The sequence below is a fragment of the Schistocerca gregaria genome, chromosome 1 (assembly GCF_023897955.1).
Source record: "Schistocerca gregaria isolate iqSchGreg1 chromosome 1, iqSchGreg1.2, whole genome shotgun sequence".
Lineage (NCBI taxonomy): Eukaryota > Metazoa > Arthropoda > Insecta > Orthoptera > Acrididae > Schistocerca > Schistocerca gregaria.
This window is the reverse complement of record NC_064920.1, coordinates 338,847,417-338,919,505: the sequence shown is the minus strand read 5'-3', so window position 1 is coordinate 338,919,505 and position 72,089 is coordinate 338,847,417. Positions and strand designations below refer to the sequence as shown.

General features: G+C 41.2%; 1 protein-coding gene across 1 annotated transcript; it reads left to right on the top strand.

Annotated features, from left to right (window-relative positions):
* The first annotated feature begins 32,177 nt into the window (after positions 1-32,177).
* LOC126344358 (GATA zinc finger domain-containing protein 14-like) lies at positions 32,178-61,689 on the top strand. The gene is made up of 2 exons (XM_050002013.1): positions 32,178-32,480; positions 59,350-61,689. The coding sequence occupies exon 2, from the start codon at positions 59,377-59,379 to the stop codon at positions 61,576-61,578; it is 2,202 nt and encodes a 733-aa protein (XP_049857970.1). The 5' UTR covers positions 32,178-32,480; positions 59,350-59,376; the 3' UTR covers positions 61,579-61,689.
* Positions 61,690-72,089: the final 10,400 nt, after the last annotated feature.

The following is a 72,089-nucleotide window of genomic DNA, read 5'->3' as shown; positions in this document are numbered from 1 at the left end:
TGTTCTGTCAGCACAATTGGCTTCATCTTGGCTGTGCTGTATGGTGAGTCGGCGCAGACCTGGAGAAAGCACTGATGGCTGTTGATCGAGTGTACACTGCACTGGTGTTGTTGGGGATATCATGACATGGGGCTACTAAAGGTATAGTCTGCACCTCAACAGGTCTGGGAAAGGAAGTTGGTGAGAATATAGCACGTGGATGTGTGGCTGTACATGGTCAAACATCTGTTTCCATTGATAGGAGAACTAGACCTTAAATTAAGATAAATCATGGCAACAGACTCTACTTCTTAAAAGTATCTCAATCAGCTCAGAGATTTCTGAAATGCATTTCTGAAAGATAAATTATATCTTTGTGCGCAAACAAATCAGAAATTTCTCAAACTCATCTATTATTTATCAAAATGCACAATCTATTAAAAACAAAGTACACCAGCTTTAAGTTGAATTCCAGTGTTTGACCAGCAGAGTGGTACGCATTACAGTGCACTGGTGTTGAGACAGCTAAATACAGTATATTGTGCTGTCTCGTCACAACAATGTGCAAGTTATTACTGTAGAACTACCTTAAATGGAGGGGTCATATATTTATAACACATTTTAAAGAAGGAGAAGATCTGATCACAAAGAGTGTAAATAAACATTTTAAACTGGCAGCATTTGAACTAACACTGCTAGATATATTTAAGAAGATACAGTAATCATTCCATGTCAGTATAGCTCAACCAGTGGTAATGTGAACACTTTCTTCAAAAAACTGACTGAAGTCTTGGAAAGTCTCAGCCCTCAAAACAAACACAGTAATATGTGGGAAAAATAATAACTCAGGGGTTGAGGTGAAATTAGTAATAGCTTCATAAACATTTTGAGGACTTCTGCTATGACACAAATGAAAAATACTGCCAATAGGGTGACAAAAAGTTAGACATGAGTCTTGGACCACATACTTACAGAAATTTCTGATCATTAGTCTCAAATAATAAAGCTAAACACAGGCTTGGTAAAACACCCAGAACCATTGGCCTATGAAAGGATCTTCTCAAAAAATGAATTACATAATTTTCTAGTGCACTGGCAAATCAAATCTGGAGTGAAGTGAATTTGACTTCAATAACGGCAGCTAACAAAAGTGGCTGGACAATTGTGGACATTAAAAAGTCCTCCAAGACATGTCTTTTATAAAAGCTGTATGCTAATCCACGTTTGTAGATAATTATCACAGGTATAAAAAATGCTTCTGAGTCATATCATGCCACATTATGTCCAGTTGGCATATTTGTTGTTGTTGTTGTCTTCAGTCCTGAGACTGGTTTGATGCAGCTCTCCATGCTACTCTATCCTGTGCAAGCTGCTTCATCTCCCAGTACCTACTGCAACCTACATCCTTCTGAATCTGCTTAGTGTACTCATCTCTTGGTCTCCCTTTACGATTTTTACCCTCCACGCTGCCCTCCAACGCTAAATTTGTGATCCCTTGATGCCTCAAAACATGTCCTACCAACCGATCCCTTCTTCTAGTCAAGTTGTGCCACAAACTTCTCTTCTCCCCAATCCTATTCAATACCTCCTCATTAGTTACGTGATCTATCCACCTTATCTTCAGTATTCTTCTGTAGCACCACATTTCGAAAGCTTCTATTCTCTTCTTGTCCAAACTAGTTATCGTCCATGTTTCACTTCCATACATGGCTACACTCCAAACAAATACTTTCAGAAACGACTTCCTGATACATAAATCTATATTCAATGTTAACAAATTTCTCTTCTTCAGAAACGCTTTCCTTGCCATTGCCAGTCTACATTTTAATCCTCTCTACTTCGACCATCATCAGTTATTTTACTTCCTAAATAGCAAAACTCCTTTACTACTTGAAGTGTCTCATTTCCTAATCTAATTCCCTCAGCATCACCCGATTTAATTTGACTACATTCCATTATCCTCGTTTTGCTTTTGTTGATGTTCATCTTATATCCTCCTTTCAAGACACTGTCCATTCCGTTCAACTGCTCTTCCAAGTCCTTTGCCGTCTCTGACAGAATTACAATGTCATCGGCGAACCTCAAAGTTTTTACTTCGTCTCCATGAATATTAATACCTACTCCAAAGTTTTCTTTTGTTTCCTTTACTGCTTGCTCAATATACAGATTAAATAACATCGGGGAGAGGCTACAACCCTGTCTCACTCCTTTCCCAACCACTGCTTCCCTTTCATGCCCCTCGACTTTTATGACTGCCATCTGGTTTCTGTACAAATTGTAAATAGCGTTTCGCTCCCTGTATTTTACCCCTGCCACCTTTAGAATTTGAAAAAGAGTATTCCAGTCAACATTGTCAAAAGCTTTCTCTAAGTCTACAAATGCTAGAAACGTAGGTTTGCCTTTTCTTAATCTTTCTTCTAAGATAAGTCGTAAGGTCAGTATTGCCTCATGTGTTCCAACATTTCGACGGAATCCAAACTGATCCTCCCCGAGGTCCGCATCTACCAGTTTTTCCATTTGTCTGTAAAGAATTTGCGTTAGTATTTTGCAGCTGTGACTTATTAAACTGATAGTTCGGTAATTTTCACATCTGTCAGCACCTGCTTTCTTTGGGATTGGAATTATTATATTCTTCTTGAAGTCTGAGGGTATTTCGCCTGTCTCATACATCTTGCTCACCAGCTGGTCGAGTTTTGTCATGACTGGCTCTCCCAAGGCTGTCAGTAGTTCTAATGGAATGTTGTCTACTCCGGGGGCCTTGTTTCGACTCAGGTCTTTCAGTGCTCTGTCAAACTCTTCACACAGTATCGTATCTCCCATTTCGTCTTCATCTACATCCTCTTCCATTTCCATAATATTGTCCTCAAGTACATCACCCTTGTATAAACCTTCTATATACTCCTTCCACCTTTCTGCCTTCCCTTCTTTGCTTAGAACTGGGTTGCCATCTGAGCTCTTGATATTCATACACGTGGTTCTCTTCTCTCCAAAGGTCTCTTTAATTTTCCTGTAGGCAGTATCTATCTTACCCCTAGTGAGATAAGCTGCTACATCCTTACATTTGTCCTCTAGTCATCCCTGTTTAGCCATTTTGCACTTCCTGTCGATCTCATTTTTGAGACGTCTGTATTCCTTTTTGCCTGCTTCATTTACTGCATTTTTATATTTTCTCCTTTCATCAATTAAATTCAATATTTCTTCTGTAACCCAAGGATTTCTAGCAGCCCTTGTCTTTTTACCTACTTTATCCTCTGCTGCCTTCACTACTTCATCCCTCAGAGCTACCCATTCTTCTTCTACTGTATTTCTTTCCCCTATTCCTGTCAATTGTCCCCTTATACTCTCCCTGAAACTCTGTACAACCTCTGGTTCTTTCAGTTTATCCAGGTCCCATCTCCTTAATTTCCCACATTTTTGCAGTTTCTTCAGTTTTAATCTACAGGTCATAGCCAATAGATTGTGGCCCGAGTCCACATCTGCCCCTGGAAATGTCTTACAACTTAAAACCTGGTTCCTAAATCTCTGTCTTACCATTATATAATCTATTTGATACCTTTTAGTATCTCCAGGGTTCTTCCACGTATACAACCTTCTTTCATGATTCTTAAACCAAGTGTTAGCTATGATTAAGTTGTGCTCTGTGCAAAATTCTACTAGGCAGCTTCCTCTTTCATTTCTTAGCCCCAATCCATATTCACCTACTATGTTTCCTTCTCTCCCTTTTCCTACACTCGAATTTCAGTCACCCATTACTATTAAATTTTCGTCTCCCTTCACTATCTGAACAATTTCTTCTATTTCATCGTACATTTCTTCAATTTCTTCATCATCTGCAGAGCTAGTTGGCATATAAACTTGTACTACTGTAGTAGGTGTGGGCTTCATATCTATCTTGGCCACAATAATGCGTTCACTATGCTGTTTGTAGTAGCTTACCCGCATTCCTATTTTCCTATTCATTATTAAACCTACTCCTGCATTACCCCTATTTGATTTTGTGTTTATAACCCTGTAGTCACCTGACCAGAAGTCTTGTTCCTCCTGCCACCGAACTTCACTAATTCCCACTATATCTAACTTTAACCTATCCATTTCCCTTTTTAAATTTTATAACCTACCTGCCCGATTAAGGGATCTGACATTCCACGCTCCGATCCATAGAACGCCAGTTTTCTTCCTCCTGATAACGACATCCTCCTGAGTAGTCCCCGCCCGGAGATCCAAATGTGGACTATTTTACCTCCGGAATATTTTACCCAAGAGGATGCCATCATCATTTAATCATATAGTAAAGCTGCATGTCCTCGGGAAAAATTACGGCTGTAGTTTCCCCTTGCTTTCAGCCGTTCGCAGTACCAGCACAGTAAGGCCGTTTTGGTTAATGTTGCAAGGCCAGATCAGTCAATCATCCAGACTGTTGCCCCTGCAACTACTGAAAAGGCTGCTGCCGCTCTTCAGGAACCACACATTTGTCTGGCCTCTCAACAGATACCCCTCCGTTGTGGTTGGACCTACGGTACGGCCATCTGTATCGCTGAGGCACGCAAGCCTCCCCACCAACGGCAAGGTCCATGGTTCATGGGGGGGGGGGGGGGGGGGTGGTTATCATATTACACTGTCAAAATCTCAAGCTGTTTGGAGGGTACTGCCCATAATGTTCCAAACATTCTCAACTGGGGAGAGATCTGTAGAGCTTGCTGGTCAAGGTAGAGTTTAGCAATGAGGAAGATAAGCTGTAGATTTTCTTGCTGTTTGTAGGTGGACATTGTCTTGCTGAAATGTAAGGCTTGCCCTGAAGGGCAATAAAACAGGGTGCAGAAGATTGTCAACATACCACTGTGTTGTAAGGGTGTCATGATTGACAACCAAAGGGGTACCACTATTAAAAGAAATGGCACCCCAGACAATCGCTTCTGGCTGTCTGGTCGTACGGCAGGTGACAGTCAGTTTGGTTTCCCACAGGTGTCCAGGGTGATCAGGGTGATGTCAGATACATCTATGGACTGGGATCTCATTAAGTGGAGTAGAATTGTTCTAAGTAATAAGTCCTGCTTCAAACTGAGCCCCAATGACCAGCGAACAGATGTATGGAGGTACCCTGGACAGCAGTGAGATACCAATCAATCAGGGGCCATACCACCCAGCAACCAGCCGCCGTTGGATAAGCAGCTGCAGCAGCAAGTCGTATAACCCTAGCTTACTTATTTGTTACATAGTTTAATTAATTTCTTTGCGTGTTTTTGGGTACTTGCATTGTTTAATTCGTATATTTCGGGCGTATTATAGTATTTGAGGGTTGTAGCATCGCGCCTTAGTACCTGAATAGTGCAAATTCGCGTAGTCGTCCGTCTTCTGTTTTTGTTGTGAACGGCCAGAGTCGGTTGGCCAGTCAGTGTGCTCCCTGCCGCCGTTGGATAAGCAGCTGCAGCAGCAAGTCGTATAACCCTAGCTTACTTATTTGTTACATAGTTTAATTAATTTCTTTGCGTGTTTTTGGGTACTTGCATTGTTAAATTCGTATATTTCGGGCGTATTATAGTATTTGACAGTTGTAGCATCGCGCTTTAGTGTTTACTTCGTAGATTCTTATTTAAATTGCGTGTGAGTTTCGTATAGGAGGTGCAGTTTCGAGTTTTAGTTACTGTAATCGTAAATTCAGCAGATTGTAGCGCAGTCGTTAGGCATTTGTACAGGTTAGTTGATACATTCTTTGCGTGTTCCGCTTGCGTTATCTAGGCACCGACTCGTGTTTCAGTAACTGTTGTTAAACATCGATTAGAATGGACAGGGACTGCGATTGCTGTGTTCGGATGAGGGCTGACTTGGCATCCCTTCGCTCACAGCTGCAATCGGCGCTGACTTCGGTCGCGCAGCTTGAGGCTGTTGCCAATGGGCACCACTGTGGGGAGCCGGACTCGGGTATCATGGGGATGTCAACCTCATCCCGTCTGTCCCCAGATCGGTCTGCCGCTGTGGTTGCCCCGGTTGCTGCCCGCAGTGGAGCTGAGCCCTCGCCTGTGGTTGATTGGGAGGTCGTTCCAAGGCGTGGCAGGCAGCGAAAGGCGTCCCCGGAAGCTGACCAGAAAGCCTCCCCGGTGCGTCTGACAAACCGGTTTCAGGCACTGTCTCTGGCTGAGCCAGATGCAGCTGCCTGCCCTGTTTCAGAGGATCATTCTCAGCCTTCAAGGTCCGGGCAATCGCAGAGGTTGGGCTTACTGGTAGTTGGGAGCTCCAATGTTAGGCGCGTAATGGGGCCCCTTAGGGATATGGCGGCTAAGGAGGGGAAGAAATCCAGTGTGCACTCCGTGTGCATTCCGGGAGGAGTCATTCCTGATGTGGAAAGGGTCCTTCCGGATGCCATGAAGAGCACAGGGTGCAGCCAGCTGCAGGTGGTAGCACATGTCGGCACTAATGACGTGTGTCGCTTTGGATCTGAGGAAATTCTCTCTGGATTCCAGCGGCTATCTGATTTGGTGAAGGCTGCCGGTCTTGCTTATGAGATGAAGGCAGAGCTCACCATCTGCAGCATCGTTGACAGAACCGACTGCGGACCTTTGGTGCAGAGCCGGGTGGAGGGTCTGAATCAGAGGCTCAGACGGTTTTGCGACCGTATTGGCTGCAGATTCCTTGACTTGCGCCATAGGGTGGTGGGGTTTCGGGTTCCGCTGAATAGGTCAGGAGTTCACTACACTCAGCTGGCGGCTACACGGGTAGCGGAGGCTGTGTGGCGTGGACTGGGCGGTTTTTTAGGTTAGAAGGCCTCGGGAAAGTGCGGGATGGGCTGCAATGTCAAAGGGTGCTTGGCAATTACAGGACGTGCTTGGATCAAGGAACAGTCGGAATTATAGTTGTAAACTGTTGTAGTTGCGCTGGAAAAGTCCCTGAGCTTCAAGCGCTAATAGAAAGCACAGAAGCGGATATCGTTATAGGTACAGAAAGCTGGCTAAAGCCTGAAATAAGTTCTGCAGAAATTTTTACGAAGTCTCAGACGGTGTTCAGGAAAGATAGATTAGGCAGAATTGGTGGTGGAGTGTTGGTGTCTGTCAGTAGTGGTTTATCTTGTAGTGAAGTCGAAGTAGATACTCTGTGCGAATTGGTGTGGGTGGAGGTTATACTTAACAGCCGAATAAAGTTAATAATTGGCTCCTTCTACCGACCCCCAGACTCCGATGATACAGTTGCGGAACAGTTCAGAGAAAGTTTGAGTCTCGTAACAAATAAATACCCCACTCATACGGTTATAGTTGGTGGGGACTTCAACCTACCCTCGGTATGTTGGCAAAAATACTTGTTCAAAACCGGTGGTAGACACAAAACGTCTTCCGAGATTGTCCTAAATGCATTCTCCGAAAATTATTTAGAGCAGTTAGTCCACGAACCCACGCGAATTGTAAATGGTTGCGAAAACACACTTGACCTCTTGGCCACAAACAATCCAGAGCTGATAGAGAGCATCATGACTGATACAGGGATTAGTGATCACAAGGTCATTGTAGCTAGGCTCAATACCATTTCTTCCAAATCCATCAGAAACAAACGCAAAATAATTTTATTTAAAAAAGCGGATAAAGTACCACTAGAAGCCTTCCTAAAAGACAATTTCCATTCCTTCCGAACTGACTATGCGAATGTAGACGAGATGTGGCTCAAATTCAAAGATATAGTAGCAACAGCAATTGAGATATTCATACCTCATAAATTGGTAAGAGATGGAACGGATCCCCCGTGGTACACAAAAAAGGTCCGAACGCTGTTGCAGAGGCAACGGAAAAAGCATGCGAAGTTCAGAAGAACGCGAAATCCTGAAGATGGGCTAAAATTTACAGACGCGCGAAATTTGGCACGTACTTCGATGCGAGATGCCTTTAATAGGTTCCACAACGAAACATTGTCTCGAAATTTGGTAGAAAATCCGAAGAAATTCTGGTCGTATGTAAAGTACACAAGCGGCAAGACGCAGTCAATACCTTCGCTGCGCAGTGCCGATGGTACTGTTATCGACGACTGCGCCGCTAAAGCGGAGTTATTGAACGCAGTTTTCCGAAATTCCTTCACCAGGGAAGACGAATGGAATATTCCAGAATTTGAAACACGAACATCTGCTAGCATGAGTTTCTTAGAAGTAGATACCTTAGGGGTTGCGAAGCAACTCAAATCGCTTGATACGGGCAAGTCTTCAGGTCCAGATTGTATACCGATTAGGTTCCTTTCAGATTACGCTGATACTATAGCTCCCTACTTAGCACTCATATACAACCGCTCGCTCACCGATAGATCTGTACCTACAGATTGGAAAATTGCGCAGGTCGCACCAGTGTTCAAGAAGGGTAGTAGGAGTAATCCATTTAACTACAGACCTATATCATTGACGTCGGTTTGCAGTAGGGTTTTGGAGCATATACTGTATTCAAACATTATGAATCACCTCGAAGGGAACGATCTATTGACACGTAATCAGCATGGCTTCAGAAAACATCGCTCTTGTGCAACGCAGCTAGCTCTTTATTCGCACGAAGTAATGGCCGCTATCGACAGGGGATCTCAAGTTGATTCCGAATTTCTAGATTTCCGGAAAGCTTTTGACACCGTTCCTCACAAGCGACTTCTAATCAAGCTGCGGAGCTATGGGGTATCGTCTCAGTTGTGTGACTGGATTCGTGATTTCCTGTCAGGAAGGTCGCAGTTCGTAGTAATAGACGGCAAATCATCGAGTAAAACTGAAGTGATATCAGGTGTTCCCCAGGGAAGCGTCCTGGGACCTCTGCTGTTCCTGATGTATATAAATGACCTGGGTGACAATCTGAGCAGTTCTCTTAGGTTGTTCGCAGATGATGCTGTAATTTACCGTCTAGTAAGGTCATCCGAAGACCAGTATCAGCTGCAAAGCGATTTAGAAAAGATTGCTGTATGGTGTGTCAGGTGGCAGTTGACGCTAAATAACGAAAAGTGTGAGATGATGCACATGAGTTCCAAAAGAAATCCGTTGGAATTCGATTACTCGATAAATAGTACAATTCTCAAGGCTGTCAATTCAACTAAGTACCTGGGTGTTAAAATTACAAACAACTTCAGTTGGAAGGACCACATAGATAATATTGTCGGGAAGGCGAGCCAAAGGTTGCGTTTCATTGGCAGGACACTTAGAAGATGCAACAAGTCCACTAAAGAGACAGCTTACACTACACTCGTTCGTCCTCTGTTAGAATATTGCTGCGCGGTGTGGGATCCTTACCAGGTGGGATTGACGGAGGACATCGAAAGGGTGCAAAGAAGGGCAGCTCGTTTTGTATTATCGCGTTATAGGGGAGAGAGTGTGGCAGATATGATACACGAGTTGGGATGGAAGTCATTACAGCATAGACGTTTTTCGTCGCGGCGAGACCTTTTTACGAAATTTCAGTCACCAACTTTCTCTTCCGAATGCGAAAATATTTTGTTGAGCCCAACCTACATAGGTAGGAATGATCATCAAAATAAAATAAGAGAAATCAGAGCTCGAACAGAAAGGTTTAGGTGTTCGTTTTTCCCGCTCGCTGTTCGGGAGTGGAATAGTAGAGAGATAGTATGATTGTGGTTCGATGAACCCTCTGCCAAGCACTTAAATGTGAATTGCAGAGTAGTCATGTAGATGTAGATGTAGATGTAGATGTAGGTGATGGTCTGGGGAGCCAATTTTTTCATAGCAGGATCTATTTGGTTGTCATCTGTGGCATTCTTATTACAGCACAGTGGTACATTGATAATATTCTATGCTCCATTTTGCCATTCTAGCTTACATTTCAACAAGATAGTGCCTGCCCACACACAGCAAGAGTTTCTGCTACTTGTCTTCATGCTTACTGAACCCTACCTTGGCCAGTAAGATCACCAGATCTATCCTGTACAGAGAACAATTGAAGTTTTATGGGCAAGGACAGCCAACCAGCTCTGGATTTTGATGATGTAACACACCAATTGGACAGAATTTGGCACAGTATCCCCCAGGACATCCAGTAACTCTGTCAATCAATGCCAAGCCTAACAACTGCTTGCATCAGAGTCAAAGGTGGTCAAAAACAATATTGATTTGCTCAATTTGTAAAGCCCTTTCCCTTGCACAAATAGTCCAGTCTTTCAGAAATTGCTATCATTTGGTTGTAGATATACGTCACATCTAATGATCTCTGTCTCATTTGAATGGCATGTCTTTTTTCTTGTCATAAGAATGTGTATTAGGAGTAGACAGGGCCTACCTTGCCTACCTGGCCTATCCTGCAGAACATATGTAATTCCATGTCTCTTCTCTGGATTGGTCAATCCTGTAAATGAATTTTTCTCTGGCACTGTGGAGAGGTTGCAGCAAAACCTCCTTGAAACTTGTAGTATCTACAATGGCTTACACAGCACACACAGTGACGCCTTCTTCAGCAGATCTTGAGGTCAAGAAGCCAATACAGAAATTTAAAAAAATGAGAAGTCAGCTTGCATAGATGAGGTTCCAGTTTCTGTTCTGAAGTCATATATAGACAACATATAAACCATGTTAACAAAACATAATAAATGTGCCCTTTAGTTCAGGTATTTTATCCAGAGTACCTAAGGCACTCCCAAGTTGAGCTCTTCAGCAATGTCAGAAATAACTGAGTGAATCATGAAAAATACACTAATGAGTTGGATGAATAGACAAACCCATTTCAGTGAAGAACAGGCTTTGTTTCCAAAATGGGAGACATACAGTATCAGCCATTACAGAGGTGACTAAAGTGGAACTTGAAGCTCTCAATAAGAATGACTGTGCTACAGTCATATTCTTAGACTTGTCCAAAGCTTCTAACACTGTTGATCATAAAGTACTACTAAACAAGCTAGAAGGACTAGGTTAAGAGGAGTAGGAAACAAGTGGTTCCAGTCTTGCCTGGAAAAAGTGTGCAAAAGTTAGAGATAGTTCACAGATCTGTTGTGGATAAATTTTTAGTAAAACACTGTCAGACAAAAAACATCTAAGTATAGGCGTTCTACAGGGTACACAGGGTAGAGTACTGGGCCTAGTCAACTCTTCATATACATTGATGACTTTTCACACAGCATAAGACAGGGAGGAAAAGCTCTCTTTGCTGATGACAGCAAAGGTTTTGTCACTGATAAAACATCGGAACTCTTATTAGAGAAAGCACTAGAAATCTTCAAGGATGTTTACAGCTGAGTAGTATGTAATAAATTATCACTGAATATAAAAAATAGACAGTATGCACTTTGGTATAAAGTGGGAAAACAACACTGTCACATCAAGTATAGATGATAGAACTATAGATTGTGTAACATAAACAAAAAAAATTTGGGATGAATATAGATTGTCAGGTTACATGAAATGAAAATATACTGATGAAAATAATGCCATCAGTATGTTATGCTCTTAGGATTTCATCAGGTTGTAACAGCCAGTGGCTTATGATGATTTACTATCCCTACATATGCTCAGTTCTTACCTACAGGATTCCTTTCTGGGGATCAAAGGCACAAAATGTGGTCCCAATTTTTAACCTGCATAAAAGGGATATCAGAATAATAAATAGAAATAGTAGTTGGGCTAATTGTAAATAACTATTTAAAGCAGCAAAAATAATCAAATTTTGAAACGTTAATGTAAGTTTATAGATGAAAGAAAATTTCTCATCAAGCAGCAACAGTAGAAAACACATATAAATGTTAAGGAAACGTGCAAGCCAGTTATTCCTTATTCTGATAGATGGTTTGAAGGGGTAGGAAAGAAAAGGACTGGTGAGGTTTAGGAAATGGGGAGAGTTAGAAAAAGTTGCCCAGAACTCCAAGTCTGGGGAGACTTAACAGACAGGATGAGAAGGGAAGACTAATCATTGCAGAATGCAGTGAGCTCTCTTAGCTGCATTGTGTTAGCACACCTGCACTTTGCAATTCATAGGCCAAAGTCACAGATCTTGCACACAAAATTCAGAAGATTTGCCAGTGGTAAGAAAAAATATATAGAATATCACTTGGCTGAAGAGCATATGTGTAATAGTTGAAAAGTTTTTTTTTTTTTGAGGTGGGGGGGGGGATAAAATTTCTGGGGGTAGATATGTTACTGGTGGGGGGGGGGGGGGGGACACCAAAACAGTTTTTTGGTTCCTGGGTTTTTTCCCTAAGGCGACCACTTCTCCCTCACACCCAATGCCTGTTACATGCATGGTGAGGGGCATAAGAACAAACAGATACAAATTTATGGGTTTCTAAAGAGTGAGAATGCATCTGCAGCAGGATGCATCTGAGAGGAGGGGTGCATTTATGATATGAAGTATCCTAGAGTGGAAAGTATGCATCCTAAACATTAATGACACAACAAAAGTGGGTGTGCATGCATCCTAAACTTCAGTGACGCTTTGTGTCCTACTGCATGACACGACAAATACCATCTTGGATGACATGTATTGTGTTATACAACATGACATCTTGTTAGTTTACTTGACACAATGCATTATATAACATGAGATTGGTATTAATACTCACAAGTAAAGATGTGAAAATACGTCATGATGTTTTGATTTAAATGTCTTTGAAGCTGCAGATAAGTCAAAAAGCTAGTTCTCCTAGTCCCTAATCTGTCCAGAACATATTCACCTTTTTGAGATAGGATATGAGCAGTTTTCATTCATTTAAAAAAAAGTCAAGATATCCATACTACACCAGACAAGGACATCTATCAATCTTTGTGCATACCAGGAAAAACACTAGTAAGTATTTTATTAATAGTTCTATATATAATTAATGAACAAGAGCATATTTGTATCCATATTTATCAATGAAAAACATACAAGAAACTCAAAACAGCATTTTCTGTCAGAGACTAAAATTGTACAATAAATTTCAAAGGAAATGATAGTTAATAAAGTATATTTGTTTAAAAAGTCAGCTAAAACATTCTTCATATGTAATGCATGCTGCACAATTAAAGATTACTTAGAAAATTCAAAGCAGTGGTTAACAATGAAAAATATAACTTCAACACCCTGTCACTATAAAATACTTCGTCATGGTATAATGCTGTTACAAGAAAATCATGTATCAAGAAATAAAGGGTGTGACAGTGATGCCTTGCAATTCTCTTGCATTCAACAGTTTACTCATCATGGAGGGATGATGACTCACTTTTCAAGGGGGACTGAGTGGAAGACATGAAGACACACATGGGGTATGGCTGAGTGTTTAGAGGCCAGAGTCCATTTTTGGAGCAGAGTGGATTTATTGCAAGAAGCATTGCAATGTCATTATGGTTTACAGGTAACCAGAAAATGTCCTCAGCATGTCCAGAAATGAAGATTAAAGCGACATTTTATGAGTGATCTGAAGCAAAATGTATGTAAATTAAAGAACATGGTATAATGGGGACTAACCGAATGAGCCAGTGCAGATGTAAAGACTCTGACCTCATATATAGGAGGATGGAATTTTCCTTTGTCTGCCTATCACGATTAACATTGTCTGTTGTTTTCCTAACTCATTTCTGGCAAACTACAGGTTGGTTCCTGCATCAAGGGTACTGCCAACCATTTGTCAAATCCTCATAAAGCATACTTATGATGTCTGTTCAAAAATTCCAGATCATTCATAATTTCACACTGATGGTATGTTGGAAAGAAATGTGGTGGCCATCCATACAAACACCAGCATTTAATGTGTAACTGCCGAAAGTTTCATTGTTGTATGTCTCTTAGTTATTGTTTGGTGCTGTATTGAGTAGAACATTGTGTTGCACAGTTCAAGAATTTTGAGATGGCAGAGTTAGAGGAGCAACACATCTGCATTAAATGTTTCATTACACTCAAGAAAACCTTTACAGAGACACACCAGATGATGCAGGAAGCCATACTCAGGATTACAAATGGTTCACATGGCTTAAAAGTGGATGAAAGGAAGTTAACGATGACTCATTCAAGATGCCCTTTGACATCTATCGACAACACTCATTTCAGGAACATCAATGAAATTGTGCATGAAAATTGAAGACTCTCTGTTTGAAAGATTCCAGAAGAATGTAACATTTCAGTTGGATCATGTCATGAAATCCTGTCACAGCATCTTGGAATGCATCAAGTTGCTGTCAAATTCATCCTATGGTTCATGAATCAAGAACACAAAGATCTTTGCCTCACAATCTGTGAAGAACTTTTGGGTCATACAAATGAGGATGAGATGTTCCTTAAGAGAATCATAACTTATGATGAGACATGGAGCTATAGTTACAATATTGAGACCAAAGTTCGATCTTCACAAAGGGAAAGGTTCTCCAAGACCAAAAAGAGCTCATCAGGTTATGTCAAATGTCGAAGCCATGCAGATAGTTTTCTTTGCCTTTGAAAGATTAGTTCACAATGAATTCATGCCACACGAACAAACTGTTAATTGATGGTACTATTGGTATATGTGTTCCGACACCTATAAGGAAATGTGAGAAGGAAGTGGCCTGAAATACGGCAAGCCAATTCATGGCTCTTGCATCATGATAATGCACCCACACATTCTTCCCTGTTGGTGTGTGACTATTGCACAAAAAATGAAATCACTGTGCTACCTTAACCTCTGTACTCTTCAGGCCTGGCCCCTGCAGACTTTTTTGTTTCCAAAGTTCAAAACCCCAATGAAAGGACCAAGATTTGCAGCAATACATGAGATAAAAGAAAATTCACAGATGGCACGTCATGCGATTCATACGGGTAGACAGCTTGTTGGTTGTCATGCCTATATAGAATGCAGCACAGTGGTTGCAGCTTAGCTTGTGAATCACATGACTGGTTTCACAGGTAGCCCTGCCTTTGAATGTATAGGTGATGTTAGTGACCGGACTGGAGTAGGTGGTGGTAGGAAGATGTATGGGACAGGTCTTGCATGTAGGTCTGTTCCAGGGGTATGAGCCATGAGGTAAGGGATTGGGAGCAGGGGTTGTGTAAGGATGGACGAGTATATTGTGCAAGTTCGGTGGATGGTGGAGGGGTGGGAGGGATAGTGGGCAGGACAGAGGTAATCAAAACCCTTGCGGAGAATGTAATTCAGTTGCTCCAGTCCTAGGTAGTACTGAGTTATGAGGGGAATGCTCCTTTGTGGTCAGACTGTGGGACTTTGGGAGGTGGTGGGAGACTGGAAAGATAAGGCATGGGAGATTTGTTTTTGTACAAGGATGGGAGGATAATTACAGTCAGTGAAAGCTTCAGTGAGGCCCTCGGTGTACTTTGAGATGGACTGCTCGTCACTGCAGATGCAACAACCACAGGTAGCTACGATGTATGGAAGGGACTTCTTGGTATGGAATGGGTGACAGGTGTCAAAGTGGAGGTACTGCTGGTGGTAGTAGGTTTGATATGGACAGAGGTACTGACGTAGCCATCTCTGAGGTGGAGGTCAACATATAGGAAGGTGGCTTGTTGGGTTGAGTAGGACCAGGTGAAGCAAATGGGGGAGAAGTTGTTGAGGTTCTCGAGGAATGTGAATAAGGTGTCCTCACCTTCAACCCAGATAGCAAAGATGTCATCAATGAATCTGAACCAGGTGAAGGGTTTAGGATTCTGTGTTTTTAGGAAGGATTCCTCTAGATGGCCCATGAATAGGTTAGCATAGGATGGTGCCATGTGGGTGCCCACAGCCACACCGTGGATTTGTTTGTAGGTAATGCCTTCGAAGGAGAAGTAATTGTGGGTGAGGATATAGTTGGTCATGGAGACTAGGAAGGAGGTTGTTGGTTTGGAGTCCATAGGGCATTTGGAAAAATAGTGTTCGACAGCAGTAAGGCCATGGGCATTAGGAATGTTAGGGTACATGAAGGTGGCATCAGTAGTGATGAGTGAGGCACCGTGTGGTAAAGGGACAGGAACTGTGGAGAGTCGGTCAAGGAAATGGTTGGTATCTTTTATGTAGGAGGATAGGTTTCACGTAATAGGTTGAAGGTGTTGGTTTACGAGAGCAGAGATTCTCTCAGTGGGGCACAGTAACTGGCCACAATGGGGCGTCCTGGGTGGTTGGGTTTATGGACTTCAAGAAGCATGTAGAAGGTGGGATTGCGGGGAGTGGTAGGGGTAATTAGAGAGATGGACTCTGGGCAGAGGTTCTGGGATGGGCCTGAGGATTTGAGTAGTGACTGGAGATCCTGCTGGACTACTGCAATGGGATCACTGTGGCATGGTTTGTAGGTGGAAGTATCTGACAGCTGACGGAGTCCTTCTGCCACATAATCCTAGCAGTTCAAAACAACAGTGGTGGAGCCTTTGTCTGCAGATAGGATTATAAGGCTGGGATCAGTTCTTAGATGGTGGATTGCGGTTCTTTCTGCTCATGTAAGGTAAGTTTGGGGGATTTGGGGAATCATGGTGAGGCAAGGTTCGAGGTTAATTTACAACCTAAGCTGCAACCACTGTGCTGCATTCCATGTAAGCATGACAACCAACAAGCCGTCTGTCCATATGAATGGCCACTGATACACTGTGGGCAAAAAACAAGTGGACCACCCTGTTGTGGAACACTCTGCTAAGCATGATATCCCTCATCTCAATGACTGCTTCACAAATTGTGCCATATGGATCCTTCCCACAAACACCAGCTTTTCAGAATTGCACAGGTGGGAACTTTCCCTGCAATGCATCCTACTTTCCTGCAATTCTCCTGACCTCAACCTTCGTTAGTCACTGTCTTCACCCATCCAGCCACCTCCCTGTTCCTATTCCCCACCCAGTCTTTCAATTTCTTTTTTTTCTCTCCTTTCTGCTACTTACCCCCTCCTCCCTCTGCAACTTCTCTCCTGCCCTCTGTATAAACTGCAACACTTCACTGTCTGATACTCCCACCGTGCTATCCCTACCACTCCCCACCCCAGCCTCCTCCTTACCACCACCCAGTCGCCACTCCCATCATGGACTGGTGCTGCTGCTAGCAGTGTGGTTTCAGCTCTCTGAGACTGCAAATATGTGTGCAGGTTGCATTTGCATGTGTGTGTGTGTGTGTGTGTGTGTGTGTGTGTGTGTGTGTGTGTGTGTGCGCATGTGTATGTGTGTCTACTGCAGACAAAAGCCTTTATGGCCGAAAGGTATAATTGTATGAATCTTTTTGTTGTGTCTATTGTGACTTGGCACCTCTGCTATATGGTGAGCAGCAACTTTCCTCCTGTGGTACTGTTACATTCCATCCTGGATTTTCCATTGTTTGATAAGTAGGACATATATAGAAATGCACTGATGTGGCTGATAGCAATATAAAAGAAGATATTATATTATTCCAAACATGCTCAACTGGGGAAAGATCCACTAATTTTGCTGGCCAAGGTAGGACTTGGAAAGCACAGAGACAAGCAGTAGAAATTCTTGCCTTGTGTGGGCATGCATTATCTTGCTGAAATGTAAGCCCAAGATGGCTTGCTCTATTTGTGAAGTTCTCACTCTCTTGGATAAATCATCTGCTTTTTTTTGAAAGTCTAAATCATTTGTTTGTCTGTACATGTATATCACATCTACTGACATCCGTCACACGTGGATAACTACTTGGTGGAGCATAATTTTTTTTTGTTTAGAGTGTATTTTGATCTTTTTAAACATCATTTTAGATACTTCTTATAACTACTCCAACTCCTGTTGTAACAATACATGTTCAGTAACTCAAGAACAAATGTTTCTTTTGTGCTACATAACAGGTATTTCTTTTCAAATTTTTCATAGTCGTCATTCCACACAATGAATTCATATGAATGATATGTTGCTCAGTTATAGTATTCCCTTCTAGATTGCTCAGAACAAAATCTACGTTTTTTGCCTTCTAGATTGCTCAGAACAAAATCTACGTTTTTGGCCTTCTAGATTGCTCAGAACAAAATCTACGTTTCTCATAACATTCCAACACTTTGGTAATGATTTCAAAAATACATTAATTTTTGTAACAGTTTATTTAAATTTGTCTCTGATTCTAAACAAACTTCTTGAAATAAATCTATTTGAGCCCCACAACTCCCATTACGTTTCTGCCATTTTAGCCTCTTCCTTTGAGAAGCTCTGCAAACAGTTTTTGAATTAGTATCTCTGTTTTCTACAGGTCAGATGATGGATGACGTGTGCTGTAAGATGACTGAATGTTTCACTGAACCTTCTGTTCAATTAAATCGCTTACACACTCCCCATGTGTTGTGAAACTAGACCTGAGATCTCTATCTTAATCTTTAATTTGCCTCAAAATGTTAAGACTCACAGTAATGTATGAAATTTGTTCATGGGCTTCTGGAAATCCTTGTTCAGTAAACTTCTTAATTTGTTTTATATAGGCTATGTATTTACTTCCTTAAACTGTTTATTCACTTCTTTCCCCACTAGATCACACAGCTTAATTCTCGCTGATGTACTTTGCCCTGTAAATTTAGTATGGTTGTTTTTAAATCTAACATCTTTCAATATAGCTGAGTCTTTTGCTTGAATGATTCAATAACATGTCCTTCTAAATTATTTGCTTATTTGTCTATCTTCTCATTAGCTGTCTCTAACTTATTTGCTTGTTGGTCTGTCTTAACATCCACTTTAGCATTTAGTTCACTTATTAACTCTCCTACAGTAGTGTCTGTATCAACATGAGCCTCTAAAAAGTTAAGACTTTCAGCATCTGAGTTAACATTGGTTTGTTCTATCTGTGCTCCCTGATTAGCACGTTAAAAAATACAAATAAATACAAATGTTCTATTCTACATTTGAGCATATTTACATGCAATTGGTGTCATCAGTGTTAACACAATAATCCAGGATGGAATGTAACAATATTATGAAAAGGAAAGTAGCTACTCGCCATATAACAGAGATGCTGAGTCACAGACAGGCACAACAAAAATACCCACACAATTAAAGCTTTCAGCCATTGCCCTTCGTCAATGATAGACACACATAAACATACTCAAACTATCACGTAAACGCATCTCACACACTTGACTACAGTCTCAGGCAACTGAAACCACACTGCGAGCAGCACCACCAGTGCCTGATGGGAGTGGCGACTGGGTGGGGGTAAGGAGGAGGCTGGAGCAGGGAGGAGGAGGGATAGTATGGTGGGGGTGGTTGACAGAGAAGTGCTACAGCTTAGATTGAAGGTAGGGGAGAGGAGGGGGGGGGGGAGTAGTGGAAAAGAAGAGAAATAATGGTTGTAATGCTGAATGGCAGCTGTGTAGTGCTGGAATGGAGCAGGGAAGGGGCTGGATGGGTAAGGATAGTGGTTAATGAAGGTTGAGGCCAGAAGGGTTACGGGAAAGTAGGATTTATTTCAGGGAAAGTTCCCACCTACACAATTTAGAAAAGCTGGTGTGGGTAGGAGGAATCCATATGGCAAAGGCTGTGAACCAGCCATTGAAATGTACGATATCATGTTTGGTAGTGTGTTCAGCAACAGGGTGGTCCATTTGATTCTTAGCCACAGTTTGTCGGTGGCCATTCACGAGGGCAGACATCTTGTTGGTTCTCATGCCTACATAGAATGCAGCACAGTGGTTGCAGCTTAGCTTGTAGACCACATGACTGGTTTCACAGGTAGTCCTTCCTTTGAAGGGAAAGGTCATGTTAGTGACCTTACTTGAGTAGGTGGTGGTGGGAGGATGTATGGGACAGGTCTTTCATCTAGGGCTATTACAGGGGTATGAGCCATATGGTAAGGGATTTTGAGCTAGGATTGTGTAAGGATGGATGAATATACTGAGTAGGTTTGGTGGACGGCAGAATACCACTGTGGGAGGGGTGGGAAGGATGGTAGTCAGGACATTTCTCATTTCAGGGCTCGACAAGAGGTAATTGAAACCCTTGCAGAGAATGTAGTTCAGTTGCTTCAGTCCTGGGTAGTACTGAGTTATGAGGGGAACGCTCCTCTGTGGCCAGATGGTGGGACTTTGGGAGGTGGTGGGAACTGGAAAGCTAAGGCATGCGAGATTTGTTTTTGTACATGGTTGGGAGGACAATTACAGTCAGTGAAGGCTTCAGTGAGACCCTCAGTATATTTTGAGAGGGACTGCTCATCACTGCAGGTGTGATGACCATGGGTGGCTAGGCTGTATGTAAGGGACTTCTTGGAATGGAACAGGTGGCAGCTGTCGAAGTGGAAGTATTGATGGTAGCTAGTAGTTTTGATATGGATGGAGGTTCTGATGAAGCCTTCTTTGAGATGCAGGTGAACATCTAGGAAGATGACTTGTTGTGTTGAGTAGGACCAGGTGAAGCAAATGGAGGAGAATTTGTTGAGGTTGTAGAGGAATGTGGATAATTTGTCCTCACCTTAGATCCAGACAGTAAAGAAGGTGAGGACACCCTATCCACATTTCTCTAGAACTTCAACAACTTCTCCCAATTCATATATAAATGGCACACTTAATTTTAGTTCCTCTTTGCTAAGCCAGTGTTCATTTATTGAAATCACAGTGAAGTTTAAGTTTCCCAGTCAATACTGAAGTTCATTAAGTTTGTTCTTAAGAGACTGCATGTTAATATGTAAAAACATTACACTTGTACTTATCTTACTGTGGTTTCCCTGCAACCCTTCAGCAAAAAAATTGTTGAGATGGGATGGAACTGTTGCTTTCCTCTTCCGCAGTATATGACCATTTGATGAGTTTTCCAATGCTGACTGCTCCTCCAGATGGCATGGTGGTGAAATTCTTGTCTTGTTAAGGGGATGAGTGGCTCCTATTACTTCTGCCGGTGTTGATGTTGCATTTTTCGTTATTGGTTTTGATTCTTCTCTTGTTGCCTGCATTTCTGATGATAATGATTCTGGGGATGCTGCTGCCACTGATGACTGTGGCTCTGTTGCTGTTGCCAATGGTAGTTGCAGCTCTGCTGTAGTAGTAGTAGTAGTAGCTTTATTCATCCGTAAATCTCTTTTTACAGGGACATAGAACATATCAAAGTATTTACAAGTTTAGATCAATTTAAAATAAGCTAATTTGTATACACATATATTTACAGACTTCTAGTTAGAGACAATCATTAGATTTACTCCTGGTACCGGTACACAATACTTTTTTTTTTTTTTTTTTTTTTTTTTTTTTTTTTTTTTTTTTTTTACAAATAACTTACTAAATAATGTAATGCCACACTTTTCACTCATATCTCACTATCAGTCACTGCACACACTATACACACATTGTTTCATAACACTTCACTCACTACCCATGAGATAGCTTTTTCCGGTTGTTACTACTGCTTCTGATGGTATCTGACTCTCCATTTCTGTCCCGATTTGCCCCATTTTGATATTTATATCTGCTTTGAATTTCTCTTGATCTGCCTTAAATTGTCTGGTATTTTTCAAAAAAAAAATTTGCTCTTACATATTTATAGTTAATAGTGGCATATAGTTCAAGTAATATTTAGTGCCCAAAACTTTCCCAGTTCACAAAAGTTACCAACACTTGTTTATAAAACTACTACTGTCAATCAATCCAATTTTCATTCAACACATACTGACATGTAAAGCAGTAAATTAAAAATATGAAAATTGTTTTGTAGTAAATACAACTCACCCTGCTTTGTTGTGAAACACACAGTGTTGAAATGTAGCCTACACTTTGCTGCTACAAGTCAGTGGCATCGTGAAGCTGTTGAGCAACTTCTTCTCACAATACCAGCTACTGCATAGTGTCCACTTTCCCACAGCAATTAGTCATCATCCTTCAAAACAACTGGCTATCAATCTTCCATTTTGCCATCTTAAAATATCTACTTTTTTGTGTGACTTTTGTTTGTTTCATCAGCAACACACTTCTTTTCAATAAAAATCTTTCACTTCATATTTCCATATGTTCAGTTCCTTTCTCCAGCCAGTTATTTATCTGGTTACCAAGGGGAAATAGCAAAATTTCACAATATTTCTTCACATGCAATAGGTGGTCAGAGAACACAAATGTAGAAGGTATTTTGTATGCAAGCTGTCGGAGTTAGTGGCTCCTTCTTCTGGCTGAAGGATTGAAAGGGAAGGAAGAGGAGTAAAGGAAAAGGACTAGTGAGGTTTAGGAAAAGGGGTAGAGTTTGTAGAAGTCACCCAGAATCTCAGGTCATGGAAGACTTACCAGACAGGATTAGAAGGAACTTCTCATTCCATCCAGTAAGTGTCTCCTGAGCTGGGGTTCTGGGTGACTTTTCTGAATTCTACACTTTCTCCTAAACTTTGCTAGCCCTTTTCCATCACCCCTTTTCCTTCTCATTCAACCTGCTGCCAGACGAAGGAGCCACTGGCTCCAAAAGCTTGCACACATAATACCATCTACATGTGTGTTCTCCTGCCACCTATTGAATGTGAAGAATTATTGCGAAGTTATTTTAGTTCTAGTATGCCTCTAGCTCTAAGGACTCACAATGCTCACATGGTAAAAAGAGACTGAGTCCATTTTTGTATGGTTTAAAGGTTCTGGTGTATGCGCAGATGTAAAAATTGTTGCTGATTTTACAATGTATTACTGGAATTGAAATAAAGAACCTACTACTTTTAATGCCTTATTTCCTAATTAATTCCTTCAGCACTACCTAATTTAATTTGACTGCATTGCGTTAGGTGCCTTTCAAGACACTGTCCATGCCAGTCAGCTGCTCTTCCGAGACCTTTGCGGTTTCTGACAGAATTACAAAGTTGTCAGCAAACCTTAAAGATTTATTTCTTTTCTCTGGACTTGAATTCCTTCTGCAGATATTTATTTGGTATCCTTTATTGCCTGCTCAGTGTATGGACTGCACAACATCAGGAATATGCTACTGCCCTCTCTCACTCACGTCTCAAACAATGCCTCCCTTTCATGAAACTTAACTCTTATAAATGTGTCCGGTTTCTGTATAAGTTGTAAATAACATTTTGCTTCCTGTATTTCACCCCTGACACTTTCAGAGTGCATTCCAGTCAACAGTGCCAAAAACTTTCTTCAAATCTAAAAAAATCTATAAACAAAGCTTTGCTTTCCTTAGCTTATCTTCTAAGGTAAGTCATAGGATCAGCATTGGTTCACAAGTTCCTTCATTTCTCTGGAATACAAACTGATCTTCCCTAAGGTTGTCTTATACCATTTTTTCCATTTTGCTCTAAATAATTCATATTAGTATTTTACAACCAAAACTTATTAAGCTGACTATCCAATATTATTCATGTTTGTCAGGAACTGCTTTCTTTGGCATTGAAATTAGTGCATTTTCTTTGTAGTTTGAGGGTGTTTCTCATACATCTTGCATACCATGTGGAACAGTTTTGTTATGGTGGCCTCTCCCAAGAATATAAGTAGTTCTGATGCATTGCTGCCTACTCCACATGCCTTGTTTTGACACAGTTCTAGAAGTGCTCTGTCAGATTCTTCATCTAAGACCTCTTCTTTTTCTGTAACACTGTCTTCGAGTACATTTCCTTTTTATAACACTTTTGCATACTCCTTCTTAGTTTTTCATTCTTTGCTTAGTACTGGTTGTCCATCTAAACTCTTGATAATCATACAGCTGCTTTGTTTTCAGGGCGCTGATGACCTCGATGTTGAGCACCCATAAGCCCCACCACACCACACCACGTTTTCTCCAAACATTTCTTTACTTTTCGTATTGGTAGTAGAAATTGGTATAAATTATTATAAATCTAAATATGACACCTCTACTTCCGAATGGGCCTTTACCAGTTGACTAAATAATAAAAATAAAAATTGTTGATGCTTTGTTTTCTATCTCTTTGTGAACAGTTTGTAGTGCTTCAACAGCCAGATCTTGTTTACAAGTTTTAACAATAAATTCAGTTTCTAATGTGATTAGCCTGTTTTCAACCACATCCACTCTATTGTCTTTACCATTTATGCTAGCGTCAGCTTGATTACTTTGTTCAGCATTTTGATCAAAATTTATTTAATTATGTAGATAAACAGGAATCACAACAGAATTCTTACTTTTGCCGTCTTTTCCAAAGCTGCCCCACAGTTCTCCAATAAAGAAACAAAATCATAACACAGAGCATTTGACAATAGCATAATGTAACCTACATTATCACCCTGACACAAATAAACTATGTCTGAGCTGACTCTGGTACCAAGTGCTAGTATTTATAATAAATTGTATTGTTCCCAAATGAATTAGAACAATGCTATCAAATTAATTTACATATTTAGCAACCCTGTAATTACAAACAGTAAAAAGGTAAAAACAAAGCATATTGTTGGTGTTTGAAAGGCCTGTAAATTTTAGTTGTAGTCATAGAAAGTTTAAATAATATTAGAATAAGATATTCAAATGTTAACTAAAGAACAATAAAATACTGCTGAACACATTACGAAACAGATTTGGAAATTCTTAAGTACATGTGGTTTCTTTGAAATGAAACATTATTTAATTACATGTTTTTCCCATACTAATGTTCTTCAATAATGTTCTTGAATTGCCTAGATGTTTAATTAACAGGATGGCTATTGTCCTGTGCTTTTATGTTCAGTGGTTGAACTTTGTTAATAAATATGAAATTTATGTAAATTGAAAACCAGCTTTGTGTATTACGTACCTCACTTGAAATCTAGTATAAAACTGGTGTCATATGGTTCATTTGGTCAGTCTGTCCTGGTTATGGTTTGTTATAAATTGTAAATGGTTTGTTCCCAATGTGGATGCATAACATCGTTCCATGATCTTTTGTAGTTTCCTAAATCACCACATATTTTGCAAACAAGATTGCTGTCATAGCATATAGACCATCTGAATTAGCAAAATCCAAATCAGCCATTTGTCACACCAAAATGTAGTTTGAAAAATCACAGTAGGTTCTTATTTTTATGCTACATATTCACAAGAGTCAGGTTCCAATTTTGTGTAAGAATTGGTCAACAGTATTGTTCACTCAAGACTTATGTGTGACTCAACACATTAATTTCCATAACATGTGTGATTTTGTACGAACTTCCTTTGAAGGTGTCCACTGTTTCAATACCAAACAGCCACTGTGTTCTGTTAATATTGTGTTCGAAAAGGACCGTCGCTTCATAGGGTGATTATGTTGTTAATGCTACATGTTCATGTGTAGTATAGTGGTGGAACTTACTTGCATATAACATTTGATGTGAAACTGGATCTCATCATGGTAATGTTTTTGGTGATACTAAATGTGGGAAAACCTACTTTACTTGAAAATTTTTATTGCTTACATAATTAGCAGTATGGTATTCCTGGAAATCAATTTACAGCTGTTCTAAAATACTTTCATCATTGAGACTCCAAGGGCTTAATGGACAATGCAGGTAGGCACCTTTGCAGCAGGAATAGCTACAGGTGCAAAACTTCCTTGAAGCTTGAGTGTATACGTGACTATGCCGGCGGATAGTGCATTGACAAAATCTTTTACTATAAAATGGAGAGGTTGGTGATGCTACAGAATCACAAAAAGAACCATATAAAAATCACACAAATATGGAAAATAAAAAAGAGAGAAGGAGAAACAAGAGTGAAGATCAGATCACACAGTAAAAAATCCAAGTTGGAATTATCAATTAGTATATACAGTAGGTAATAAGGAGCATTTCTAGAAATACTAATTTTTTACAATGATAAATCTGTACTATAGGGATGGGCAAGGCTGCATGCATGGACTGTGAAGCAGTAACTGAAAGAACACAGAATCTCCCAAGTGTTCTACTTGATGTAAAACATGATAGAGACTGGTCTGTGCAACACTAATCTTAACCATAAATGTATCAATTGTAACTGAGAGAAAGGAAAGGAAAGAAGAAACAGGGCTAGAAATATAAGTAGATTTAAGGAGTTATATAAGGTACAAAATGTTAAACAGAATAATTTGTGTAGTTTTGTATGTTCTGTTGTGAGAATCCTGAACTATTGCACAAAGCACTGATGGAGCACCGGAATAAGTTTCATGTTACTTAAAGCAACAGAAGCAGTACATTGGAACTCTTCATTACAAAAAGAAGTAGTAAAGTGAGCCATTAACTTCAGAAATTCTAAACAAGAACATCTGGCGTACCACAAAACATATCATAGAGCAGTGAGGCAATTCAGCAACAACAACAACAACAACAACAACAATGCAGCCATTCACACTCTGCAGCTGTGGATGTAGTGAGAACAGTGTAGTGAATAGTCAAAGTTAGATAGTGGAAGAAATGAGGAGCTCAATGTTGATTTATCAGGATAAAAAGCACTGTATATTATGTTATTTGGTGTCTTACTTTTAAATCAGATCACAAAAGAAAGTGAGAGGAGATCTTTATTTGTGTTGTAAATTTTTTTTTTAATGTCTTGCATTGTGTATATTTGGTTACTGGTAGTCAAGTTATGAATTAAATATTCTAAAGGAAATATAATAAACTCAGATGTTATTATTGCAAAGTGTAAGTTTTTTGTCATCTATGATTCCTTTGCATTTCTGTACTGTACACATACAGGATAAATGAGCCTCATAGAGGTAGACCAAAAATGTGAACATTAAATGATATCCAATACTTTGTGTCTCCATACTAATGACTGATTCAGAATCATTTGTTGTGGGGTGTGCCGTGAGAGCATAAAGAAAATGAGTGAAGTAAGTATATAGAGAACAATTAGGAATCAGTGGCCTTATATGGAGGCACCTGTGAGTGAATACCATATGATTGACTACTATACAACAATAACACTGCCAGTTAACCTACAAAATGCATCTGAAAAGATCAATGAATGGTCTGATAAAGTAGAGAAACAAAAGTACAAACAAAATACCTTCACTGGACTTCTAAAGTAATCACCGTTACCTACAACACATTTCTGAAATTGGTTGTAAAACTGTTAAAAACTGTCAGCAAATGCTTCTTGTACAATCACTTGAAGCACCTTGGTCACAAGTTGTTTGAGATCTGCTTCATAAAGGAAGATGAAACCTGGTGCTACCAATATGATTCAGAAACCATGCAACAGTCAATGGCATGGTGTTCTTAATCTTCATACTTCCTCAAAAAGGCAGCTAACAAAATCTAAAATAAGATTAAAGCTTAGATACAAAAAAGTTTTGTCTACAGCAACATATAGAAGCATGTGCCTGTCAACTTAAACTGAAGGAGGGCTCTTTTATAATTGTAACAGTTTATAGGTCCCCTTCAGGAAACGTTCATTTATTCCTGGAAAAATTGGATGCCTTGTTGTGTGATAGGGGCAAACAAATTATTATCTGTAGGGGCTTCAGTGTTGATTCACTGAAAGAGTGTAGAAGAATGACCTGGAAGTCTTGCTCGGTTCTTTCAATTTGACATCTATCATTGATTTTCCTACTCGGGTAGTAAAGGACAGCAGTACATTGATAGATAACACTTCTATAGAACAAGATAAGTTTAAAAACATAAATTCTTGTGCTGTTGAGAATGGCCTTTCTGATCAACTAGTTACAGTATATGACATAGCTCAATTCAGTAAATCAAAACTACCCTCCAAAGTTGTGCATTCAATTAATGACTCAGCAATTAGACTGGGATGAGGTGCACAAGGAACCCAATGCTAATTTAAAATATAACTTATATCATGATACACTTGTAAGAGAATTTGCAAACTGTTTCCCCAAGAAAGTAGTTAAATCTAATTATAAGAAACCATGCAAAAATCTTGGCTTACTAAAGAAATAAAAATATCTTGTAACCACACAAGAGAACTGTATCTAAAAACAAGGAAGATTAATGACCAGAAACAGCCAAATATTATAAAAACATTAAGAAAGGTTATTAAAAAGTCCAGAAGCATGTGCAACATGTCTGAGATTAATACCTCTGATAACAAAATCAAAACAATTTGGACTATTATTACAAGGGAGACAGGGCAACCAATGATGACGGCATTACCATCACAGCGAATGAAAACTTGACAAACAGCAGGCCGGAAGTCGAAAACATTTTTAATATTTTTTTTTAATGTTGTATAGAAAATAGGATCTAAATGTTCATTAGAAGAAGCAAGGCACTTAATGGAAGAGGACTTACCCACACAATTTGATACAACTGAAATTCCATTCACCTCTCCTTCTGAAGTTAGGAAGATAATAAACTCTCTCAAGAATAAAAGCTCACATGGAATTGATGGCATTTCCAGCAGGATGATAAAAGCTTGTTCCCAAGAGATAAGTGGGATTCTTAGCCACATATGTAATAGCTCCCTGAAGCAGGGTATTTTCCCAGATAGACTGAAGTATGCCATTGTTAAACCACTGAATAAAAAAGGAGATATGTCTGATGTCAGCAACTACCACCCAATCTCTCTTCTGACTGCCTTATCTAAAATTCTTGAAAAATTAATGTATTATACAGTAGCTGCACATCTTCGTAAAAATAAAGTTTTAACAAAATGCCAGTTTGGTTTCAAGAAAGATTTTTCAACGGAAAATGCTATATATACTTTCACTAGTGAAATATTAAATGCTCTGAGTAACCGGAAGTCACCCGTTGGGATTTTTTGTGATCTCTCAAAGGCTTCTGATTGTGTAAATCATGGAATACTTCTAGATAAGTTTATGTACTGTGGAATGAATAGGACAGCGCTGAAATGGTTTAAATCATACCTAACTGGAAGAGTGCAGAAAGATGAAATAAGCAGTTCACATAATATTAAAAAAACTGGCGATTTCTCAAACTGGGGAACAATCAAGAATGGGGTGCTACAAGGTTCAGTCTTGGGTCCTCTGCTGTTCTTAATATATATTAATGACTTGCGATTCTATATTCATGAAGACGCAAAGCTGGTACTTTTTGCCAACGATACAAGTATAGCTATCACACCCAACAGACAAGACTTAACTGATGAAATTGTAAACGATGTTTTTCAGAAAATCATTAAGTGCTTCTCTGCAAATGGACTCTCATTAAACTTTGACAAAACACAGTATATACAGTTTCACACAGTAAATGGAGTGACACCATTGATAAATATAGACTTCGATAAGAGACTGGTAGCTACGGTAGAATATTCAAAATTTCTAGGTGTATGCATTAATGAGGGATTGAACTGGAAAAAACACACTGAAGATCTGCTGGAACGTTTGAGTTTAGCTACTTATGCTACTAGGGTCATTGGAAATTTTGGTGATATTCATCTCAGTAAATTAGCTTACCACACTTATTTCCATTCTCTGCTTTCGTATGGCATCATATTCTGGGTAACTCATCATTGAGTAAAAGGGTGTTCATTGCACAAAAGCGTGTAATCAGAATAATTGCTGGAGCTCATCCACGATCATCCTGCATTGTGTGTTTAAAAATATAAAACATTCCCAGTATCAACATGTTTTGTTGAACGGGTGTCATTAAATCAAAGCTCAGACCACAGACCACAGAGCTTTCACATTAATTACCGTATTGGAGTGTTCACTTGATACTCTCCCATAATGTGAGCAAGAAATTTAATTAGAGTTGGGTTTTACATACTGAGGCCCACACATGTTACAGTGTTTAAGAAACTGTTGATTAGTTTATCACAGCTTTTTAGGGGTCCCGGTATTTTCACGGGGAAAATATGCTAGGGTTAAGTAGAAGCCGACAACATTCTCGGAATAATAACATTTCAAACACTGTAATGTTTATGCTGGCGCTCTCCGTCCGCTCTTATGCGACGGGGGTAGCTCTGACATGGTGTGCATTAGTATTGCCATCCTGACAGCCTACTTCAAAATATTTTGAACAATCACAAAGATGATACTATACAGCAACCCAATGTTAAATTTCCACTCAGTCACGAAGTAAGCTATGTATATTTCCATTTTGTATTGTCGAATTTCGTTCTTAAGAATTATTTAAACTAGCAAATTGTTAAACAATATTAAAATTTTTGTCGTTTGTAAGCGCAGTTATTTTAAATCTTAAAGGGTTAAAATGAGAACAGAGCAAAAAATGCTGCCGCCCCTAAAGGTGCCGACCCTACGTCCGTGCCTAGTGGGCTTATAATGTAAATCCGCCACTGTTCGAATCGCGGCGTCTAGTTAAGAGGCAGTGACCAGCAGCATGTGTTTGCTGCAGGAATGCGGCGAGCAGTAACAGTGGCTTCCCTTCACGATATTGGATGGCGTACAGCTTCTTGGCCTTACTGGTAAAGCCTCCAGCAGAATAATGGGGTTCTCTGAACCCCAACACTGTTGATTCAGAAGTCTCTCCTGCGAGATTTGACTCTATAGATGGTTGTAGGCGATTAGGCGCACAGGAGTCGATCGACATAGCTCCCCTACACCACAGGGCAGCTGCAACTGACAGTGAGATTAAAATGGCGTAATGTTTATGCTGGCGCTTTCCGTCCGCTCTTCTGCGATGGGGGTAGCTCTGACATGGTGTGCATCAGTATTCTAGTGCTGTCAGCTCTCCTAACGGCTTCAGACTTATGTAACTTCATCTTTCATTCACCCTTTCCTGGTGCATCAATAGTTGAAATGTTACTGTTACGTTATAACTGGGCTTTCTTTTCGCACCATGGTTTGCCACCAGTATGACGAAATCTGTCTGTCACAAAGAAGTCATTGTTCTTCGTTTACAGGCAGGGGCTTGTCGCATTCGATTCCGAGGTCAGCTTCAGGTGTCGCCATGAACAACATTTACAAATTTTAGTGTTAGCTTCGGTACTATTCCGGGTTGCAACAGTTCCTAGAAAAAGAAGATGCAGGAATACTGCATAATTTTAATTCTTGTACCGTTGCAAAAGTAAGTGGTATAAAAATTAATGTCAATGACGTTGAGAAACGGGTAAAATCGCTAAAACTGAACAAAACACCACTGGTCGATGGAACCACTATTTGATTCTATAGAGTATTTATTAGCAGACTAACCGTAATATTAAGTTAATTCCACAAAGAAAAGCTTTGTCCAGTATTTGGAAGAACGAACAGGTCACTCTTATCTGGTAGCAGAAATGACTCCCAAAATTATTTCCGAAATCAATTAGATCCAACTGCAAAAGAATCTTAGAACATATAATGAAATATTTCTAACAGAATGCCAACCAACAGGGAATACGGAAACAACTATCGTGCGAAACCTAACTCAAGACTCTTTTCATAAGACAAAAGGCCAAAGATCAAAGCAATGAGGCGGGTGCTGTTTCTCGACTTCTACAAAGCAATATTTCATTCAGTACTGTGACACAACAATGTTTATGAACAAAAATATAATCAATACGAAGTATCAAACGAAGTTTGTAATCATACTAATAACACACTATAGATCTCTAGAATGGACAACCTTGTCAAGAAGAAGTACATAGCTTATTGTCTGATGTAAAAACATATTATCCGATGATTGCAATATCAGTGAGTCACAATTTGAAACAGTCACGTGCAAATACCCAAGTGTAACAATTTCTAGGGACCCAGAAATGGAATGTTCACATAGTATTAGTTGTAGGTAAAGCAGGTACGGTAACAAACTTCTTTTCAATGTTAGGACGCTTGAAAAATGCATTACGAAGGAAATTGTTTATAAAATGCTAGTGCCACTCATTCTAGAAAAGTGTTGAAGTACAGGGGCATCATATTAGATACAGCTAACAAGGGATACTCAACGAATCGTATAAAATGAAAGGACGAATGGTCATGGTTTTGTTCATCTTACTGGAGGGAGTCACGGAAATGCTGAAAAACCTGAGTGACTTGACTTTCGAATATAGAAGTCAACTATCTTACGAAAGCCTGCTTAGGCTACATAGTGGGAATCTAGGAATTTACTACAATGTCCTATGTATCTTTCTCATATGAACCACCAGGGCAACATTACGACTAATATTACAGTGGAGCGCACGGTAGCATTTGAACATTCCCCTGCGCTCGATACATCAATGGAAAGGGGAATAAACACGACAGTGAGGTACAATCATTGGTACCAACTACCAAGCACCTGACAATGTATTACCAAGTAGGGAAGGAGATGTAAAACTGCTGTGTGAGACGCTTTGTACTTTTGATACCCATAAGCGAAAAACGGAACCTTTTAGAGAAGCAAAGTAGATTAAGAAGATCTAAAAGCGACGATTACTATCCAAAATGTAGAAAATTAATTAATTGGTTATGCAATTAATTCAAGCATCGTTAGCTTTTTCTAAAAGAAAAATAGGAGACACGTTTCTTCGTTATTGTTTGACACTGGAAAACTTATGAAGCAAGCTGAAAAATGAGAGCAAAGTTATGTGTCAGTGACAATAAATTAATGTACTGAATCTAACAGAACGTACAGAAAACTTTTAACTTGCTTCCGAAAACATCTGTGCAATTTCGATCGTCTTATGATTTACGTCTGAGCAGTGGTGATCTCTATCTAGAGATCACAGTGCCAGAATTAAATGTCCAGCGATATAATTTATCAGTGCCGCGCCACTTGAGTTTCAAGCTTCTGTGCTGAACTCATGTAAACTCTTTCTCGGAATTCATTGTTATTCGTATTTTACTTACTCGTGAAACTATCTGATGATCCGCTTTGTATCTGTCTGGCGCGGACACCTAAATTCCGAATTTGTGCAGTTTTGCTTCTCTATACAGGAATTGTGTATTTGTAAATTAAGTACTATAAGGTAAGCACTTGAAGATTCAACAGAAATTATGTCTTAGCTTACGAAAAGGCATCGGAACATCGCTAAGTTTTGTTGCGCGTATGAAATTGCAGCTAAAGAGGCAGTGCCACTTTGGGTGCCTACTAGAAGCATAAGGGAAATTGCAGATGAAATGCTGACGCGTAATCATGCATTTAGTGACTGGGTTGCTTCCCGGTTCATGCCCAACACTCTTGCACATAGTGCATGTCAAATGTCTGGATTCCTTTTCGTAAAAGTAAAATACAAGTAATGTAAAGTGGTATTCAAGGGACAGTTAAGACGGACTGCTTACGCAGTGCCTGCATAAGTTAATCTCCGACGTAGGCTAATGTTTCAAAGTGGTTATAGCTGAGCATGCTCTTATGTATTTTGAGAGGAGGATGGAAGTGACACCGATACGATTAACAATACGTTTAACACAGTAACAAGATAGAACACAGAAAATATTACTATTTGTCGCACTTTACCTCAACGTTGGGCAGGCTAGGAACCAGGGTAATGTTGTGGAAGGGACCCAGTATAACTTGGCGTCAAACCCACATTTAATATGCTACAGACGTCTATTGTTTCAATAGTAATAACAACAGTTCAATATACAAAAAGTTTTAATATACATAATTTGAAAAGCATTCACTAGGAAAATTAAAATTTGCTATGTCATGCAACTGATCAGTAATAAAAACGACTTTGGCAATGCCGTAGTTAACCAGATGTATAAGAAGATGTGTACTCACCATTGTTATTACTCTGTCAAGCACGATAAAGGTGGACACATGACTGCAGACCATGTCTAAGCCAGATGGCGAGATAGGCACCCGCCAAGGGGCGCAAAAACTGACAAAAAAAGTAATAATTAACCGGAAGGGGAACGCGAGTGTTCCCAACTGTAGTGTTTTTATGTTCCGCCTGCACCATATGGAAATGGCTGCCACCTATCAGGCGTCATAAGAGTTGTGTGTCAACAGTGCGCTTGGTTGATACAGCTGCCGTCTAGACTCCTATACAGTTAGCTCATGTTCAACAATGATGGATTTGCAGCTACATTCCTCGCTAGGTATTGTAGGACGTAAAAAATTGGCTAGCGGGCTCCGAAGCAAATGTACTACTCGAAGAAAAGGGCATTAGTTAACGGCTTGCAAAATATACAGCACCTCTCGTGATAAATACAGCAGAAATATCGACACAGCTGAGCTAGTTATCGAAAGAGCGGCTTTCAAATTTTAGTAGAAAGAGCTCATGAAGGACAGAGGCAGCTTTCCTTTTGGACATTTCGCTCGCAGGCTACCTCGTCACCTAACACGAGTGCAGCGCTCCCACTGCAGCTTTCACGATAAGCCACGCCAACGAATCACCTCTTACAACTCTTTTTTGTTGTTGAGAGTACATTCATTTTATATTCACTCAGTATCCAGATGTTTTCATTAATCTACGCATCATGAATATTGTTTCTTTACTTATGTTTTGAAATAGCCTTCTTAAAAACTTATGTAGCAAAATTCTGTAATACCATAAGCCAAGAAACAATGTTCACAACATGTAATAAATATAAATATCTGAAGATGGGATGCAAGGCATCTCGAAATCTCAGCATGGAAAAATGAGCGCTTTTAAAAGCACCTGACTGTAGCTGAATCATTAAGAATTACCTCCAGTTTCAACAGTTTCAGTGTTCAGTTATGTCTACAACTGACAAGAAGTATTTACTCATGTCAATACGAATAATAATGAGTAAGAATATAAAAAAAAATACGGCATTGAGATAGGCAGTCGCAGTCGACATGCAGTTAGGAGTAACTACGATTTCTGCCCACAACTGAAATTTGTGGTAAGGTCTTATTGGACCAGACTTCTGAGGTTATCGGTCCCTAGGCTTACGCACTACTTAATCTTTCTTAAACTAACTTATGCTAAGAGCAACACACACACACACCCATGCTCGAGGGAGGATTCGAACCTCCAACAGAGGGAGCTGCGCGGACCGTGACAAGGGGCCTCATACCGCGCGGCTACCCCGTGCGGCCACTGGCCACAGGCGGGTAATCCGAGTGTTTGAAGTTTATTGTGTTAATATTCGCAAACACTGCTAGTAAGCATTTGTCAAATGTTGATGTGTGCGAAAATCCTTTTGATGACTGACCACATAGGTAAGGGTTGTTTCTGTAACGCTAAATAAATAAAGCCATCATTTCTTTGTCCATTTAAAAAAAGTTAAAAAGTCTAAATTGCATGAACTTAGTACACATAGGCTGTATTTGCGGAAGCCGAAGTTCACTGGTCTGCGGCATGACCTGTACAATCGAAGCGAGCCGAGCGTCGGCGAAAGTGCGTCCCTAACGGAGTGCAGTGCGAATGCCACGCTCTCCTATGAATTTCTTTCGCGGGCTGAGTTGCAACCAATTATGTGCCGGATTCCTGGGTGCGCACCCGTGAACTGCAAGATGATTATCGAAATAGCTTTGAGGATATATATGACGATTGCAGTGACTTTAGCTTGGCAAAGCAGTATCAGCAAATAAATTAAGATCGAGTATAGGTGAAGCAGTGTTTCAGATTCCGTTACAAAATGGCTCTGAGCACTATGGGACTCAACTGCTGTGGTCATTAGTCCCCTAGAACTTAGAACTACTTAAACCTAACTAACCTAAGGACATCACACACATCCATGCCCGAGGCAGGATTCGAACCTGCGACCGCAGCAGTCGCACGGTTCCGGACTGCGCGCCTAGAACCGCGAGACCACCGCGGCCGGCTGATTCCGTTACCTTGGCGTCACAACACAGCTGCTAAACTTCAGTGCCATAATGATTGTGTTTACTTTGCTCTTAGGAAGAAAATGGAAAGTTAAATTATATTAAAAACTCAGTTTTTTGAAGTTTTCTGGTCACTTAATTACACTCCTTTTTCTTTTATTTCCAATTAATAATGTAAGAACATTAATAATTTATGAGGAGCAAATGAAACATGTTCTTTAATAGACATACTAAAATATAGTAGCTGCCTTAACAATAAGACATATATATTATTTTACTTTCAGCTTTTTTGGAAAGTTTATACAATGTTATTTGTTCACTACAATGACACGTAATTTGTTGTATGTGCTGTTTTTCTCTTATATAGCTCATTTAAGTTATATTTTTCAATAGAAATTCGTTTTATATGTAGAAAAAATGGCAGAAAAGTGGTATATCGAATGTGAGGGATTGGGGGGGGGGGGGGAAGTGGCGAGGGGGGGGGGGGGCAGGAGGGGTGCAGCTCTTGCCTAAGTGAACATGTTTTTTTTTTGTATAGTTGAAAGGTGTTTCATTAGTGTAGCCTGCTGATAATGTTTATGCAACCACTGAAATGCATTTTCTCGTCACTGCGAGCCAATTAAAACTACGTTATTCGTGAGAGTTTCTCGACTGTTTCTAACTGGCAGTAGAATTGTAATGTCCATATGTGTGTAGTATAATGTCTCTCATTACATGTATATTGAAGCAATGATAGGTAAAGTCATGTACTTCATACCTTGAACGCTTTTTAACCAGGAGCACAAAGAGGTCATAACCTGTGGGAATTACGCCTTTTCGACTTTTTGTAACAGATCGTAGAGATACGCTAGCATAACAGTCAGCAAGTACATAACCTTGTTTTACTTTCCTGCCTTGTTTCTGGATCGCATGATTTTATAATATTTCTTACTTCTTTATTCACTAACCTCATGACGAACTGTGTCCCTTCTTACGATCTGAAAACGTTGTGGAGGCAGAAGATATAATCCCAGTGGATAATGGCTCGTTAGTTATGGAACTGTGCATTGTTCTTGACAAAAGAATAAACGAAACATAAAACTATACAGATATATGCAACATAAAACAATTATGTACTAACGAAAGGAAATGCACAGCATAAAGGGCGAAAAACGAAACACTACTAAGTGACAATAAAATTCAGTATACTGTAAGGCTGTATTTGCCGGATGGGCAATACTTCCACTGCCCATATGCGCCTTGCCGAAGTGAGTATATGGCAGGACTGCCTTCTCGCTCCCCGCCTCATCTCTCCAGCGTGGCGCGGGACACGAGAAACAGTGCCACAAACATAACGCCGTGCGACCGGCCGCAGGCGTGTGTCGCGTCCCAATTTGCTCCGTCCCATTTGAACCTGTGAAGTTACAAAAACGCGCGGTGCGACGAGCCATACGCATCTCTATTTGCGTCTAGCGTAAAACGTGTAACGCGTAAATGTTGGAAGCGCCAGCCGCGAGGTATGTCGACAGCTGATTTTAAGTGGCCAGTGACTGATCTGTGGCAGACGATGGTTTTTGTACTCATGTCCTATCCTAACCGCAACCTCGTGACGTGCAATGTCAGAGAAAACGGCGATCAACAATCTGCGGCAGAACTAAAATCGCGATCGCTTTCTTCACTGCGTTTAAGGCGAACCTTTACTAGCAAACTCAAATGTGTGTGAAATCTTATGGGACTTAACTGCTAAGGTCATCAGTCCCTAAGCTTACACACTACTTAACCGAAATTATCTTAAGGACCAACACACACACCCATGCCCGAGGGAGGACTCGAACCTCCGCCGGGGCCAGCCGCACAGTTCATGACTGCAGCGCCTTAGACCGCTCGGCTAGAACAAACTCGAGACAGCAAAATTTCATAATACGTCGTATATTTGTATGCCTAGCTATCTTCCGCAGCAAAATTTTAGTTATACCTATAAAAGAAGGCTGTGAATGGTCGCTGTCGTCGTTTACCTGAAGTATCCGCTTACTGGCTACTTTAGGCTGCCGCGTTTCCAGCTGGTGAACAGTCTGGTTGGCACTTGGTTGCAGATTATAGATGACACAAGCAGATTCCAAACGAAAGAAGAACGATAGGAAGAAAAATAAGAGCAAATAAAACTGTCACTACAGGGATGAAAACGTCGAGGCAAGTATTAGAAACAAAGTAATTACAAATAAAACCTTTCAACTGAATAAAAATGATAATCAAAGTCTTTTGATAAGATTTAAAAAAATCAAAAAATCGCTGCATATGACGAGGATCAGGTCTTCCATCTCCTACACGTCAAGTTTATACACTAACCACTACGTATACCATTACACTCGACAAATCTCTTGTATTTATGATTCTGATGCCCCAGACACAGCGATTAATTGACAGCCTTCAGGAATTCGGTTTCGTGCGAAGTTTAGCTAATGCAAGCCGATGTCAGTGATTGGAAGTCAAGTAACCGTTGTTGAAGTTTGGCAACGGCGAACGGCTCCAGCGTGACGTTGAGCGCTCTGAATGGTATAAAGCAGCTATAACGCGTGAAGTACCATCCAACAAATAATAATTTTAATCGGACTATAGAGAATGTGGTGTAGTGCTGTCTGCTTTTACCATTACTGAAAAGTCTTGCGAGCAAGGCACTTCAGCGAACCGTAAATACATTTACTACTTTCGCGAATCATTTCTGCTTTCCTACTGGAGCTTCGTGAGACAGCAGAAGCTTGTTATTCCCATTTCCTCCCCTCTTTTCTATGCAAGTAAATTTACTGCTCGGAGGTCGATTGCTTCTCTGTTCACATCCAACAAGCGATCTGTCTGAGCGTACATACAAATACTTTGAAGACCACTGTGAATTACATGACAAAGGGTACTTAGCATGCTATCACATGTTAGAGCTTCTTCTTATGCTACTCGATTCGGGCATGGAGCGCGGGAAGAATGTCTGCTTAAATGCCTCTTTGCGCCCTGACCTCAAATATCGTTTTCGCGGTGCTTACGGGCGGTTGTCTCGCTTAACGACCCATGTTTACTACAGCGTTTTCGCTTCCTTTTTCACGTGCTTCCGCCCGCGTCTGTTTCTTGTTTTCGCCTCTAATTATGACAATTCCTGTATATACATTTTGCGCGTGGCGCCCCTCATCTCAGCTTATATCCTAGGTAGCCGTTTGTATCGCCTGGGCCGTTCTGCTTTTTAGTTTGAAAGGCTGGGGTGGGAGGAATGGGAAGCAAACGGGATGGGAAAGAGATAGGAAGGAAATAATGACATCAAGGCGCACAGGACACTGCGGCAATGCCACGGCGAGAGCTGAAAATTTGTGACGGACTGGAATTCGAATTCAGAAAACGGTTGCTTTAACAGCCTCGGCCACCCTGATAGGTTTTCCGTCAGCCCTAAATTCTCAACTTCACCTTCGCCACTCCACAACGACTCCCGCCCGTTAACCCCCTACTCGCAAAGTTCTGATTGCGGTAAGAGTTCGGACGTCGGTTGTGCACCCGCACTGAAAAATTAGCAGTACGGATGCACAACCAACGTTCGAACACCTACGCGAAATCTGCGGGGGGTCGTTGTGTTGCGGCGAGCTTGATGTCCAGAATATGGGTCTGACGGAGAGCGTGTCCTGGTGGCAATTCTAAAGAAGCAGAATATCCAGGTTCGTATCTCGGTCCGGCACTTATTTCCAACTGTCACCGCTGCATTGCCGCAATGTCCCGTACGGCTGGAAGTCCTTCCTTTCTATCTCTTTCATATCCCCTTTCCATTCCTTTCACTACAATAATTCATGTATATGTCTCAGATGCTTTCTCGCTAGTGGTGTGTGTTCTACCGGATATATATGACGGAACAGACAACACTCATTTTTACAACTTCTTCTTTGGATACGTTCCATAGGCTACCCCTTGTTAGTCATATTTGGTATGGGTTTCATGCATTTGAGCAGTATTCAACGACAGGACGCGTAAAGGTTTTGCATGTGGTCTCCTTTATAGGCTGAATGCATTTTCCCTGTATCCTCCCAATGAACCAAAAGCTGACGCCTGCTGTACCTTTCACTGGTTCTATGTTGTCATTCCGTTTCATAAAGGGCTATTATACATGGTTCATTTGTTTTCAGAGTTCTACATTGTCCAAAGTATCAGATGTACAAATATGAAAATTGTAAATTTGTTGTAAGGTCTTACGGGACCAAAATGCTGGGGTCATCGGTCCCTAAGCTTACGCACTACTTAATATAACTTAAACTAACACTAAGGACTACACACACACCCGTTCCTGAGGGTGGTCTCGAACCTCCAACGGGGGAGCCGCGTGGACCGTGGCAAGGCGCCTCAGACAGTGAATGAAGTACGTAAAGAACCATGAACTCACCGAATTTGTATTATGCTCTCCAGTTGGCGTTACGAGTGCAACGGCTTGACAAAATGGTGAGAAAGCAACAAATATGCTAGGTGTTTATCTGTCACAACAGTGCATCGTGCATTCAAATGGTTCAAATGGCTCTGAGCACTATGGGACTTAACATCCGAGGTCATCAGTCCCCCAGAACTTAGAACTACTAAAACCTAACTAACCTAAGGACATCACACACACCCATGCCCGAGGCAGGATTCGAACCTGCGACCGTAGCAGTCGCGCGGTTCCTAACTGAAGCGCCTAGAACCGCTCGGCCACCGGGGCCGGCCATCGTGCATTCAGAAGGAATTGTGGAAAGAATCGCCATGTAAGCAGAGCATTGTGCGTTGGTATCGACAATTTAGGGAGAATGGCTGTCCTTTAAACACAAAGTACTGGTCGACCAATTTTGACAGATGCGGTCGTGGAGAGGGTGAGGGAACTTTCGTACGCAGTCCAAAGAAATTTAACGGCCCGCGTAAGCCATACACTTGGAATACTCCAGCAAAAATACTGCTGCAAAATGTGTGGGAGACTTTGTGACGGCGTTTGCATTTCAAACATTACCGTCTGCATCTATTGCAACAATTAATTCTTGAAAATAATGGCCGTTGCCTTCAATTTGCATCACAATTCTAGGAAGTACTTGAGGATGAACATTCCATCTCCCAGCTCATATTAAGCGAGAAAGCAAGTTTCCATATGTCTGTAAAGGTTAATCGTCACAAGGTGATAATGTGGGGCGTTGAAAATCTTCACGAAACAGTGGCGCATGAACGACATTCGCCGAAGGTTAACGTTTACTGTGCAGTGCCATACTCGAAGCTGTGTAGGCCGTTTTTCTTCTTTGATAGGACTGTGACGGACACATCTTATGTTGATATGTTGCAGTTCTAGTTGTTTCCACAATTCACTGTTTCTGATTGGAGCATCGATGTTCGTCGCTATTTAAACGACGGACTTCCCACATCGCTGGATTGGGCATAGAGTGCAGATGATTTGGCTCTTTTCCCTTGACCTCCCAGGTCGCTTCATCTAACGCCTCGTGACTTTTTCCTTTTGATGTACATTAGGAGCCGTGTTTACTAAGCCCACTGACAAGAAAGCTGAAACAGCTCAGAGAATGCCTCAATGCTGTTGTGGAGACCACTGACACGATGTGGCTACATAAGGTATGGAAAGAGCTTTACTACTGGTTAGACATGTGTCGTGTTGCCAGAGGGACACTCATAGAATATTTGTGAAGTGCAAAATGGAAACTTGGTGAGTTTACGGTTCTATTCATGCACCACACATATTTGTACATGAAATACTTTGGAAAGTGTAGAGCTTTGAAAAAGAATTAATCATTTATAGTAGCTCTGTATGTCCATTGACTGTTATACCTGAAGATGTGCAGAAAGTGAAGGATTCCATTTGTGGCTAATTGATATCCGAGTAACATGATAGTAGTTTTCTGCGTTTTGTGAAGTATACAGTTCTGCATTTTTGTACATTTAAGTCAAGTTCGCAACCTTTCACCACTTGAAATCTTATCAAAATCTAACTGGATATTTTTGCAGCTTTTTCAGATAGTAGTACTTCATTACAGATAACCTCATTACCTGCAAAAAGTCTATTTTTTTATCTTTTATATTAAAACTGGCCTTCAGTTTTACAGCAGTCTCACAGTGGGAGAGACGACAGTGTGTTTCTATAATTCAGAACATTCATTGGGACCAAGGCGAACACTGGTAGGAAGCTACATTGGCTTAGACTTGTCACGTGACGCCATGCAGCATGCAGGCGATTTCCATGTCAGCTATGATGGTATGAGGATATGGAGGACACAACACCCAGTCTATGAACAAAGAAAATCCCGACCCGGCTAGAAATCGGACCCAGACCCCTTCAGTTTGAGTCTGAGCTTACCACTATTAAAGGTCTCTGCCATGTCAGTAGCATCTTGTACGAACAACGAGGATTCCAATTCGCTTCCCTGTGACACGTCTGAAGTGACTACTACCCTTGTTTATGACTCAGCAGCCAAGATACGTGTTGTATCCTACCTATCAAGAAATTCTCAATCCAATCACAAATTTTGTTTGATGCCCTGATAGTTAATAAACATTGATATAGTATCAAGTCAAATGCTCTTTGGAAGTCAAGAGATAATGTATTCCCCTTGATTGCCTCACAGTACACCTTTAAGCTGTTCTGTTAGGTTCCAGCGTAACCGTAACCTGGGAAACTGTGACAAAAATAGCCAGATATTTATGACTACCAAGACTATAAGATTGAGCTATTCTTACTGGTAATCGTATCCTGTTATCGAAATGGCTACGATCAATGATAACGAACTGCCAGCAGCAACACGCAGCGAAAGAGCCGCGGACACCGTAAGGACACTTTCAGCCTTGATCTATTACGATGTTCCGGATTTCACTCGACAACTGCCCGTGCTACGTTTCTCGTGACCTTTGTTTTCACAATCGATGCTGGTTGGAGCGGATATGCCATTCTATCAAAAATGCCTCATTAAGTTCGAAATAAAAATATGTTACAACGTTCTGCTAATGAGGACTGTCAACAATAATGAACGATAATTTTGAGCAAGTTAGAAGATTCTGCTGCAGACGACTGTCAACGATAATGAACGATAATTTTGAGGATAGCTTCTGATACCGTTCTTGTAACATGTTTGACGTGTGCTTTTTTCCAACAACTGGGACAGTCTTCTGTTCCTCTGATCTGCGGTATCTTATGTTTAAAGTGGGAGCTAACTTAGTGGCAATTCCGTATAGAATATGCCAGGCTTCCATCAGCCCGCGCAGTCCGGAACCGTGCGACTGCTACGGTCGCAGGTTCGAATCCTGCCTCGGGCATGGGTGTGTGTGATGTCCTTAGGTTAGTTAGGTTTAGGTAGTTCTAAGTTCTAGGGGACTGATGACCACAGCAGTTGAGTCCCATAGTGCTCAGAGCCATTTGAACCATTTCCATCAGCCGCCGCTGGAGTCTTGTTTATTTTTAGTGCTTCAGTAGTTTCTGAACGCCACTGCTACTAACGTGTATACCACTCACGTATTAAACCTAAAAAGAAGTTTGCTGTCAGGAATAGAAACCAGAAGAAGAGCCAGCTTCCAGAAAATTACCCGAGAACCTTTCCCAGTGGGAACTATAAAACCGCCAATACCGTCGCCCATTCCCTACTAGGCTCTCCTGTGATTCCGATTCACACGTTTCATAAATTTAGTACACCGTTTAACTACCTTCTCTTATTTCACGCATCTTTCTGAGAAATATGGCTCGTGTTGCTGCTATGACGCTTCTTTCTATAACAACTTTCTTCCGTTATTACCGTATTTAAAACCAATGGCTTTTTAAATTAGTTGCATTGTCGAAGCACTTCCTTTTAAACCAGGTTTCTCATGCAAAATTATAACAAGTTTTTGTGACGTCAATGTTCACCATTTACAGATTCATGTATGAAAAAGTTGAAACGCAGCTCATGTCCCCCTCGCCTACTTGTATACTTGTATATGGTAACTGTCCAGCCTGCAGGCGAGAGATTCTCGTTATCTACGACTAGTTCACGCCTATCCGCTCGGAAAGAGAATGAACCTAGCTGCAAGAGATTAGTTTAGAGGGATGAGCAGAACGGATGGAAACTGGCTGCCTTCGTACGTGACGCGGATTGTAACTGTTGATTATGCAAGTTAAAAGATGATTATTGATCTTTAAATAATTTGTGATTTATGCTGAAGTGTAACCCGAAATTTTTTTACCTGTCTGTAGTTGGTATTTCTCATAAACATGAAGTACTTTTGAACAGAGTGGTACCAGTGTAATAACTCTGTTCATAATGTATTACAAAGAAATACTTATCTAATAATTGAAAAATTACGTCTGTTCCGACTTTAGGTCCTGCTACCACCGGTGTTTAAACCACTTGTCCCTAAACCACGATCTTTTTTAACATAGGATGTGGCAACGCTAGCTGCGTCCCATAGTTTAGTAAAAGAAGATTAAAGAGTGACGCCTGCGGCGATAGAAAGAAGTGTAATGAATGTAAAATGAAGTGTTAGAATTAAATATCGACAGTTTCTGTCATGAAAAGAGTATGCAGCGTAGCGTAAGAAAGAGAGAGAGAGAGAGAGAGAGAGAGAGAGAGAGAGAGAGAGAGAGAGAGGGGGGGGGGGGGGGAGAAAGATGAAAGGAGGTGGGATAGGCCTTTGCTCGGCAATGGGACACTAATAGCTAATAATATATATTTAATCGCATGACATTAATGTGTTTCGTCCTTTTCAAAGAAATACACTATAACGAAGAACGACATTCACTGTTACACATCTTTTTTTTCTTTCATTGAGCGTTGTGCTCCATAGTGTCAAATGGAGAGTGGTATGTAATTTTCCCTTTTCAAATTTTTTTCATACTAATTCTTCGAAAGGAATCTTTGTTTCCAGTGAAACACTCTCTCAGATTCACAACACCAATTATCATCTGTCTTACATTCTACGACTTCTTACGGGTTTCGTAAATTATTGTTACAGGCAAAGAAGATAAACTCTTCAATTAATGTAAAATCAAATTTGCATCTGGTTCACTAATTAAATAAGTATTATCCTGTTTTTCCTCAGTATAATATTTAGTCGAACTATCAAACAATGGTTAAATAACTGCAGGCGATAAGACGCTTAACTCGCATTGTTAGGAAGATAAGAATATAGTCGTCCTTATATAGTAATTCGGTGGTAGCCCTAAATCACTTCACTTGGGACGGTTTCCGAACATATGACATTTTCGCCCGTAACCTCTATTCAAGTTAACTAATGCCTCGCCAGCAACAGGTTTAAGACATTCCTTACATTAAAGAACGTTGGGCACACAACTGTATACTGTGAGTCACTGAAGTTCCCATCCCGTACGATTACAGGATTAACATACTAAAGGAAGCTGTGAAACATAAGCTTGGAGAGTAATAATAGTAAACCAACGTACCTGTTGACTAAGATACTCATTCACAGCGGAGTTAGATTAATGAAATGGCGAAAACCTTTCTAAGTGCTGTTCATTCACTCCATCACACTAATTGAATTTATTACTTCTATGATTGGGTTTTCGACTGTCTCGATACGCTCAGAGTTTTGCACAACAAATGCCCCACAGCATTTAAATTAAGCACTTAAATTGTATTACATCCTTAGAATGGTTCGTATTGTGAAACTGAAATACGGGGTATAGCACAAAGAACTGAATGTGGTAATATTGTAATGAGAAATGAAATGTCTGATAGATGAATAAAACGTGTGACTGTTCACACTTTGCGTACAGCCTGAAACTTAAGCCTTACATGCATTTGCCCCATTTTAAGAGTTTGTTTGTTTGTAACTGCAGTATTGAATTACTGTTGCTACAACGAGGAGCAGTTACTTTTCATATGAAAGTAGCAGAAAGGTTTGCTTATGGTTATCATATTAGCAAGTAGTAGAGTATGGCTATGTACGATTAATATTTTACTTTCCCAATGGACACGCTAGATTAAAAATATAGCACCACAAAAAAATCAGAGGAGTTCCGTCCACAAAAATATTTCAAAGTTGGCGCAAAAAATCGAAGAATGTTTTGTTAAGGAGAGGTCTGTAGGCATCGTACCAATGAATGACTCCTCCGTGAAAGCAACGCCGACTCTGTACGTTTGTCAGTGTGTGTGTGTGTGTGTGTGTGTGTGTGTGTGTGTGTGCGCGAGAGAGAGAGAAGAGGGAGTAGGGAGTGTGAATAATGAAGCAACACAGTGAAGGCGATTAATAGCATAAGGAGCAGGTATCGTTTATTTTTGTGTGACAGGGTCTGTATAGAAGAATTTCACGTTTCTTTTAATGTTAGTTCGGCTTCTTGTATATTTGTTCTACTCTTTGAATTTTGTCAGGCGATAATTACGCTGCTTCTTTACAAGAAATAAAAAATGAACAAAGAAAAATGGAGAAAAATAATGGACAAGCGTATATTACAAACAATTAATTTGATGCATGTTGATTTTTGGGGGCTTCTTTCCATGGCACCCGAGATAGGAGAAAAAATATGTTACTAACTCTAATGAGATATGCAAAATGTTGAGCGATAGTTTCTTATCTATAGCTGACAAACCGAATCGAAACTTTTTGTACCACAATCATTTCATCATTTTCTTCAACATGCTTTCCAAAGAAACAAGAGAAGGTTAAGTTAATGACGAGAGATTAGTAGGAAATTGGGTTGAAAATTATGTCTCAGAAGTGTATAGACCATAAGGTTATGATCAAATTTCAAGTGCGATAGAAAATATTTGTGTGCCGTACATGAGCTGCGTATTTGGTAATTGCGTAACACATTTTGTGAAATATCTATCATCTCGGAAACACGTAAATATTCAGTGTTGAGATCTCTACACGAGGAGAGAAAAGAGGGAAAGTTTGTAGCTACAGGCAAATATAATTGTACTCTATGATTTACTGATAATGCAAAATTGAGTAGTTGGCTGTTTCTCTGAGTTTAGTTTTAATAGTGCCTCATCAGTTGACCACAAAATATATATTCTTTCTTACACGAGATAGTGGGAAGTGTTGATAAAAACCGGCAGCCACAGTGTCCTCTACAATTTAAGAAAAACTTTTGATCGTGAGGATCACGATTTATTGCTAAATAAATTAGTACACTACGCGATTTAGGCTAAGGCATTTAGCTGGTATCAGTTACCTCTGAGTAATAGGAAAGAGGAGGTTCCTTTACGTATTTACGTAGCTGGAGACAAGCTAGCTCCCTTCTGATGCTCTGTAACGTTATTTGTTCGTAGATCGACTTCTTTTCCTCATATAAATTGATCAACTGCATTTCTAACTTACAGTTATAAGGCTGATTAATTTGCGGATGGTAAAGGTGTAATCGTTACAAATCGATGACAGACGAAAAATATACTCATCAGCAGCTGAATCATTGTAGCGTGTAATACACGTTTGCATTCGGATAGCCTTCCCACGCCATGACATACACTTCTACATCTACTCCTGTCCTCGACAAACCATTGTGAACTACATGGTAGAAGGTTCTTCCCATTATACCATGTATTAGGTATTCCTTCTGTTAACATATGTGCGACAAAATTCTTGCTTAAATACTTTTGGGCGTGCTGTAATTAATCTAATCTTGTCTCGTGAATCCTACGGGAGAGATAGAGAGGAAACTGTAGTAGATTCCTAGATACTTCAATTAATACTGGTTCTAGAAACTCCGAAAGTACTCTTTAAGGCGGTAGCTGGCGTCTGTGTAGCGTTTTCCGGGCTCAGGTTTCTCAGAATTTCCGTAACACTCTTCTGCGGGTTAAACAAACCGGATAACATATATACTGTCCTTATTTGTATACGTTCAATATCGCTTGTTAGATCTATTTGATTTGGGTCTGACGCATTTAGCACCTCAGCATCCGTCACACGAGTGTTTTGTAAACAATCTCCTTGATTGCATTTTCCCAGTATCCTACCAACGAACCTAAGTCTGCCACCTGCTTTAAGCATGACTGAGCCTGTGTAATCATGCGTCTTAATACCCACTGTTACACACAGGTAATCGTATGAGTTTATAGCTCCTAGACTGTAGTGCAGTGTCTGTGGTGTACTATGCAACCCTAAGCAGTGTACCTCCAGACATGCAACAGCGTTGAAACGAACAGCCGCAATTTAGTTAAGAACTGAAGGTAAATTGCGATTATGGTTCCGTGTCTGCTGTAGAGTCTTTTAGAACAAATGGAAATTTGTGCCGGACTGTAATTTGAACCCTGATTTCCCTCTTTCCCTAGCCACTTCGGCTTCCCGACCATCCAAGCTCGCCTGTGCGGGAATCACTGTAGTACAATGCGAGCACTAGGGAATGTAAACACCAGGACAAGTGGAAGTTTGGGCAGCTTCTGGAGGTGTGCTCGGATACCCGAATAGATGCTGGCACGATAGCTCAGCGAGTCCGGTGAGAGAGCTTCCTGGCCTCTGTAATAAAAAAACATAAAAATTGAAAAACGAGTGAGTATTCAGCGACGAATAACGAACAAAAAGAAGAAAGAAATACATTTTGAGGCCCAGTTCGGCATAAATTTAAATTTGTTCATAAATATTCTACAGCTGATGCGGAACCATATTCACAATTTGCGAATAATATCTTTATTGATCCTAATTGTGACTCATGGATATTTCAATCACAAGGTACTATGTTTAAGTGTTTTGCAAAGTGCACTATTTCACATTTTTGAGAACTTTATGCACTTTTAAAATACTTGCGTCTTTTTGAAATCATAATAAGGTCTGTCTAAGTATTTGTGCCGTTTTTCCATAGCACTTCATTATAGGTAGCTGCGTTTCTGCAGATAGGCCGAGGTTTCAGTTAATAATCTAATCTCGACCTCACGATACCTTCGGGAATGATTTGTGGAGTTGTATATTCCTAGAGTCGTCATTTAAAACCGGTTCTTGAGACTTATTAGATAGACTTCCTCGCGATAGTTTACCTGTATCTTCAAGAGTCTGCCAGTTCAGTTTCTTCAGCAACTCTGTGACACTCCATTTCATGTCATTACAAAAGGGTACAGTCAGGTATTGAAAGAGTTGTCGCATTACAACTGTGATTCAATGATTCTACAGTCACAGGATACTACGTTTTTTCGTTTTGTGAAGTGTTCGATTTTAATTTTTAAACATTTAAACATCTTGCTAATCTTTGAACTACTTTGATATCTCATCAAGATCTGACTCAATATTTGTGCAGCTCCTTTCGGACTGCACTCCATTTTAGACAGCTGCATTATCGGCGAAAGTCTGTAATTAGCACTAATACTGACCGCAAGATCATTAATATACAACATGAACAGCAAAGGATCGAACAGATTTTCATGGGGCACACTCGAAGTTGTTTCTACATCCGTCGGTGATTTTCCCCCCAAGGTAAATTGTGCTGCGTCTTTCCTACCAAAAAATCCTCAGTCCAGACACACATTTCGCTTGGTAATCCAGACCATTGCATCATTTTATAATAATTTTCTTTCCGGAAATCAAGAAGTACCGCATCTATCTGATCTTCTTGACGCGTGGCTTTCAGTATGTCATGTGAGAAAAAACCGATTTGGATTCCACATATTTGATGTTTCCGGGATCCGTGCTGGCTGGCATTGAGAAGCCCATTCTATTAGAGATACCTGATCAGCTTTAGCGCAGAATATAATCTAAGATTCTACAAGAAATGGATGTGAATGATATTGGGTACTGGGTTTGTGTATCACTTCTCCTACCTTTCTTGTAGACGGGTGTGATCTGTACTTTCTTATAACTGATGGGCACGGCTGTTTATTCAAGGGATATACAATAGATTGCATTTAACAAAAGGGCTAATTCAGCCACAAAACTGGTATAGAATCTGATGGGCATTCCATCTAACCTGGAATTTTTGTGCACTTTTAACGATTTCAACGGTTCCCCATCACTACAAACTGGACTCGCATTCGAGAAGATGACGTTGATGACATTCAAATCCTCGTCCGGTCATCCAGATTTAGATTTTCCGTGATTTCTCTTAACCGGTGTAGGCAGATGGCGTGATGGTTCCTTTGAAAACTGAGCAAAACTGAACGTACTCAGACATTTCTCTTTTTACTCCCATGAACCATGGACCTTGCCGTTGGTGGGGAGGCTTGCGTGCCTCAACGATACAGATAGCCGTAACGTTGGTGCAACCGCAACGGAGGGGTATCTGTTGAGAGGCCAGACAAACGTGTGGTTCCTGAGAGGGGCAGCAGCCATTTCAGTAGTTGCAGGGGCAACAGTCTGGATGATTGACTGATCTGGCCTTGTAACACTAACCAAAACGGCCTTGCTGTTGTGGTACTGCGAACGGCTGAAAGCAAGGAGAAACTACAGACGTAATTTTTCCCGAGGACATGCAGCTTTACTGTATGGTTAAATGATGATGGCGTCCTCTTGGGTAAAATATTCTGGAGGTAAAATAGTCACCCATTCGGATCTCCGGTCGGGGACAACTCAGGAGGACGTTGTTATCAGGAGAAAGAAAACTGGCGTTCTACGGGTCGGGGCATGAATGTCAGATCCCTTGATCGAGGAGGAAGAAAAGGTAAACTTTCATTATTGTTCGTTGAAAGTAGACTTATCTAAAAACGGGCAGAATAACGATTCTACCAAAAATAGTTTATTTACTTGCCTAGAAATACATGGACATACATACATTCAACAATCTATGGAAACACTGTGTCATGTGATCTACATAGTGAAGATTAAGTGTGAATTTAAAACAAAATGTTTCTGGTGTATCTCTTCCTATTTTATTAAAGAGCACCTTCAAATAGATCTGAAAACTGGTGTTTATCGTTCTACTGTATTAAATCTGTAACATTAAATTTCATAAATTTTAAGCCAAGGAGTTTTCTCGGGGGTCACAGAAGATGATTCACGAAATGTAGTGTAAAATCATTTCTAAGCGAGCTCCAAAACTTTTTCTCTCAGCACCTCATATACAGGGTGATACAAAAAGGTACGGCCAAACTTTCAGGAAACATTCCTCACACACAAATAAAGAAAAGATGTTATGTGGACATTTGTCCGGGAACGCTTAATTTCCATGTTAGAGCTTATTTTAGTTTCGTCAGTATGTTCTGTACTTCCTCGATTCACCGCCTGTTGGCACAATTGAAGGAAGGTAAGTTGACTTCGGTGTTTGTGTTGACATGCGACTCGTTGCTCTACAGTACTAGCATCAAGGACATCAGTACGTAGCATCAACAAGTTAGTGCTCATCACGAACGTGGTTTTGCAGTCAGTGAAATGTTTACAAATGCGGAGTAGGCAGATGCCCATTTGATGTATGCATTAGCACGGGGCAATAGCCGTAGAACGAAGGTGTCCCGACAGGAAGACGTTCGAAGCAATTGATCGGCGTCTTAGGGAGCACGGAACACTCCCAGCCTATGACTCGCGACTGGGGAAGACCTAGAACGACGAGGACACCTGCAATGAACGAGGCAATTCTTCGTGCAGTTGACGATAACCCTAATGTCAGCGTCAGAGAAGTTGCTGCTGTATAAGGTAACGTTGACCACGTCACTCTATGGAGAGTGCTACGGGAGAACCAGTTGTTACCGTACCATGTACAGCGTGTGCAGGCACTATCAGCAGCTGATTGGCCTCCACGGGTACACTTACGCGAACGGTTCATCCAACAATGTGTCAATCCTCATTTCAGTGCAAATGTTTGTTTACGGATGAGGCTTCATTCCACCGTGATCAAATTGTAAATTTTCACAATCAACATGTGTGGGCTGACGAGAATCCGCACGCAATTGTGCAATCACGTCATCAACACAGATTTTCTGTAAACGTTTGGGCAGGCATTGTTGGTGGTGTCTGGATCGGGCCCCATGTTCTTCCACCTACGCTCAATGGAGCACCTTATCATGATTTCGTACGGGATACTCTACCTGTGCTGCTAGAACATGTGCCTTTACAAGTACGACACAACATGTGGTTCATACACGATGGAGCTCCTGCACATTTCAGTCGAAGTGTTTGTACGCTTCTCAACAACAGATTCGGTGACCTATGGATTGGTAGAGGCGGACCAGTTCCATGGCCTCCACGCTCTCCTGGCCTCAAACCTCTTGACTTTCATTTATAGGGGCATTTGGAAGCTCTTGTCTACGCAACCCCGGTACCAAATGTAGAGACTCTTAGTGCTCGTATTGTGGACGGCTGTGATACAATACGCCATTCTCCAGGTCTGCATCAGCGCATCAGGGATTCCATGCGACGGAGGGTGGATGCATGTATCCTCGCTAACGGAGGACATATTGAACATTTCCTGTAACAAGGTGTTTGAAGTCACGCTGGTACGTTCTATTGCTGTGTGTTTCCGTTCCATGATTAATGTGATTTGAAAAGAAGTAATAAAATGAGCTCTAACATGGACACATGTCCACATAAAATATTTTATCTCCTTGTGTTTGAGGAATGTTTCCGGATGTTTGGCCGTAACTTTTTGTAACACCCTGTATAATAGAATAAATTTTATTTAGAAACATGTAAGTTTTGTAGTGAAAAGAAAACTTTGAATTTGTGTTTCGCTTAGTAGTGGAATAAAAGTTTCTTTCACTACAAAACCGACAAGTTTCTAAATAAAATTTATTCTATTACATTTGAGTCACATAGTTGAGGCCGCAGACCTATCGTACAGACCCCTTTTCTCGAAACAGTGCAGTTGAGGCTGTCCAAGTGTAATGTTTTTTTTAGAAAGATCTTTATTAAAAACTTTAAAATCATAACGTCACACTGCTTGAAGTCTGCAGAAACATAGAAGAATCCAAGCCAACTGTAGAATTTTACGATGGTGCTGAGCCACAGCCATGCAATACTTTATGTGACCCAGACCTCGAGCAGAGCAGACGTATTCTTTGGGAGGCGGAGCCTCTGGCTCTGCGCTCCATGACCGCCCACCAACGTAACTTAGCCTGTACCGCCTCCCCTCCCGTTGCCCACTTTATTTAGTTGTTCGACTGGCCTACACCTGGTAATTTCCTACCATAGGCATGCCCCTTGTATCCTGTGCACTTAAATACATTCTTTTTATTTGACTTAACTTCCTATTCTGTCATTTAACGTCAGCCCTGGACTCTCACTTGATAAGTCCTGATCATTCGATCTCCTGTACGTTGTCAATCTAAGCGGGTTACAGTAACATCACTCTCCTCCTTTCCTGTACTCACTTGTGACACCACTTCGTACGTGCTGAACTTGTTCATGATGGGAAAATAATCGGGAGCGGGGCTTGGGGTGGTGTTAGGAGAAAACCTTCTACGGAACAGATCGTTTCCAGTTACCAGTGGTGGTTTTATTTCTCCATTTTGCCATATGAAAGACAATTAAAATGAAAAATTCGAAAAAATTTTGAAGATCCGTTTCTCCTATCAATAAAACTGTTCACTTTGAATATTTCCTCGGCCGGCCTCTGTAACCGAGCGGTTCTAGGCGCTTCAGTCCGGAACCGATCTGCTGTTACGGTCGCAGGTTCGAATCCTGCCTCGGGCATGGATGTGTGTGATGTCCTTAGGTTAGTTAGTTTTAAGTAGTTCTAAGTCTAGGGTATTGATGACCTCAGATGTTAAGTCCCATAGTGCTTAGAGACATTTGAACAATTTGAACCAAATTTCCTCCCCCTTCCATGAGAGTCGTTTCACGGATCCAGAAAATATTAACTGTGTGAAGGAAAGCCTATGATGGATGTTCTCAAAAAAATGTTTCAGATGGCTCTGAGCACTATGGGACTTAACTTCTGAGGTCATCAGTCCCCTAGAACTTAGAACTACCTCAGGACATTACACACATCCATACCCGAGGCAGGATTCGAACCTCCGACCGTAGGAGTCGCGCGGATCCAGACTGTAGCGCCTAGAACCGCTCGGCCACTTCGGTCGGCGATGTTCTCATTAATAACGTTACTGGACTAGAGGCACCATAGGGGACATATCAACTTATTGTAACATCACTGATGGTAAATGGGTTATGATACCGAGGGCGCTGTCGGTTTTGGCAAGACGGCGTTTGCTGACTGAAAAGCGAGAGAACGAACGTTTGCTTCTATGGTGAAAGGAATGAAATGGAGTAACGTGTTTCCTTACGCTACTGACGAGGCATGGTGGGCGCGTATCCATTCCGCCGATTAAAACCCGGTAGATACAAGTAAACCGCTTGCCGTTCTGTATTTCTTGCCCTGCCGCCACGTTATCAACTCTGTTCTGCACTTCCTTCTGTCGAGGAGTGGGCAGTCCAGGATAATTTGAACTGAGTCGCTCCGACTGTACCTAATACGTATCACTTTTCCATCTAACAACAACGAGGTGTTGCTCCTCCCTTGCCACAGTATTAAATCCTTAATTTCACGCTGGTTTACCTTAAGGCACGGACGTCGTCTTGGTGTGTCAAACAAGCAACCGACCGATGCTTTGAAGGACGAAACAACGTACCGATGATCAGTCACTAAATGTTTCGGCAATTCTAGGCCTCCGACACAACATTCGCTACCCACACTAACTCCCTGCAGCGCTCTTCTCAGCCGCCGTCTGGCTGACCGCCTCGGCGCTCTCGCGCCGTTCACCGGCTTTGATAGCAGTCGTCGTCGTAACACCGCCCTATCGCAGACGGCATCGCATGAGCAAGCCCACATCAAGACCAATCTCACAGGGGCACTTCTCTAATTTTCCTTAATTTTGTAACGAGTTGTATGTGGCCATCCTGTACATAACTTCAATAAATGTCAAAACCGGATAATTAATTATTTGATGTGTAAATCACGCCCATTTTAAATGTTCAGCTATAATTCAATCCCGCCAGTATTTCTAAGGTTCCATATTGCCGTAAATGTTGGCAAAACTTTCCACGAGAGCCATTTAAATTTGCCTTCATTTTTATAATTTCTAACTATTTTTTGGAATTCGTAAAACGGCTCTCACAGAAGAGAGAGGAAATTTGTGTGATCACCAGCTTTATTGATATAAAAAACCGGTTTCCATTTTTTTTTCAAATTTTCCACCTGAATTGCCTGCCAAATGACACACGGTACTGTCTCTTTGGTAAGACAGTAGCTGAGCCTGAGCCGGCATAGTATCGGATGTTATGCGTAACACCCACGCTCCGTCCACGTAAACACTGCCCCACGGTAGTACCGCTGATTAGGAGCGCTGTGCTGTCCATCAATATGAGGACGCGGGAAAGGGGGGGGGGGAGGCGATCACATTGGGCGCGTCGGACGGGTTGGTGAGAATGCGTCGGTATTGAGAACGCTTTTCTTGGCTGCTAGCTTCGTCCGTGACCTGACGTGTCCACTAGTTCTTCCCATTGGTGGTGCAATGCCTCTCAAATTATCTGCAGGAGTCTCTTGTTGCCATAGCGAGTTTGAGTTTAGTGCACCCTTAGGCGTAGGCTTCTGGAGAAATAAAACATCCACTGGTGGCCGGAAACGATCTTTTCATTCGACGGTTTTCTCCTAGTCAACGGACGCCCCGCTTCCCACCATTTACGATCCTGATCAAATGCAGGACTTGCAAAGTGATTTGAACTAACTTTACCACAGATGAAGCGTTAATTGTCTAACAACTTTTAGCATTGTTCTCGATAAAGGCATAAAAGCCGAAATCTAAATAGTACCCAAGGTAAATTCAGTAATGTAGAGTCAAATGACCGTTTATTCTTTCATAAATTTAGGGGATACAGGAGATCAAGAATAGTTAGTGCTTTCGATGCTGAATATCTTTCGTCTAATCTTTTCGGTATAGCCCTACAATTTGAAGATATCATCAGAAGATATTATGTACGATTGTAAACAGAACAGTGACCCCGAAAGAAATTTTGTGGGGTTCGGTGATCTTATAGATGTATTTTCCTGTTGTAGTGCAAATTTTTTTCTTACAGTGTGTATTTTATGAAAGGCAGTTCAAGATACATTAATCACGCAGAACTTTATGAACATCAACCAACTGTCTATATAAACGCGGCTAGGCGATAGTAGCGTCACGTGGAACGCGATCTAGCTGAGTTTTTCCGAAGGCAAGTTGTTATGGCCCGGGCCGGTCGTTGTGGCCGAGCGGTTCTAGGCGCTAGAGTAGCAGGTTCGAATCCTGCCTCTGGCATGGGTGTGTGTGATGTCCTTAGGTTAGTTAGGTTTAAATAGTTCTAAGTTCTAGGGGACTGATGACCTCAGTAGTTAAGCCCGATAGTGCTCAGAGCCATTTGATTTTTGTTATGGCCTGGAGACTCGGCACGAGCATTTCGGAAACTGCACGACTTGTCGGATGTTCGAGCTGTAGCGTTTTTAACACCTGGCGAAACCAAGGTGAATCCACGTCCAGACGTCGTGGAGTTGGGAGGCCATCTCTCATTACCGATGTCGGACGTCGTAGGCTGGGCAGACTGGTAAAACAGGTCAGACGGCGGACGGTGGCAGAACTAACATCAGACTTTAATGCTGGGCAGAGTACAAGTGTGTCTGAACATAAAGCGCATCGAACACTCCTATCGATGGGCCTCCGCAGCCGATGACCCATTTATGTGCCAAAGTTAACACCGCGACTGAAATTGGCACGTCATCATCAGCACTGGACTTTGGCGCAATGGCAGAGCGTTGCATGGTCTGATGAATCCGATAGCCCCGTCATCGTGCCGATGGGAGGTCGAGAACCCGTCGTCTTTTAGGGGAACAGCTCCTCGAACCTGTACTGCTGGACGGAGACAAGCTGGCGGCGGCTCCATTGTGGTCTGGGGAACATTCATGTGGGAATCCATGGATCCAGTGGAGCTCCCTCAAGGCACCATTATGGACAAGGAGTATCGTACATTGGTTGCAGACCACAAACACCCCTTCATGACGATCATGTTTCTCGACGGCAGTGGAATTTTTCAACAAGATAATGCGCCCTATCACAAGAGCAGAAATATGATGGAGTGGTTCGAGGAACACAGTAGTGAGTTCCAATTGATGTGCTTGCCCGCCGCTCGCCACGTCTGAACCTGGTAGAACACATGTGGGATGTGACTGAACATGGCATCAGAGTTCATCGCCCCCCTCCTCCGAATTTACGGGATTTACGTGACATGTGTATGCAGATGTGATGCCAGTTCCCTCCAGCGACCTAACAAGGCCTCGTTGCTTCCATGCCACGACGTTCTGCCGCTGTCATCCGTATCAAAGGTGGACATTCCGGTTAATTGATAGGCGGTCATAATGTTCGGGCTGGTCAGTGCATTTTAACAATACAAGAATTTATTATTTTAAACTAGTTGCGAAATTTTCCTTTAGATATTTGTGCAAAAGAGTAGATTGGTTCGATTTCAGCTAAAGATCATGTGTGTTCAGAATGTTTTCTTTTTCTAACAACCGGCTTGTACTGTCTTTGTGTAATTTTGGCACTACAAATCATTTCTGAAACTGTGACGAGGGTACTGTAGGCACAGTACGTCTTTCGATGCGATCCAAGAAAAATTAATAAAAAGGGAATTAAGTCAGGGCCTCATTTAATGTTCTATTATCTAGATATTTCGTCTTAACTTTTATGTCACAAAGGAACAATCAGAAAGACATATTATGGAATAAATACAAAATTACAAGAAAAAAATTACTTCTAATTTTAGAAAAAATGCCCTTTAAGTTCTAAATAGGAGAGAAGTACCTATTTAAAACATTTAATTTACGGAAAAGATTCTTCTCACTAGAACATTTATTTCAAGCACATTCATAATCCTAAAAAATCCGTTCATTTTTTCATAAGTTGTTCAACTTGTCAGTGGCAGTACTGTCCAATCGGCGCAAGGTACCAAAAGGATCATTTCTTGTCAAGTGGCCCAAATCGGAACAAGGTCGTCAGTCTCCAGTTTTGATGTATCTTTGGGTCTTACATGCAGCCATACGAAATTGCAGTTCGATAAATAGTATGCTGCGGCTCCTAGCTACGCTTATGTAAAGGCCAGTTTCTTCCATAACAGATACAAATAAATCACCAAGTTTGTTTTACTGTTGTTCATGATCCAAGGGGACTCCATCGTAGAAAATTGGCGACCCTGCTCAACGTTTTAGGTACGACAGCCTAGTAGTAGAACGTGTGCTCAGTACACAGCAGATTTACTGCAGCTTGCTGTGAAAGTAGCTCATAAACCTAGTCGTTATAGATTTGGATCGTGTTTTATCAGCTTTTATGGTACTATAAAATGACTTCCTGGTGCTGATTTTTTTCCCCATTTGCAGGTAGCCAGCATGTTATAAATCTGTGCACGTAGGATATATATATATGTCTAGTGGAAGTTAGAATATAACTGTAGCTTGACGGATGTGCAAGACAATATTTCAGTGCAATTTTGGTTTTGCATATAATTGTGCATGACACCTGACAACATTTTACCATTCTTTCTGAGAAACCGAACTCTTGCATCAGTTCTTTTATGGTACAGCTTTGAGTTAATAATGTTAAAATTTGCAATTTTTCTGAATGCTTTGACAACTACAACATTTCTTTCAGTTCTTTACTCAGCAGCCTATAATCTAAGCAGTCAGGACATGCCTTAATTGTACTAGGCGTTAGAAAATCATTTGGGTCACAGCCCCAGGAGCAACAGTGTTGTGTGCAACTGGTTCTTGACTTTTACTTATCTTTTTTGTATACGCTCTAGAGTCCTTCGTTGACACCCTTGAAATTTCAGATGAGAGATCCCAGTAGCAGTTACGCTTGTGTTGAGTGACTCTGTTGGTCTGACTCTGAGTAAACTGACTCAGCTGTAATGGTTTTTTGGTGCAATTTGTTTTCGAAATTTTTGGGATGTTTTCTGACCAGATTGAATATTGCTTTTTGTTATAGCTTTTAACTGATCACCTCATAAGTCTTTGTTCACAGACTGGCTCTTTAGACTAAAAGTACTACAACAGACTCTCCATAGACGTTCATACTTATCAAAAAGCAATGCTCTGAGACGACAGCATATTTTGGCATTTTCACCAAGACGTAAGTCTCTTCTTCGATTAAATAATTGCTGCTGTGGTGCTAAAAATTCTTCCAATTCCTTCAAACATTTTTGTAATGCAATTGCTACCAGGTGACATGCAGTATTATCTGAAATATATTGCCTGGAACAGCCATCAAGCTAGTTGAATTCCAAAACAGAGAGAAACAACCTAAATGACCAGATAAACGTTCAGTACCGCAAAAAAAATTGAGTGTGAGACGATTATTTTGAGACACAGTCTTTTGAAAATAAGACGAAATTGCTGCATAATTTTTTTGAGTCGGCTTTAGTCTCGTATAACTCAGTAATTATTTGAGTAATCAAGACGCTTTATGACATGATGGCTGTCTGTGATCGAGAAAAAAATCAACATCTGGAAGTCATTCCATTATAAGATACAAGCCCCTGAAAAGTGGTCCAAACTTTTCACGGCAAGATTTATGAGCTACTTTAACAACAAACTGTGAAAAATCTGCTGTACGCTGAACCACACAAACAGCAGCGAGGCCGTTGTACCTGAAACGTTCAGCAGAATTACTAAATTTCAACGTGGTAATGTCCTTAGATCGTGAGCAACAGTAAATCAAACATGTTAATTTATTCGTATCTGTCGCGATATGGAAAAAAAGCTTGTCTTTACAAAAGCATAACCTTATTACTTGTCAAGCTGTAAATTGGCTTGGCTTCATGTAAGACTCATACATACATCCTGTAAAAATTTAATCAAAATTGAAAAGGGTCAGTTAGGACCTTTAGATCACATGGTATGGAACGACCCAAAAAATGGTTTGACAAAAAAGTTCCATTTTGACGAGCTCTTATCGAGGATATAAGTTTTATAAAATCTTTACATTTGGAACCCTTATATTGATTTTGTTTCTTTCTAGAAGGTTTCACGTTACATAATGTCGAGTTTCTTCTTAACTACTGAGACTAAAATCCGTCCTGCCATCCCCTAACATCCCCTCCTCCCCAAAAAAGAGTATGTATGCATCATTTTTATGTGGCGCTGAAACATAGCACTTAGTAGTATTTGAATACAAATTATGTTTAACATCCTCTAAATTGATTCCTGAGCATCACTGCATTAAGTTCTATAAATATTCCATGGACATGTTTTTATCTAAAAATTAAATTATCATTTTCAGTAACAACATTGTACTGGTGCAACAGTCATGGCCACAGACACCAGGATCCGCTCAAGTGTGCTGAGCAGAGGCTGTCGCTGCAGCAAACGGGACGGCTTACCACACGAATGCCGCTGTCCACCAGAACTCAAGGGTGACAGTCCACAGACTGGCGCTGGAGACCATCCATGTCCTCCGCCGGAGCCACAGTTCCAGCAGAGTGCTGGAGCCGGAGACGCCTCTCAGGACTACTGCCAGCACATGCCTCCAGACGGCTACTACAGTGGTGGCTCTGTCCCCACCACACCCCGAGACACAGCTATGCCCCAAGGGCAGAATGCACAGTTCGGAAATCAGGGAGATAACGAACCACAGCACCAGGGGCACAGCAATCCGGGAATAGGACACAATCCACATAACAGTCCTTTGGACAATGCTGTCTATAGTTCTGGCGATAACCAGGTTACTGATGCCACTCATCACCATAATAATCCAGGCCATATGAACACTTTTGGAAACCCTGGTAGCCAAGTGGATGGAGCTGGCAATTTTCCTCATGTACACTCTGACAATCCACATGGACAGTATGTACCTGCTCATTCACTCAGCAGTCCTCGTGATGCAGTTCACAATAACCCCCATCACATGAGTCATGGCAATCCAGGAACCGAAATTTCACATGGAAATCCCCATCAAATGAATCCTAATTACCCCCATGGAAACCCCCATCAAGCTGAACATGGTAACTCCCACAATCCTGGCCACAACAATCCAGGAACTATCAATAATCCGTACCATGCTGGACATGACAATCAAATGAATTTCAATAACCCACACTCAGGCACTCATGGTAATCCTCATGCCACCAATACTGTCAATAACCCACATATGACACACAACCCTGGGCCAATGGAGATCTCAAATAATCCTGGTACTCACACACAAGGACAAACTATGGGGAATCCCCAAGCAATGAATCCTGGCCACCCACATCATGCTGGTCATGGAAATCCACATCAAATGAACCCTCATTCTGGTCATGGAAATACCCATCAAATGAACCCTCATTCTGGTCATGGAAATCCCCATCAAGCGAATCCCAGTCATGGAAATCCCCATCAAGCGAATCCCGGTCATGGAAATCCCCATCAAGCGAATCCCGGTCATGGAAGTCCCCATCCAATGAACCCTGGCCACCCACCTCATACCGGTCATGGAAATCCCCATCCAATGAACCCTGGCCACCCACCTCATACCGGTCATGGAAATCCCCATCCAATGAACCCAGGCCACCCACCTCATACCGGTCATGGAAATCCCCATCCTGGTCACATGCCACATCATGGAACGAGTATGCCATATGATGCAGGTGCCGCTGGAGAGACCTCGAGTTATGGTAACCCTCATGGACAGTATTCAGGCAATCCACATGGAGTAAATACTCCAAATCCAGGTCATACTCATGGTAACCCAACAGAAAGCCATAATCCTCATTCAGGTTATCAGCATAATAACCCTCACCAGACCTCAGGGAACCCTAGCAAGGCACCAGACTATCCATATGAAGGGTACCCACCACAGGTACTGCCCCCAAGTCCTAAGCATAATCAGATGTACCCGTCTCACGCAGCTCACGGACATCACAACCCTGGTACAGCTCACCAGTTTAATGCAAACAATCCTGGATATGCCCATCACATGGGTCATCATGAAAACTATGGCCAACAGTACCCACCAAATGCTAATAACATGCACAACCATCCAAACAACCAACATTACCCACATTCAGGCAACATGCATAACAATCCAAACCAAATGTTCCAACATAATATGACCCACTCTCATTCTCAAGGTGATGTCCATAATCCACATCAATATAATCATCAACGCAATCCCAACGTGCATGGGGGAAATCCTCATTATGGCCATCAGGGTACATCTGGCGCTGGTGTTCACAACCCTGGTACCCACATGGGACATCCACACAATCAGGGACCACATGATACCATGGGAAATCCTCATATGGGGCACCATGGCTACCCACAAAACAATATGCAGGGTGGTTTCAATCCTCATGCTTCACCTAGTCAAGTCCATAATTTCGGCATGCATGGCAATCCAGGTCAGTGGAATGCAAACCAGGGATACCATCAATTCCAAGGGCAACATGGCTATGGGAACCACCCTGGTGGCGGTCAGATGAATACATTTAACAATCCATCACATTATGGTAACCAGGCAGCATATTAAACAGCCATGTGCGAAATATCCTCATCTTCCTCCTCAAAGTGTTGTGTACAGTGCGTTATGACGAGTGTATAAATTGTCTTTGTGTCCAAAATTAAAACTTGTGAATTGTAATTAACTGTTCTTTGATTTCTAGATTGGGAAACTGTCATCAGGAAGTATGTAAGATTGTGCTAGTGAAATTTATTTATAGAGCTGTTTACACATTGCTAAAAACTTTTGCAGTATTTCGATAAATTTTAGTACTGGAAAGAGCATTGAGAGAATCTTGAGGAAGAATTCTTCTGCGTTTGCATCTTCACTAACAGGATGAATCCTTGAGCATTGCGTCAACGTATTATGTAAAGGACTCTGCTGAAGATGGCTTGGTAATCACCATAGCCGTCCACTTATCTACGGATAATTGCAGATACGCTGATGAGTCAGAGTTTTATGACCACTGCCGACAACACTGCTACCTTATAGCGCTGCGGGCGTGTGGCGCGGTAAAGAAAATGTCTAAGTGGCGTAGAGGCGGACGGAGAATCATCCTAGGACGACATGGGTCGGAAAAACGGAAATCCACTGACATAAGCGACTTTGGAAAAGGGAAGATTGTTATGACCCTGCACTTTGGAACGAGAATCTCGAAAACGGCGAAGATGTTCGGCTGTTCATGCGCTACTGTCGTGAATATCTATGGGAAGTGGTTGAAGGATAGTGAAACCCAGAGAAGGCAACAATTTGTTAGAAGCTAACACTTATTACAGAATGCGGAGGTCGGAGACTTGACTGCTCTGTGAAAGAGGATAGACGATTATCTGTGGCAGATGTGACAACAGGGTATAATTCTGGCAGAGGCACAAGTGTTTGGGAGCATACACTTTAGTGTACAGTGTAGGAATCCAAAGTGTTTCCGTGTTGCTGAAAGATCAGTTACGATTGCAGTGGGCATGAGATCATCGAGATTGGATCGTGTGTCAATGAAAACGCGTCTCCTAATCGGATGACCACGTTTCTTCTTACAGAATGTGGATTGACGGATCAGGATACGCCGTCATCCAAGCTAACGACTGGTCGAATCATGCAAGGCGCCGCGATGCAGGCCGGTGGAAGCAAAACGCGACGTTCACCTGTTCTCCTACGGAAGCTGTGGTAATAATCGAAGGCACCATGACAGCTGTGGACTTCGTGAACGTTATGGCAGACAACTTCGATCCGTTCGTGAACATTATTGCGGACAACCTGGATCCCTTCATGTTAGAAGTCTCACCCGTATATCTCCCCCGACAGCCATGGCATATTCCGCCAGAATAATCGTGCGTGTCACAAGGCTGCAGTGGTTTGAGGAACATAATAGAGAACTCACCCAAGTAGGCTTTTCTGAATCAAACAGATAACATCCCTGACACTTTCTGGTGCGAGCTGCGCCCCCAGTAGGTGTTAATGTACCAGGTGATCAAAAAGTCAGTATAAATCTGAAAACTGAATAAATCAACGAATAATGCAGATAGAGAGGTACAAATTGACACACATGCTTGTAATGACATGGGGTTTCATTAGAACAAAAAAATACAAAAGTTCAAAAAATGTCCGACAGATGGCGCTTCATCTGATCAGAATAGCAAAAATTAGCTTAACAAAGTAAGACAAAGCAAAGATGATGTTCTTTACAGGAAACGCTCAATATGTCCACCATCATTCCTCAACAATAGCTGTAGTCGAGGAATAATGTTGTGAACAGCACTGTAAAGCATGTCCGGTGTTATGGTGAGGCATTGGCGTCGGATGTTGTCTTCCAGCGTCCCTAGAGATGTCGGTCGATCACGATACACTTGCGACTTCAGGTAACCCCAAAGCCAATAATCGCACGGACTGAGGTCTGGGGACCTGGGAGGCTAAGCATGACGAAAGTGGCGGCTGAGAACTCGATCATCATAAACGACGCGCGCAAGAAATCTTTCACGCGTCTAGCAATAAGAGGGGGGGCGGGGGGGGGGGGGGGGGGCGCCATCCTGCATAAACATCGTACGTTCCAGCAGGTGTTTATCAGCCAGGCTGGGGATTCTGTAACATATCGGCGTATCTCTCACCCGTCACGGTAGCAGTTACAAAACCAGAATCACGAATTTCCTCGAAGAAAAAAGGCCCGATAACGGTAGATGTGGTAAATCCAACCCATACCGCGACTTTCTCGTCGTGAAATGGAGTTTCCACGGCAGTTCTAGGATTTTCGGTAGCCCAAATTCTGCAGCTGTGGGCGTTGACAGACCCTTGGAGCGTGAAATGAGCTTCATCGGTCCACAACACGTTACTCAACCAATCGTCATCTTCCGCCATCTTTTGAAACGCCCACACCGCAAATGCCCTCCGCCTCACTAAATCGCCAGGGAACAGTTCATGATGCCGATGGATTTTGTACCGATAGCATCGGAGGGTACGCCTCAGTGCCAACCAAACAGTAGTGTATGGAATGCCGGTGCGACGTGCGACTAGACGAGCGCTGACTTCCCCGCTCATAGACGAACCCGCTACAGTCTCCATTTCTTCCTGAACTGTTTCAGGAGCATTACGCCTCGTGCTCTGTCGGCCACTACGGGATCTATCGTCTAAACAACCCGTGGCTTCGAACTTCGAAATCATTCTCTCCACAGCTGCATTTGTCAACGTACCTTTACCCGTTCGAATCCCCTTCCTATGGCGATAAGATCGTAACGCTGAACTAGCACATTCCCCATTCTGATAATACAGCTTCACTAAAAGCGCCTTTTCAGTTAACGTCAAGATGCTGCGACTGCTGGCGCATCTGATTCTCTCTCTCATTACAGTTCCTTTGATACACGACTGCCATGCGCAGTCATTGACGTTTTGCAGTCCAGCGCCATCTGTTGGACATTTTGTGAACTTTTTTTCTTCTAATAAAACCCCATGTCATTCGAAGCATGTGTGTCAGTTTTTACCTCTCTATCTACATTATTCCGTGGTTTATTAAGTTTTCAAATTTATACTGACTTTTTGACCACCTGGTTCTTTGGTGCAAAAGTGCTCATCAACCTCTCATCCAACGTAGTGAAAGAAAATGATAATCATACCAAAATTTTAAAGAAATGCCATACGTAATTATCCACTCCATGGAAAATTATCTGATTACCTAGATTCAAGGAGGGAAAAGTTCAGTTAGTTTGATGGCAAGTAACTATTTATAAAGCATCATGAGAAGTGCTCTGTGTTGTAAATGGCATCTGTCTGTAAAACTGTTTTCATGAAGAAAATACCATTGTATTCAGGTAATATTAAGCTGTTAGTAGGAGAAAAATAGCAGCTAATTAACCTAATATAACTGAGGTCGCTGGAGCTTTTCTTATTAACTAGGTTACATTTAGGTAGCTAAATCACAAATAGTGTAAGTAATAAATTGACAGGTAATTATGAATACTGTGCACTTATAGTGTCTAAGAATTGCTGGTAATTTGTTAATATATATTTCGGTTCGCTGTACAGCCAGCTTGGTCTCTTCCCTGTTGAGATCAAAGGGACACGACAAATGAATGAAAGAATGAACGCAAACTCGTATTCTCGAATAACGCCGTGCGTATGTACAAAGTCCACAGTCAACTGCAGTGCATTTTGTAGATCCTGTAGACAGCAGCGGTGTTGCTGATCTGAGCTCATTCGTACAGTCCTTTACGTCAACACACTTGTAGGATTCGTCACCCAGCCACGTGCAAGTGAAGTGCGCACTGAAAGGGTCTGTAAAGACAACACTACGTAGCCTACTGTCGCTGCAGTTGCATTCACATGGACGTGATGATGAAGAAGTACATCCGACTGATGCCGGCGATTTTCAAACTGCTCTATGTCGGATAAGGTTAAGAAGGGGGCATATATTCATTTGCAGCAGTGCTCTCACCTCTCAACTCATGTATCTTTCCTCCTCACTCACCACACACACATATATATATATATATATATATATATATATATATATATATATATATATATATATATATATATATTAACAGACAGGAAGAAGATGCTGTGATATGCAAATGATTAGTTTTTCAGAGCATTCACACAAGGTTGGCGCCGGTGGCGACGCTTACAACGTGCTGACATGAGGAAAGTTTCCAACCGATTTCTCATACACAAACAGCAGTTGACCGGCGTTGCCTGGTGAAACCCTACATTTCAGCAGGATAATGCACGACTGCATGTTGCAGGCCCTGTGCGGGCCTTTCTGGAAACAGAAAATGTTCGACTGCTGCCCTGGCCAGCACATTCTCCAGATATCTCACCAATTGAAAACGTCTGGTCAATGGTGGCCGAGCAACTGGCTCGTCACAATACGCCAGTCACTACTCTTGACGAACTGTGGTGTCGTGTTGAAGATTCATGGGCAGCTGTACCTGTACACTCCATCCGAGCTCTGTTTGACTCAATGCCAAGGCGTATCAAGGCCGTTATTACGGCCAAAGGTGGTTGTTCTGGGTACTGATTTCTGAGGAGCTATGCACCCAAATTGCGTGAAAATGTAATCACATGTCAGTTCTAGTATAATATATTTGTCCAATGAATACCCGTTTATCATCTGCATTTCTTCTTAGTGTAGCAATTTTAATGGCCAGTAGTGTATTTAATGTACAGTGTTCCCTATTTGTTATTCAGTACATTGTCACTCTTACTTACACCTCACTGCATGAGTGTTTCGCAAGAATTTCCATATTCTCTCGCTCTCTTCACGCAACCTAAAAGTCCTTCAGAAAAATGGATAGTACACTTTTAAAGGAAATTTAATGTAATTTAATTTTGTACTGCAACAAGTTTTCGCGTCATTGAAGAAAAACGTATGTTTGTACATAATTAAGGAGAGGACGGCCAGTGATCTCCTCACTGTCGATGCACACCAGGCTCGAACTCTTAAGGGAATCGGCGAAATGCCGCGAGTAATGAGGATAATGGGCTACTTTAGTAGCTTGTAGATAAGTTGAGTATTTGGGTCTGATGGGGGCCTGCTAGCGTAGATTGTGCAGCAGTGATGACCACTGTGTCCGCATGGCTTAGTGGTTAGAGCATTTGCCTAACAAGCACGAGACCTGGGTTTGGATCCGCGTCCGGCACAAAACTTCGTCTTTCCCCACTGATTTATATCAATTCCCATTCGCAGCCAATTTCTGTAATTCCTTTGTGCCCAAATTGTTGGTGTTTACTGCGTTTCGTAGCAATACGTCTGAGAAGTTTGGCGAATGGTCTCAAAAAATAAAGAAAACAAGAGTTGTAAACAAATATCTTTAGTAGCCTTCAAAGCAATCATCATTACCTAGAATACACTTCTGACATAGGTCGTAAGGCTGTTCTGGAAACAGTCAGCAAACGCTTCTTGTGAAATCAACCAAAGAGCCGTCTTCTTGGGCTGTTGGATATCCGCAACGTCTGCGAATGTTCCTGAAGAACATTGCTTAACTTGTATTTGCTTACCTTCAACCCTTCTACTCTCACTTTCAGAAAGCCACCAATCATGAGCAAGTGCCCGTCACATTCATGTCATTGTAAAATGGATTAATGCGATGAAACGAAGTTTTGATTAAAATTAAGGAAAACGGCGACGGAGACTCACGCAATGTTGGTGAAAGCGTACCGTCAAGCAATCACTAAAAAGTATGTATTTGTGTATTTTAAATGCTGTAGACAAGGAAGATAAGCCGCTTTCGGGTCAACATGAGTAAGTCCCGACAAAATTGAACTAGTGCGGCGGATGTTTGTGGATGATCGGCCGCTGATTTCAAAAGTGAGAGCATACGTTGAAGATAATCACACAGTGTAAGCACTATTGTTCAGGAACGTTCGCAGACTTTGCGGATATCTAACAAAGCGTGACCACGGTGCTTCGAGCGATTCCACAAGAAGCGTTTGCTGACAGCCAAAGGCCTTACAACCTATTTCATTAAGTATTTTGTAGCTAATGCTGATTATTTTGAAGGCCGGTAAAGATGTTCTGTTTTTAATTATTGTATCCTTTATTTTCTGAGACCATATACCGAAATTTTAGGGCGCGGATTGTAGATACATATTTTATAAATTACTTACCAGCCGTACTGCCTCAGGAAGAATTATTTCAGATAGTCACAGGTGTTCTGCACACATCTGAGGCCCAATTCACACAGAACTGGAGTGGCGCGGACGTCTCGTGTGGACGTGGGGCTGTCTCGCGCCTCCTCATTGTTAACAAATGAAGCAGTTCACAAAGAGATATCTTGGAGGTGACTTGTCGCTTCGTGACCCTCGCCGCGTTCGTTTCTCGCCACGAGTGGCGCACGGAAGGGATGGGTGGCAGAGACATCGAAGTGGCGCGCTGCTGTTTTCATTAATCTGGAGTCATCCGATGTGAGTAAAAAAATTGTTTTATATAGATGAAGCAAAGCTACGTCCGATTCTGTAGATAGTTCCTCAGTGAAACACGTACTTTTCGCGTAAAAAATTAAAAACTACTGTTTTGATATTCGCGTGTGTTCTCCGCTATACTGTCTTTCTTGCTCAATTTTGATGAAACTATTCTGCAAAAAAATTAACTTTTCAACATCTCGTAGTCTGACGTCACAAGTTGATAGTGAACTGAACTGGTTTTATTTCTATCATTACGCATGACTATTGAGATACTTCCCAAATAAATATTCAGAAAAGTTTACAGTTAAGGCTCTAGTCGTTGGCCAGTTAGCATTTGATGAGTTTTAGGACATAGGTTGCCGCTTAAGAATTATAGCTAACATAAACTTGGCGAGTGGATAATTATTATAATTTGATATTTGCCGCTACGAGCCACGACGCACTACATTCTACGTTATGACAGCACGCTATGCAGATTTCTGACTCGCCTTGCTCTTTCGGATATGGTTTATGAAGTCAGTTACAATCATATTTTAAATTAATATTGAATTAAGAGTTTTTTTTCACTTTGAAACTAGAGGTAGACGACCGCAGATCCAGCGGCAGACTTCGCTTTGTACCGTATACGTGAGTTTTTCTTGTCTACACTAATGATTTCATTCACAAAACATTAAATATCTATTTTATTTTACATATTGTCGCACAAAAATAACGTGTGTTCCAGCGAGCAATGAAAAAGTAATGGGATTTTATTATTGATATTACTAAAGTATTCTTTGTTCTGGATGTTTTACGCTTAGCTATTTGCTTACCGGTACTTATTTCATGCTTACATATTTGACTTTTCTAGGCTCATGCAGTGTACATGAGTTAAAATGTGATTTTGTATATTTTTGTAGCGGTTATTAAACAATTATTCACGTTACCTTAAAAAAATACTATCATTTTTTATTTCCCTGGGCGAATAATGTTGAGTTTGTGCATTTACAACCTTATGCTCTGGAGCACTCAGTGTTTGCTATGTTACTTCTTGCAAAAACAGAAACGTTATTTTAAGAAGATACTACAACGCAGGTCAGAACGCATAGTGTTCACTGCTGTACAAATCTACACAAGTAGCAGCAGAAGATACAGGAAAGATTAACACTATTCTTGTTGCAATTACATTAAACACGTACATTCAGCATTACATTGTCTGTCATCAATTTTTTTTTCAGACAATCGTGCAAATCCACTATTCATATGGTACTTTCTCATTCGTTTTTCAGCTGGGATAAACCGTCAAATGTCAAGTAAGGCTTTCTTCTTGGCACGTTTTACTGGCAAAATTTTAACACACAAGGTAGGGGAAACTATAATGTTATCTAGCACCAGATTTCTTTTCCAGACACCTTTTGGCTTCAGTGAAATACTTTGGCAAATCCCCTTGTTTTAGTATGGTTTTCAGATGGGTGTCGCCAGACACACTCAATGCACTCACTGGTTTAGTGCTCTAAGATCCGTAAAATAGTATTTTTCCACCTTGCACAAAAGAAATCTGTTTTCGTTAACGTTGACAAAGACTGGAATTCAGATTTGGGGATGAAATGATATTTCGTTCCTCTCTGTAAGGACATGGTAGGAAACTATGCCCAGTGACGAGGAATATCTGAATTACAGGAGTGAAATATTTAAGGACGATTGTATTTTGGAAAAGTGTTGTTATAAATACTTCGAACCCCTCTCGAAAAATCAGCAATGTATGGGCTTGCATTCAAATTAAAATCATATGAAAAATAGTAATTATGATACAAACATTCCAGTTTCGTTGTTTTTTTACTGAATTTTGTCCTTCACTTAGTCTAACGCTGTATAAAAACACTTCTGAGACACTGCAAAACCGCTGGAAATATTCAGGGTAAATGTTCACTTCTTTCATTACGTCGAGTGTGGCAAATTTCTTTTCTTTTTTTCTACTTTAACGTATGTGCCCAATACATTCTTTGCTGCTAAACATTTGTAAGTTGCAAAGGGTTAGGTGTGAAATATTCCCGTGGAAAAATTAATAACGACAATGCTGGTAAACCTCTTACACCATTAGATTTTTAAACAGCTGAGCAAAACTGAACGTACTCAGACATTTCTCTCTTTACTCCCATGAACCATGGACCTTGCCGTTGGTGGGGAGGCTTGCGTGTCTCAACGATACAGATAGCCGTACCGTAGGTGCAACCACAACGGAAGGGTATCTGTTGAGAGGCCAGACAAACGTGTGGTTCCTGAACGGGGGTAACAGCCTTTTCAGTAGTTGCAGGGACAACAGTCTGGATGATTGACTGACCTGGCCTTGTAACACTAACCAAAACGGCCTTGCTGTTGTGGTACTGCGAACGTCTGAAAGCAAGGGAAACTACAGCCGTAATTTTTCCCGAGGGCATGCAGCTTTTTGCTATTTTGGGAGCAAAATAACTTATGATGGTCGAAGTAGAGAGGATATAAAATGTGGACTGGCAATGGCAAGGAAAGCGTTTCTGAAGAAGAGAAATTTGTTAACATCGAGTATTGATTTAAGTGTCAGGAAGTCGTTCTGAAAGTATGAAAGTGAAACATGGACGATAAATAGTTTAGAGAAGAAGAGAATAGAAGCTTTCGAAATGTGGTGCTACAGAAGAATGCTCAAGATTAGATGGGTAGATCACATAACTACTGAGGAGGTATTGAATAGAATTGGGGAGAAGAGGAGCTCGTGGGACAACTTGGCCAGAAGAAGAGATCGGATGGTAGGACATGTTCTTAGGCATCAAGGGATCACCAATTTAGTACTGGAGGACAGCGTGGACGGTAAAAATCGTAGAGGGAGACCAAGAGATGAATACACTAAGCAGATTCAGAAGGATGTAGGCTCCAGTAGGTACTGGGAGATGAAGAAGCTTGCACAGGATAGAGTAGCATGGAGAGCTGCATCAAACCAGTCTCAGGACTGAAGACCACAACAACAACTTATTCCGATCAACAGTAAACTGGCACACATTTTTTTTAGCGCAACGCAATCTGACTTTCAATAATTCCTACAAAAGAATGGTCCTGACTAACAATAACCTATACCTTTCATGAATCACTTACCTCACAAAAATCATTGTTATTCAAACTACTGCAATACAGTGTGCACCAGTGCTGCCAGCTAAATAAAAGATTCTAACTACTGAAGGCACTAACTACTGATAGGCATAGTTAGCAAATGAAAGATTTTGATGGAGAACAAATTATTTACCTTAATAGTGTTCAAAAGTCATATACATATGTTATATGTATCGGTTCATGACACCCAGTCTTACAAATTTTGTTTTTGTGACGGACACACATCCTGGGTGCCTATTTTGTATCTTTCCGCCATTATGTCGATCTTTTAGGTACTAAAGAGCACCGAACGGTCTACTACTCGAATTAGAGTCCCATCTGTATTCAGTATGCATTTCGGTAGCGATACCGTTCGGGTCTAGAGAATCGAAGCGCTGTTGACGATTCGCGTGGCGCAAGCCAATCAAAAGCAAGCGGCCGCACATCCGTGCTTACGCACTGCAGCGCCCACAGCGCCACGAACACAAAGCGGCTAGCAGACGAAACAGGTGCGCTATTCTTCGCAGTATCGAACTTGCGTTTTCGCAGTACGAAGTGTTGCTAAAATGCCAGCGGAAATGTCGGACGAAACTGATTCTCAGCTGAAATGCATAGAAATCTTTACAGTTTCTCTGACCGCATGTTTCCATGCATACCTAATAACGATAATGTTTTTGACTGTATTTTGCAGATTGTCGTAAATCACACATTATGTCATCTTATTTTTATTCACATTGTCATCGTGTTTTGGATTTTACGTTTCGGAAATTGATTTAGGAATAGTGTGTAGTACCACATTGCACTGATACATCTATACAAACACCCGAAAAATTGATTGAGAGTTTCAAAGAATAAGAAGATTAACAGAATGTGGTTTTAACTCGCTCCTAGAGATCCAAATGATTAATAGCCTATTTACCTATATGATACGTCAACGATTTCTGTCTTAAAAACAAAATTGAAAAAACGCGTTTTCAAGAGTTCCTGTAGTTCATCGAAGTTTATAACATGCATCTCATAAATGAAAATGTTTCGTATATGGTTCTACAGTCTAAAAA

Excerpts from the sequence above, each read along its gene's own strand:
- LOC126344358 (XM_050002013.1), top strand. The coding sequence starts at position 59,377 with ATGGCCACAGACACCAGGATCCGCTCAAGTGTGCTGAGCAGAGGCTGT.